Raw genomic sequence first — 70,625 nt, forward strand, 5'->3', positions numbered from 1 at the left:
GTAGGTAAAGTACCTTGACAAATGAGCAAAAGAAGGGTCCTGCTTTGACTTAAATCATAGTCATTTATTATATTGAATCCAATGATTTATAATGGTTGCAAAATTTAGACCCTTGAATTATACTACTAAATCCCATCTATAGGTTGTGATCATAAGTTTGCCAAAATATCATGTAAACACCCACATTTGATCACTCAAAATTTGCCAATAAAAAGGAAAGAGCTCTCACAATTGAGGATGTGCTAGTTTTGGGGGGGGGGGGGGGAAGAAGAAAAGGAGAGAGAATTTATGGTGAATTTTAGGGGTGAGCATTTAGGGTGTAAATCTAGAGTGAATTTTAGGGAAACATTTTTTTGTTTTGTTTTCAATTTCCTTGTATTGTATTTCACAAAGTTTGTTAAATAAAATTAGTTTTTTTTCTTTTAAACATGAGTGGCTAAATTTTCAAAGTTAAAGTGAAAGGTGAAACTCAAGGATTTAAATCATAAAATTAATTATTCTCTCAAGTGAGTTTTAAGTTTATTTTATTTGTTATGTGTATAATTTGTATTTTTTCTTTTATTGGTTATTTTTATATCATGTTGAGTTATAGATCTAGATCACCTTAGATCTTTATGGAATTCTGACATAATGCCGAAACTCTAATATAATTGTAACATATTAGATACTTGATCTCATATTTTTCCAAAAAAATGGTCAATTAAGAGTTAAATAGCATAATAATTAATTGGCTAAAACATTAATATGAATGGCCATCTTGATATAGAAACTGCATTCATACTCGTTGTACTTATACTATTCATATGTAAAAAAAAAATTAATATTGTATATAGACGAATGGCCATCTCGATATAGAAACTGCATTCATACTCTTTGCAACACTGTGATTCATGGAATCTTGATGTTCTCCAAAAGGAGTTCCCATTGTAATCTGTATCTATTTTGAATCAGTGGATTAATTGGTGATGATTATAATGCTTAGTGCAATTGGATGGCAGCTCAAATGCCATCCATTTTGATAAAACAGTCAATTAGACACCATCAGTCATACCAGAGGAAAAAGAATCAAATGAAAGGGAAGAAGCTTTGTTCCATAGTTATTGTCAATTGATCTTACTGAATTGACAATAAACAATGTGGAAAATACCTTGTAACAATCAAATTCTGGCTTTGAAGCCTGGGCAGATATCTGTTCAAGGAAAAAGATTTGTTAGGGCTTTGGCAGGGCAAGCTCTTCACCATACAAACAAATTGTGCATATCTCGTAGCAAACATGATATATCTTCTTGTTAACACGGAAATCTATAAGAAAGTATTACATCTATGATGATACTAAATATAACTTTTTCCTTCCCTTCCAAAAAATAGATGAGCAGCATGAGGTTGTTCCATTATTCTTTTTGTAATAAGAACAGAATTTGGATTAATAGTATGGGATTTACAAAAAGCAAAGGAATTTCTACTTGGCGTTAGAGCTTAATCTGGAAGAAGTCACCAAAATTTGTTCTAATCACAAAAGGTTATCAATTAGGTCCATAACTGTCAAAACAAGGCTGTGTTGTGATCTGAAACCTGCTTAGGTAGCTTCTTTTTTAAAGTATGATACAATGAAGTTGATACATTAATGGAATTAGATAATGAGGGAACCAAGCACGGTTTGCAGGTTCTCAGTAAAACACCTGGCCTAATTGACCAATGAATTCTACTTCAGAGATATTATAAAACAGTCAAGAACTGGGGAACTGAGACAGCATATTATAAGGGCATAACCACTTTATCCAAGTAGGGCCAACTATCAAGACACTACGTTTCTGCCATAAGAATAGTGTGTGTAACTAAAGATACAGTGGAAGAAGCTATAGAATGTACTACATTTATACCGCTTGGCAAGAAGTTAATATGCCAATTCCACAAAAGCATAAAAGAGAAATAATGCTTGTTAAGCTCGAATAGAATTACCTCCTGTATTGATAAAGGTGCTGTTGCAACATTATCTTCTTTAGGAAGCACTAAGGCCTTCTCAGCAGAATTAGCTTCCACATTAACATTGGTTACCAAACTTTTGGTTCGAGGCTTTGCATCTAAATATGATAGAAAACTTTATTCTTAAAAAGCATCAAAACATGAAACATGCTCACCATTCATAGAATTGCGCATACATCAGATGACTGTCTAAAGAGTATTATTGAGATTACTAATTTATGAAATCCACAAATCATGACACAATGAGAAGTGCCACTAAAACATGCATTTCTTGTTTTTGTGTATTATAAGAATCTGAAAATTACTACTTCCAGGTTCCCTAAATTCTATCAAAGAGAATGATTAATGCACAAAACCTACAAATAAGTAGTAAATTCTAGATTAACCTTTGCAAAAAGTTAAGAATAAGACAAATCGGCCACAAAAGCCTCCATGCCAAACAGAAGCCACTATAGAAAATTGTTATATTTAAAAATAAAGAAATTAAATTTCTTCAAACAAAATTTTTCTGTCTTCTTTTTGGGCAACTAGAAAGCAATGAAGGAGTTCTAACAAACTGTGGCACATAAACCAAAAGATTTATGCAGCCCATAACTTGTAAACCACATATAAGAAGAAATCGTAAAATCACATAACTATTTCTTAATTAAAAAAGCCTTGTAAGGCATTGATGCAAATCAATTTCTCACAAAAAAAGAATTGATCATATAGTCATTTCAAACTAGCAAGAATTATAAAAATGTAATTAGAAATTTACAGAAACTGTGCCTTGTTCAAACATTTTCCTGCTTATTGAGTTCCCCCCCCCCCCCCCCCTCTTTCTCCCCTCTTCTTTTCTCCTTATTTTAGTAAGTAAACTTGAGCTCAAGTCAAACAGAAAAAACATGGGGAACTGTCGATGACTAACCTTCGAGTGCAGCCTGCACTGTCAATCCCGTACACTACACTTCAAAAGTTTTAGACAATTAATATGACTTGATTGGATAAAAAATGATTCATCAATTCAATAATGACTGTCAAGAGTGTCAGTAGCTGACACCCATTAATGGGCAATAATAACAACTAAGCAAAGAAATTTAGAGATGCTATCAAGTCATAACAACTAAGCAAGAATTTGAGATGCTGTCAACTTATGGACTGATTAGCCAAAAACCTCAAAGGTTATTTTTTTTTTTTTTAACCACTGTGGCAGTTTACTCCATGGGTAATTTTTAAGGACTTTCCTGAGGTTTGGTGTATTGACAGTCTGATAAAAAATATTTATGTAATTACAAGGACCTCCCCCGATGTTAGTATACAGTAGACTGCTATTGGACTGACGAAAAGTCAAATATGCTCTTGGCTCCAAAAATGCTATGACAGCTACAACATGTGTAATGATAATAACTACAATTTGGCGCTAAACGATGACCAAGGAAGTTAAAACAACCGAGGAAAACAAATCATTGACATAACATAATATTATTAAAAAAAATAAAATATAAATTAAGAAAATCAACAAAGCTGCTTATGTATTGAATATTTACAGCAGCAATGGCTATAAATCCAGCCATCATCAAGCTAGAAAATAACCATTACAGCCACTACTTCTTCAACTTTCTTCCCACAATTTCTGCCTTCATCATTCAACACATCTCAAAAGCCCAATAATTAGTAAACAAAACAATAAAGAAACCATAATTCAGTCTTCAATGCATTCAAAATACACAACAGAATTAAATACACACACTCCTGCTCATGAAATATAAGAAAAAACAAGAAATTGAACTGATATGACTAAGATACTCCCTTCCCATAGCTGTTAGAATATTATCAAATATTGTTTTTACTTTCTAAATACAATAGAAAGATAATGTGCGATTTATGAATCCTGATGCTTGCTTTACTTTCTGGCAATGGCAGCTTCAAATTCAATGGCATTCATTCATTATGAATGTAATTGTAAAGCCAGGAATTTATAATATTCAGACTTTGGAATTAGAATAATATTCCTTAGCCATTTAAACTGAATCCAAAAAGAGAAGAAAAAAGGTCTTCCTTTGATATTTCAAGTTTCAAGCCACGAGCCATATGAAGAAGGCAGACCAGATGTAAGAACTAATGCTACTGCCATAGCAAAAGTCTGGACCAATTGGGTAATGGTACCTGCCATGCCAATTTCATGACAAACAAAAATCAAGTTATCATCCCCAGACCAAAACATCAGTGATCCCACCTTTTGAGTCTAAAATAATAAGTAAATAAATCAAAGATTTCAATTCATTTAAGTTTGAAATCAACTAAAACAGCCAAAAAAAAAAAACAATTTCTTTTTCATTCAACATAACTCATCTAGCAGCTTCTTCAACAAATAGAGACACATTTTTTCATTCTTAATCATCACAAAAACTTTTTAAAAAAAAGCAATGAATCTAACATGCAAGGTTTTTTGCAAAACTAACCTTTTTTGGGCTCCAATTCCAGTTGTCTCAGATGCTAGCTGCAGGCGAAATTCGCTCAATGGCACCCTTTTGCTACCACCGCAGCTTGTCATGCTCATGCTCAGCTTAAAATTACTTGAAGGCAGAAGAGATTCTATAGTTACAAAAGCTTCTTCAGAGCTTTTCAGGCTTCAAAATGGCTGTGCATTTCATTTAATGAGAGAGAAAATGGATTTTTCTTTCATCTCAGATAAACTTAAAAATAATATGCAGTGTGGATAATAAATTGATTATCAGTACCCAAATCTGAGTCATCATTGCAACTTTGTGTTCTCTTTTGAATTTCCTTTGATTTTTATATATGAAATCACTAATTTACCCTCATATACTAACAATATACGAAAAGATGTACTAATGTCAGGGGAGGTCCCTGTAATTATGTGAATACATTCTATCAGACTGTCAATACACCAAACCTTAAGGGAGTCCCTAAAAATTACCCTTTGTTCAACTCCTTGTCCTATTTCAAATTCAGCGAAGTTATAAAGGAAATTATAATTATTAGTTCCACATGCTCTAACAAAAGGCAATAATCATGAACAATACCTCTGAATGTCAGATTATGATCAAGGGAAATCTGATTTGAAAACTGGCCAGAAACAGTATTAGCTTGTTCATCTTCATTGTTCTCATTGTCACTTCCAGCCACATTATTTTGCTTATTTTCATCACTCCTATTTTCAGTTTCAGCAGCAAGTTCTGCCTCCTCAAGTTCATTATCTTCATCTCCATCTTTTGCATTGTCACTTTTAGCCACATTATTTTGCTTACTTTCAGCACTTCCATTTTCAATTTCCCAAGCAAGTTCTTCTTTCTCAAGTTCATCCAACCTGGACATAATACGGGCATATTCTTCATCTGCATCTTCATCTTTCAGGTTGTCAGTTTCAGAAAGCTGAGAAGAATCTTGTTTCAACAGACCTACAAAACAACATTGATATATCATTTTGAGTGCAAGTGCAGAAAATATTCTAATACACAACTAATATCATTATGAATTACAAGTATGACATCTACAGAACAAAATTTAGAAAAGAAGAGATCCTAGAGCCTGCTCTTGGTGATGATAGGCTAATTTTAGATCATCCGCTTTTGAGATGCCATTGTGGAGCTAGAAGGATAGAAAAGGGCATTCTTATTTCCAAGGATATTTATTCTCACCTTTTACAATTTTTCAAACAAGAAAAGGACCAGAAGGACACAAGAACCTACCTGATTCAGATGCCCTTTCAGAAAAATTTTCCTCCCCATATTCTTCCCTTATCTCTACAAGACCCTCCTGTTATACATATCAGTTCACAATTATCAATGTAGGGAGAAACACAAGTGATGAATCTTGTACAGCAGCATTCAATAGCTAATATTACATTTAATAACAGTGACTACCATAGAAACTTCTAGGCAGACCTGAAAACAAAACTGTGAAACTTACTGCTGCTTCAGAAGCTGTAGTATCAAAAAATGAAGCCTCAGCTTGAATATCCTTCATCATGGCTTTCAGAGAATCAACCTGGGAATCCAAGACCTTCCCCCTCCTCTTCAAAATCTCAACAGTTTGATTGGATGTTCTCTCTGCATAATACCCTTCTCCCAAAAGAACCTAAAAACAATAGTCACCAAAAATGAAATCAGATGCTTAATAAACTGCAAAACCTTGTACTGAAATTTTACCAGACAAGGCATTTTATTTCTTCTAATATTTTTCTTTATCTAACTATGGCTGGGAAATGGCAGTGGTTCTACGAAATTAACTTTCTAAATATTTTTTAAAAAAAAATCTTTTTGTGCTTAAAGCACTTCCCCAGTGCCTGATCATCCTAAGAGAGGCTATAATTCACTATACAATGGACAAAAAGCACTTCCAAAGTTTACATAATGACTCCCAAATGCTCCTTAGATTAACTAGAATATAAAACAAATTAAACTTATAAGAATTACCATAAACTCATTGGTATGTATCAAACACCCAGGAAAAAATGCTGCTTTTCCAAAAGGAACCTGTCAATTAAAAATTAATAAAAAAAAAAAAGAAAGGTTATTACTTTCTATTTTGAAAAGGTAGAGCAGAAAACGTGCAAGTTAGTAGTGATTGGTGTGAAAGTGACTTGCCATGATATCGTGGTGAAGTTCTTCGGGAAGTTTCTGGATGAGGTTAATGAGGTTTGTGTTATCGCTGATGAATTCCTTAACTCGCTCAAGCTCCTGCTGCTTCTCCGACAGCGCGTCCTGCACGCGCTTAGCTGCTTTCTGCACGTCGTCGACTGGAAACATGGACGAGATCGAAGTCACTGTTCCTTTCGCTGTTGGCTCTTCCATTACTGATTGATTGATTTGATTGATTCTCTGAAGTGGGTTTTGATCTGTTAAGTTTACCGAACAGGCCCTAAAACTCCCAAGAAAATTGGCAAAATGCAACAAATTTTGCATCAACTACCAATCGTGCATCCTTTTAAACTAACAAACAAAATTTCATTAGCAACATTGCAACAATACCAATACACCATCACCATGACAGAAATCAAATCAAATAAATACTATGAACATTGAATAGAAGAAAAAAATTAAAACATGTGCTATAAAATTTATTAAATTAAATAACTAAAGTATTAATCACAACTTAATTAATTTGAATAATTTAATTCAGGCCAAAAATTAATGAAAAATAAAAAACAAGTCTCAACTCACTGTCTCCGACAGCCATTGAGATCGCAACAGTTGAAAGAGGCTGCGATGGCAAATAGTTAAGACCAGAGGGTGATATGGTGACGAAGATGGAGTGTCAGAGCGAGCGCGAGAGAAAGGGGGGTTGGTGATGTTGGCTTAATGCTGCATGCGTGTGAGAGTGAGTTGAGAGAGAAAGGAGCTGTTAGTGGCTTGGTGCTGCCGTGCTCGGCTGCTACTGTGCAGGCTCTATGCCAGCATCGTGCATGTCACTAAGCGAGAAGGGTTGTTGAGGAGTGAGGCCTGAGACAGGGGCTACTTGTGTGCGTGCTTAGGGAGTTGGGCTGCTTTTGGCACACATGATTATATTGTGCTAATTATAAGAATTGGATTGAATTAGATTTAATTGAATTAAACTGAATTATATAGTATTGTCTTATGTTTGGTATAATATTAGATTAGATCATATTATATTATATTTGAATGAAATTAAATAGCATTTAGGTTGACATTTTAATATAAATATAGACTATTTATGAATATTTAATAATAAAATAATTACTAAAATTATTTTAATGACAATTAATTAAAAATTAAATAAATAAAAAAATAGTTATTAGGTAATTATAGTAATGATAAACAAATATAAATTCGATTAGGTTAAATTAAATTAAATAAAAAAATTTAACTTAATTTTTTATTACATATTTCAATAAATTTTATTTTATCAAAAAGTTACAAATAATATAAAAGCAACCAATTGTTGGTATTGTTAATTTTCATTACTAATTTTAATATAGTGATTATTGAATTAAATATTATATTAGACATTCAAGTAATAGTTAACTAAATTGTTTTAAAAGTTAATCTCTAGTAAACTCATGTTTAAATTGGGATTGATAACCCCATGATCTTAGGACTAAATTCAAATTTAGTCCCATAATCCAATCCAAAGTGAAGTTTGCCAAACATAAGATAATCACAAATCACAAAATTAATCCAATTCTATATTTAATCCTATCTTCCAAACATAACCTTAGGAATATAGTAATTAGGCAAATGCTAAGTTACATGCATGTACCTTACAACCCTCTCACATGAATAGTAAATGAACACTATTTATGTGAGAGGGTTGTAAGGTACATGCATATAACTTAGAGGGATCCAATTATGACTTTTTTAAAGTTGAATGAACCGATCAGTTTGTATATTTAGATACGGAACTGAACACAAACCCTTCAATGCATGTAAAACTAAACCATTTGGATTTTGCCCATGAAATTAAATCGAATCGAACCAAGTAATTTTGGTTCGGTTCGATTCGGAACCGAGCGCCTAGCCTATCATTTACATTCGATTTGAAAAAATTAGTTATTTTTACTAGATGTACTCGGGAAATTTACAAAAATGATCCAAAAACATTGGTATTTTTTAAAATTAGTCATCCTAACTTTTCTATCATATTTAGCCCAAAAAAATTATGATCTCAACAAGATATCACCAGAACTCACGAACCTCTACTCACCAAATTTATGAAACAAATATATTATATAGATAAAATCATCAATTAGAAAGCAAGAAGTCAACATTAATATTTTTTTTTACACAATGTGTGCTTTTTATTTCCACTAATTGAAGAATGCCCAAAAAAATGTGCGATAGGCACCTATCGTACATGAGCTTATGTGATAGGCACCTGTTGAACATGAGATTGTGTGACAGGCACCTGTCGAACACGAGATATTACAAGCTCATAGGCACTTGTCACACACTTTGATGGTATTTTTTTTAACTATTTAATTTTTTTTATCTTTTCTTAGTTATTCAGGGTTAATGGAGTCATTCTTCAAATGTGTTTTAATGGATCAAAGAAGAAATTGGTAGATGATTGTTTCAAATACATAACTGACAAAAATAGAGCTTTTTTGTTTCAAAAAATGTATGTTTGATGAATTTCTTACAAGATTATATAAGATTTTGCAAATAAATTCGAATGATTATAGCATCAAATTGAAGACAAGTTTAAGGTCGATTTTTTCATCCCAATCTGTAAGTTCACTAATTAGTGTTAAAAATTGTATGTTCATTAAAGAGTAAAAATGTTATTTTGTTCTTATATTATAATTTACATTTGTAATTATGTAACATATTGTGAATTTCTAATTATGTTGCTAAATATTTAAATTTTTATTTTTTTTTTGTGTTTATTAGGTAAAAATAAGAATTTCACAAAATTTGAGGCTCCAAGCAAATGTATAAAAGTCAAATTTGGATTCCAGAGGATTGAGAAGTTTGCTGTGAAATTATAAAATTTTACCACGTTAAGTGTGTTAATTGTGAAATTATATGTTTTTGCTGTGTTAGGTGCAGTAATTATTAGTGGAATGAGTTGGGTGTGTTTGTGTGGATTAAGTTAGGTTTATGTTTTGTTAGTGGGACAAATGTATTACTATGATGTAATTACCTTAATTTATGTGTGTGGTGTGGATTAATCATAAACTAGTATAAATAGAGGGGGGAACATACCTCTCTACACATTTCCTTCACTTTTTCCCCTCAAATTCTTCTTCTCATCCCTCTTTATAATATAGTTTTAATAAATAAAATTAGTTTTATTTTCAAATTTCAAATACCATTTTTAATTATGTGTTTTTTAATTTTAATAATTTTCTTTATTTCAAATATGTTTAGCTAAATATTAGGGTAAGGTAAAACTCTTAGTAGAAAAATATGAATTAATCAAATTTATTTTTAATTATATAAATTAAATTATTTTATATTTAATTTCATCCATGTTTTATATTTTAAAATTTTGATTTATTGTAGACAAACATGGGAATTTGGCACAATGAATTCTTAATATCTTAGTATGGTAAAAATGATATTTTAACTTATTAACTTATTGTACACATACTAAGTACTTAATTTATAATAAAATTAATGGGAAAATAATTACAATTTATACAATTAATCATTTGAGCAATAAAATAAAAATAAAAAGAATTTATTAAATTGCATTCACTACTAAGAGTGGACCCATAACCCTAATTAATCTAATTTCATAGTTTTGCTTAGGGGTGGGCGTTTTCCAGTTCGGTTCAGAGCCAGAACCGAACTGAGCCGAAACCAATCGGTTCTTAAAAATTCAAACCGAATAGAAACTGAATTTTAACCCCGAACTGAACCGATAGTTCGGTTCGGTTCGGTTTTGAGGTTCGATTCATACATCTTCTGGATTTTCATTCGTAGAACTGTAGAAGGGGTTCTCACTATACACCCCAATTTCACACTTATGATAACCATAACCCACAAAATTCAAGCAATATACACCAGTCCAAAAGCAATACAGCCTACGAAATTCAAGCACCAACAGCACAAAAGCAATACAACCCACAAAATTCAAACACCAAAGTAATATACAGCAGTCGATTTCACACTTGCAGTTAGTCGCAGCCCACAAGATTCAAACAACTAGTACAAAAGCAACCCTTCACAAGATTCAAACAGAAGTAAAACAAACACACAATATAAATTAAAAAAAAACTGCAACATGGAAGATGACGGGCTGACTGTAGGCGATTTGCAGTGATGAGAGTGAGACAAGCAGCGTGAATGAGGCATGAGTGATGACTAACGACAGTGAGATGGACAGCGAAGGCTGAAGATGAGCTGAGTCGGCTGACAGCAGACGCGTAAGACCGTAAGATGATTGTGCTTGAGGGCTGCGTCCGCGACGATGTCACCGTGAGAGGCTGCGACAAGGAAAGATTGTCGTGCCACCGATGACCGTGAGAGATGGATGTTGATTTAGGGATTTACCGATTAGGGTTGTTCTTTGGTATGAATTAGTAATTAGGATTGAAAATTGATTTTCGATTTTAGGTTTTTATATTTTAAATTTAATATATTTTTTAATTAATTCAAACAAATTGATCGGTTTGTCGGTTCAGTTTGGTTTTTGGACCGAATTGAATACAAACCAATCGGTTCATAAGTTTTCAAACCATTCGGTTTTTATCATTAGAACCAAATTGTTTGCCCACCCCTAATTTTGCTTAAACTGAGTTGCATACATTTAAATTTTATTTCATTTTTTAGATAAAACTAAAATAAACAAATTAAATATTTTCTTTATAGATCGACCTCGAACTCACCGAGCTATAGTATAGCTAGGCACTCTTATACTTGGGAGTAAATTCAATACTTTTGAGTCATGTCATTCACTACCTATGGACGTATTTGATGATGAAATATAGTAAGGGTTCTATTATATATGGGTTCTAATATGGAGAAAGATAGATGTATCCCTATTTTTATTATCAAATCCCCTAAAGTACCGAATCAAGAGCCTGTGATATGAAAAACTCAAACTTCATGCAGAGTAAGCATCTCCATTCCTGATATTGAAAAGGAGATATTACTAGTAATGACATTAATGCGGCAACATTATTATCCAATCAGCTACAATAATGATCCCATGGATGAAAACGACATTACATTAGAGGCTGTTGAAGAAGAGGTGTCACCACTAACGACATCATTGCAACAAGGTTGATCTCCTTTCTAATACAATGATGATCACATTGATCACATTGATCACATGAATCATACATCACCGGATAGCATTGAATGTTGAATCATACCACTGCCTAATTGATAATAAGGATGAAGATCTTTTTGACACTCCTATTTATAATGGTGATAGTGGTCATTTCAATAATACTTTCAATGATGGGGACATTGTGCATGATAAGGGTCTAATTGGTGATATGGAATATTTGCCTCATGTTCACAACGAGCATGAACCATGCCAAAGTAAACTTATTATCCAAGGCCCCATTTTCTGAGGCTAACAATTGACCCCTTCCAAATATTACTCCAATTTTCTCTTCAAACTTGGTTGCTTTATAATTTGTTAGAAGTTATGGATCCAATTATATTTGTGTGGGCAAGTTTTTCAATTCCAAGTATAATTTAATATTGAAACTACGTAAAGTTTCCTTAAGAGATAAGTTTAATTTCAAGGTTGCAAGGTCCACATCAACATGTTTCGAGGCACATTGTTCTTCAAAATCATGTAAATGGGTCCAATGATATTTGTATAGTCACTGTTGGGTAAGGAATCGGATTTTTGGTCATGTCATCGCAAATAGATTTATTTAGAAGAAGCAGATATACACTTCAAATGACATTATGGTATACATACAATAGGAGCACAATACTTGCTTATAATACTAGTAGGCATATCGAGCTAGAGAATTTTCTCTTGAAGTAATACAAGGAAGTTTCCCCCAAGCACTCCTATATATTGGAGAAGGAAAAAAACAAGTATCTTACTAATATGAAATTAGATGACAATAGTAATTTCTTGTACTATTTTGTAGCTATTAGATCTTACATTAATAGTTTTTTTGCGGTGTATCAGACCAGTGATTGTAATAAACGGTACTTATCGTAAAGGGTTATAATGCGGAATGATTTTTGTGGCAACATGCCTGGATGGAAATAATCAATCGTACATAGCTATTAAGATTGGTGATTTCAAAAATTATGATTCTTGGGAATAATTTATGATGAATTTGCATGGAGTAATTAGTGATGTTCTTACACTCAAGAATTAATCAAATCAATTTTATGTGCTTTATAAAATATTTTTAAAATAAGTGAAAAAATGTTTTAAAATCCCAGCTTAAATGCTAGTGCTGTATCATTTTTGATGTCTCTATTTTTATTTTCATTTTATATTTTAAAAATATTTTGTAAAGGGACATAAATTCTTATTATTGTTCTTGCACAAAGATTAATAATTATGACTCTAAATATTAGGATTTTCATGAACTGTCATGAGCATTACAACTTTTCATTTGTGCATTATAACGATGGAAGGTAAAATTTTCCTACACAAGATCTGTGGATTTATTTTAATTTACATATGTAAGTATTAATTTGGTCCAAGATCTTTGAGTTTGTAAAAGGATGGAAAAACTAATAGTATGATATAGTTATTCATTTAACCCATGTGATTTAATAGCTTTTATGAAGATTGGAACATTTCTATACATTTTATAAATAAAACAAAACTTTATTACATGCATTTAATAAGAACAATATTAATAATTGTAGTAAGGATGATGGTGATAATTGGTGGTGGTAATAGTAATAATATTAAATATATACACACACGCGCGCGTAAAATGAGTTGAGCTTTAAGCCCAACTGAATTGTTTAGGACAACAGTTACAAACAAGGCCTAAAAATCTGGCTAAAAAACGAAATGTCAATTACACTACTAAACCACATAGTTTAATAGCATTACACAACAAAAATAATGAAACCTAATTTATGCCCCTTACAAAATATTTTGAAATGCGGGAAAGAGATTTCAGTTGGGTTTTAGGGATTTTACTTTTACTATTGTATTTTTGTATTTTAAACTTTGAACACATTACCTATACCTTGACTCCATAGGTCTAGTGGTTTGTGATCCAAACATCAAAATTTTGAATTTCAAAGTCTTAGGTTCGAGTTGGGACATTTACAAATTATAATGATATTTTTTTAACCTCTGATACTTTAATATTACTATTTTTTATGTTTAATTTATTGACATACTAGTATCAATAATTCGTAATATCTATTTGTTAAAAGAAAAAAAATGGCGCATATGTCCAAAATTACTGACACTATTTACAAAGTATCATAAAATCAAATGTTAATAAAGCTTATTTTTTCAATAATGCTAACTAATTATTTGCTTGTTGTCTGATGTCATCTTCGGTTCTTTTTTTTTTTAATCTAAATGGTAGGGAAGGGATGTTTGCATTTATTCATTTAACTAGTTGTCTTTTAAATATTCATAAAATCTGAATTTAATCCAAAGTTATTAGTTCGATCCAAATCCAAATTAATATGAAATAATCATTTGATTTGTAGTTAATCGGATTAGATTTAAGTTTTGGATTACATTCAAATGGCTTTTTTCCCAATCCAAAAAATCTTTAACTCGGTCTAATTGATTTGAATTCAACTGAATCCGTTTTCTTAAAATAACACTTCAATTGTTGTACAATTTAGTTTATAAACTTTATAAATATATTATTATTTTTTATTTATTAATAAAATTAAAGTAATACTATAATAAAAGTTCATATGTATCACAATATTTTATAAAATTATTTTTCATACCATAAAAAGTCAATTATGATTTAATATTTAATATCCTTGTTCGCACATCAGCGAACATGAATTTTGACATTAGAGACAGGCAATTTAGGTTAACTCAAATTCAAGGCCGGCAATCTGCCACGAGGTCCAAGTACGCAACCATTTTTTTCACTGGTCCGAATCCTAAAAAATTTAAACATTGGCAAGTACAACGTTTCAAATCAGCACTAAATTGGGTCAAAGATAAAAAAAATTTAAACATTGGCAAGTACAATATTTCAAATCACCACTAAATCCGGTCAAAGAGAAACATCAATAAATTATTGTTGTCAATCGATCCGAAGTAGGGATGGCAATTGTACCCGCAAACCCGCCCAAATTCACCCGCCAAAACCCGCCCATTGCGGGTAATTTTATCCGTTGCGGGTGGGTTTAGTATTATAAATGAAAACCCGCACATGGATGCGGGTGGGTTTGGTATTAACCTTATATCCGGTGGATACCCGCATGGATATCCACCAAACCCGCATTATTTTTTCCAAATATTTTTAATTTAATTTTAATCTAAAAATGTATAAAGAAAATAATGTCATTAATCAAATTACCAAATAGCCAAAGGCTCAAAGTTGTGTATGTGGCCCATCTCTTATTCTAAAGTCATAACTTAAAGAAAACTAAAGGCATTTCCCTTCGAATTAGTATTTGAAAATATTAATTTTAATTATTATTATAGGCATTGTGTTGGATGGGTGATTATGATGGTGAATGAAATGAATATCTTCTCTTGGAGCTTATTTTAAATGATAATATGAAATGTAATTATTATTTTTAGATACTAGTTTGTGTTTTTTAAATAGATTTGTGTAATTTATACTTAAATTTGAGAATTTGTGTTGAATTGATGTGGAAATTTTAATTTTTCATTTACATTGTTTAAATATAAAATTGAGTATGTTATATGGAATTTGAGGTTATTATTATAAATTTATATATTAAACATTTGTGATTTTAAATACGAAAACCCGCAAAAAATCCGCCGGATACCATTGCGGGTTTGGTAATTGTTAAAACCCGCTGCGGGTGGGTTTTTTTAAAAAAATTAAAACCCGCTGCGGGTTGCGGGTGGATTTGGTAATTTAAATTTTATGCGGGTTTGGGTTTGGTAATGGCAAACCCGCTGCGGGCGGTGCCCATTGTCATCCCTAATCCGAAGCCTCCAAGCATTCAAACTCTATCAACTATAAATTTTAAAATATATTAAAAATATTATGTTAATTATATAATAATTAAATAATATTATGATATGTATTTATTTATTTTAAAAAATTATTATGTAAATGGTGATTATATTAAATTTAATTACACATGTTATAAATATATCAATTGACTATAATACATCAGACGTATACTAAAATTTCTCTAAAAATAAATATTACATTCATTGGGGGTCAGTTTTCCACCCTTACGTGAATTGCGGTGTTAATATCGAAATATTTGTTCTGCAGTCAATACTAAAACAATGAATGTTTTAGTTGATCCTTTTTTTCTCTTAAAAATACTATTCACCTGTTTACAATCAGTATTAACGTAATTTTAATTGAATTTATAAAATAGATAAATTTTTATCTAGCCACCAGAGTTCTTTTTTTCCTTTTATTTAAATGTTTATGAGATACTCCAAAAAGGTCATGTACCTGTAGATACTCTATTCAACACTAATTGGCTAACTCTCGATGAACCCTATCAATAGAACAAATCAATGTCATTGGTGAACTGCAATTCAGAATGGATAAAAATTCAAAAGTAATGACAATTACATGACACATCAGGAGGGTTATGATGTATTTTAAAACTTTGGGGGCGGGGACCACGGGGTGAATGTTTACAATTTGCCAAACAAGAGTGGGGTCATTTCCCTTCTTTGTGAAGGTTTTTATTCTTAATAATCAATTTGTCAATCACAATTTTTTTCCAATCTTTGTTGGATTAGGTTTCATTTTTGGAATCGAATTATTAAATTCATACACCGATCCATCAAAGTATCCAAGATACGTCTAAATAGAATTAATCCAAATATTTAAAAAAATTCAAATATTTTTTTTTCTTTTCGGTTTTGACCACGAGGTATTCTGGGGAGAGCCCCAACTGTGTAAGGCACCTTTAAGCCCGTACCACAATCCAGACTAGCAATTCCCGCTCGAACCGGGAGGCACAGATTCTCCCAACAAATGCAACTTTCCTACAACTCGAAATGGGGAGCAAACTCAGTCAAGCCACTTAAAGAGACTCGATTGCCAATGTAGCCAACACTTTGTTGGTAAAATTCAAATATTTTTAACGTGAAAATAATGGTAATTATTGCGACTACTGTGTCTTCTCTCAGCCAAGCCTATAAAATGCGGAAGCATGAAGGCACTAAAGACACCAGCAAGCTTTAGCAACCCTTTTTTCTCAAGACTCAAAAGCCTTCAGAAGCAATAGAAATTAAATATGTCTTTAGAAGTTTCAGCCTCTTCTGCTATAGTCAGCCAAAATTCTGTGAAAGATTCTACTCGTCGCTCTGCAAATTTTCGTCCAAGTATTTGGGGGGATCATTTCCTTCAATATACTTGTGACTATCAGGTAAAATGTTTATTCAGAAATTATATTCCCCCTACCATTATATTCGCCCCTGTATCGGTACTTATGATTCTCTAGTAGTACTGCTCTAACAACCTTTTTTTTTTCTTTCTAATAAATATATATACAGGATGTACCAATCAATTAAAGGAGTTATTGATACTATAACAATATAAAAAAATAACTATTATTACTTTTCAGCCAATCTCTTTATGACACACCAGTTTTTACACACTTATTTGTACAAAATATATTATTTATAGTTCTATCATTATTGATACTATAACAATATAATAATAGTATCAATAATGATAGAACTATAAATAATTTTGTACAGATAAATGTGTAAAAACTGGTGTGTCATAAAGAGATTGGCTGAAAAGTAATAATAGTTATTTTTTTGAATTATGTGATCTCATAATAGTTTTATACAACCAATCTCCTTTGTTAGTTTGGGTAGAGAGTTTGGGTACACTACTAGAAAAATGGGCTTTACTGACACTTCGTTACTGACACTTTGCAAAAAGTGTCAGTACTTATGTACATATGCACCATTTTCCGCTTTTGACAAATAGGAATCAGAGATTAATGATACTAGGGTGTCAGTAAACTAAACATCAAAAATCACTAACACTAAAGTATCAATGATAAAAAAAATTCATAAAAATTTTGTTTTAGCTCCAACTCGAACCTGGGAGCTCTAAGATTTAAAGCTTTAATGTTTGGAGCACAGACCATCAAATCTCGATGAGTCAAAGTCATAATAATATTTAAATTATTAAAAAATGAAAATATAAATAACAATAACATAAAACACACTTGTTCTCCCCATCTAGACTATATCGACTGTCTCTATCTTGCTTTCATCGTTCACTTTCGCTTTCGTTTTTCTCTTCTCGATCTCTTCTGTTTTGCACTATCCATTTACAAATTAAATTCAATTAATTTAGATAGATAATGAAAACCTAAAACTCTGATTCGTTTTTCCATTTTCCCCAAATTGAAACACAAACCAAAACCCTAATCGCTTGTTATCGAAGGGGTTTTTCTCCAACTTAACCATCCAGTGCCTATACTAGGCAAGCAAGTAAAAGCCATCGACAAGGGGTGAAGTGGCACCATCGGTTCAGTATTCAGGTAATCTCATTCTCCCTGACAAGTTAAGTCCAGAGAAAGAACTGTAGAGGAGGTTATCAGCTGGTAATGGCAGAATGTTTTATTTTTTTGTGCAATTTAATTATTGGGTTTGTTTTAATTTGGCTTATGAATAATATTTTTGAATTTTTATTTTTGGGTTGTTTCAGATATTCAGAAATTGAACAGTCGTGCAACCCTGGTGGGTTTTGTTTTCCAAATATATTTTTATTTATTTATATATTCGGAACTTGAAATTTTTGTTCTTATTTTTCTATATCTTCACTCACATGCAGTCCAAAAATACAGGCATTTTAAGTGGTGCATTACTTAAACTCAAAACACTTGCTGCTGCGACTCTGTTTTTTCTGCCACATTTGAGGTCAGTTTCAAACTTTTGTGCATGTGATTTACTGTCATTGTTATTTAAAACTAAGAATGTGCATTTTTTTTAGTTTCTGAAATAAACTGTTAGGTCTGTTTCTTAACTTTGAGCAATAAGTTAGTTGATTTTGAATGTACTAAAATATGAAATTTGATTTTAGCTTTTGCCTTTGTGATTAGGAGATGATTGTTTGGGTGTTATATTGGCTGAATGACTGTGTATTTAGTGGTTACAAACTATTTACATCTCTGTTTCATGTAAAGAGAGGCAAATTTTGTTATATAATCCTACTTGTTTATTTATTCTGTTTTGGTTGGACGATTTGTAATAGAGACAATGACTATGATATGAATTAATTAAGTTCGTGGTTGTGAGTATTTTGAGATTGTATAAAGTTGATGATTTGTGTTTGATTCAATAAAGAAATGCTTGTTTTAAAGTAGTTCTGCATGTTGTATTTGAAGTTAAAAAAATGATTTATAGAATCTTAAAAAATGGCTTGCAAAGTGGTATGAAGACATTATTTATTTGAACTCTTAACTTTTGTTAGTTACTTGACTTATGAATTAGTTCGACTACTTAAAAAGCCATTAGCACCCATCTTACCTATTAATCTCCTATTTAAGTTTCAAAACTTATTTTGTTTCAATTTCAGGATTTTGTCTAAATTATTATTATAATTAATGATTTATAGGGCTATTAATGATTTTCCAGAATTATAAGTTTATTATTACAACTATAATCATAATAACATTGAACTTTAAATTAATCATGCAATTTAATTAAACTTAAACTAACATTACATATGTGAACAGGTAAAATATTTGAAATGGACAGAAGTTGGATAACTTGCGATAGATTGTCTGTAGAGTATCGTTCTGGAGTTGCTGATTTCTTAGATTTTGCCATTTTGAATGCTGAAAATCGAATGTCAATTAGATGTCCTTGCACCTTTTGTTGTAATATGGAGTTTCATACTCCTCAACAAGTGAAAGATCATTTATTTGAAAAAGGTTTTCTTCCAAAATATATTGTTTGGACTTGGCATGGTGAGACTGACTCTAAATCTACATTTACAAACTGTGAAGACCATTCACATAGTCAAAGATTTAGATGTCATGATTACAGTAATATAATTGACATGGTCGAAGATGCTTACGAGCATTGTGATAGAGATCCTAGTTCTTTTAAGGATATGCTTGAAGATGCTGAAAAGCCTTTGTACCCGGGTGCAAAACATTCAAAGTTATCTAGTTTAATGAGACTTTACAATGTGAAAGGGAACTATGGGTGGTCCGATAAAGGGTTTTCTGCTTTGTTAGAAGTCCTTGCTGATATTTTGCCAAATAATAATACTCTACCTATGTCAATGTACGAGGTTAAGAAAACAATGAAAGTACTAGGCTTAAAGTATGAAAAAATACATGCATGTCCAAATGACTACATTTTGTATAGGAATGAATTTGCTGATCTTACTGAATGCCCAAATTATGGAGCATTTAGGTATATAAAAAAAAAAAGATAGCTCAACAAAATTTAGGAAAGGGGCTCCTAAAAAGGTATTATGGTATTTTCCACCTATTTCTAGGTTGAAAAGATTGTTTCAATCACCACAAACAACTCAAAATTTAACATGGCATGCTAATAAAAGAATTAGAGATGGCAAACTTTGCCACCCAGCAAACTCACCAGCCTGGCAACTAATTGACAATAAGTGGCCAAAATTTGCACAAGAACCTAGAAATCTCCGTTTAGCTCTCTCAACTGATGGGGTTAACCCACATAGTACACTTAGCACTACTTATAGTTGTTGGCCTGTTATATTAATAACATATAATCTTCCTTCATGGTTGTGTATGAAGAGAAAGTTTTTGATGTTGTCACTTTTGATATCTGGCCCTAAACAACCTGGAAATGATCTAGATGTATACCTAGCACCTTTGATTGAGGACTTAAAAACTCTATGGGATGTAGGTATTGATGTTTATGATTCTTATAAAAAAGAAACCTTTAATTTACGGGCTGTCTTGATGTGGACAATTAGTGACTTTCCAGCATACGGAAACCTCTCTGGTTGTACTATTAAGGGCTATTATGCTTGCCCAATTTGTGGGATAGACACTTGTGCATGTTGGCTGCCACATAGTAGGAAAATGTCATATATGGGCCATCGCCGCTTTCTACCACTCGATCACCTATTTCGGAAACTGAAAAAGGTTTTTAATGGGAAGCAAGAGTGGAATGAGCCTCCTAAAACTTTGTCTGGTGAGGAAATCTTTAATATGGTGGAAGATATTGATATTAAGTTCGGGAAAAAGAAGGCCAAAAAGCGGAAACATGATGGCGGTGGTGGTGGTGGTGGTGATGAGAACATAACTGAAAAATTGTACAAAAAAAAGTCAATCTTTTTTTAGTTAGATTATTGGAAGCATTTATTAGTTCGCCATCAATTAGATGTGATGCACATTGAAAAAAATGTGTGCGAAAACATATATGGCACATTACTTCATCAACCAAGCAAAACAAAAGATGAGATTAATGCTAGAAAAGATCTTGAGTCTTTGAAGATCAGGGGAAAACTAGTTCCTGATGAAACAAACAAAAAAAACAAAGTCCTACCTCCAGCTCCTTATACTTTGAGTAAAAAAGAAAAAAAACAGTTTTGTGAAACCTTGCTGAGTGTGAAAGTCCCTGATGGGTATTCTTCCAATGTCCAAAACCTTGTTTCAATAGATGATTGTCGGCTTCAAGGCCTTAAGTCCCATCACTGTCATACTTTGATGCAACAATTTCTACCACTAGCCATTCGAAACTGTTTGCCTATAAATGTGAGAACGGCCATAATCAGGATGTGCTTCTTTTTTAATACATTGTGCTGTAAAGTGGTAGATCCTAATACTCTTGACCAATTGCAAGAGGAACTTGTAATCACTTTATGCTTACTGCAGCAGTACTTCCCACCTAGCTTTTTTGACATAATGATCCATTTAACAGTCCACTTAGTTGAACAAGTTAGGTTATGTGGGCTTGTTTATCTTCGATGGATGTATCCTTTTGAGAGACAAATGAAAACTCTCAAGGATTATGTTCGTAATCCCTACCACCCTGAGGGTTGTATTGTAGAAAGTTATATTGCAGAAGAAGCACTTGCATTTTGTGCTGAGTACCTCTCAAATTGTGATGTTATTGGGCTGCCTACTGATTGTCCAACTGATTTATCTATCGAAAAGCCTTTGGGAGGTGCAAACATAAAGGTGGTTGATGATCCTTTGTTGGCACAAGCACACCGGTGTGTTCTAATGAACACCCCTGAAATCCAAATATATATCGAGTAAGTTGTTAATTTTTCAAAAAAATATTACTATTGTATTATTAGATTAATATACTAGTTTTTAAATCTTAATATGTTTCATTGTAGGGAGCATATGCATTATTTGGCATCAAGAAACCCTTATAAGGCAAAAACAAATCTGTGGTTGCAAAATGAACACATACGAACATTTTCTGGTTGGTTACAAGCAAAGGTTAGAATTACTTAACTAAATACAATATAGGATATAAACTTAACAAGATTTTTCTACATGTTACTACTTACTGTACTTGTTAAATTAATTTATAAGTGGCACATGATAAAGCAAATAATGTGCCGATTGACGAAATAGTGTGCTGGTTAGCAAACAAACCACGCTTAAGCGTGGTGACCTTCTCTGGCTACGAGATAAATGGCTTCAATTTTACAACGAGGGACCGAGACTGTAATCGTGTGACCCAAAATAGTGGTGTTAGGGTTGTTGCTAACACTCTACAGATTTCAAGCTCAAAAGATAAAAGTCCTCATTTTGGAGACATGACGTTTTATGGAGTCATTGATGAGATTTGGCAGCTTGATTATCTAATGGTTAAAAAAACACTTTTCAAGTGTGATTGGGTAGATGATAGAGGGGTTTGCACTGACAATTTAGGTTTCACTGTAGTTGATTTAAATTAGATTGGCTATAAATCTGATTGCTTTATTCTGGCTTGTCATGCAAAGCAAGTATTTTATGTAAAGGACCAGCTAGAGAATAATAAATCAATAGTTTGTTCAGTGACCGACAAAGCTTATAAGTTAAATGGGGAAAGATGTGAAGACGTGGATGTATTTTCTCCATTATCTAACAAACTTCCAGTATGTGAGTTGGATGAGAAAGATGCTGAAGGAATTTATGACAGAAAAGATTGTGATGCTATTCCAATAGCTATTGATTTAGAAAATCAGTGAATGCATTATTGTAGTTAGTTTCCAGCACCAATTTTCAAAGTTTTCCAGTAAGTGATTTATTTATTTCATTATATGCTATTGCTCTTGTATTAACTTATTAATCTAAATGATATACTTATTTATTTTAATCATTTTCAGGATTGTAGGAGATGGCTGACGATGTTGAGTTCACTATTCCGGAGCTCGACGGAAGACCAAGGAGAAGAAAACAAACAAAAAAAAAGGTTTGCAAAAACAAGAAGTTAGTCATGAAGCTGCAATTGAGTACAATTCTTATGGTGTTCCGGTTGGAAAGGGAAGAAATGATCTTAGGAGTTACATTGGAGTCATTGTACGTGAAACAATTTCAATTTTACTTGATGATTGGAGGCGTGTGCCACTGGAGATGAAGGAAACTTTGTGGGTTCATTTTCAGGTTTTGTTTTCTTGTTTCATAGTATGTTTAAAGATTTTATATAACTTCCAGATTTTTTTAAAGTTGTTGCTAATCCATGTTATTGGTTGACAAAAATAATTCAAATTGAGCTTGAAATGCAAAAGCCAAGTATTAAAGTGGATGGGGGTTGCATCAAGAAACTTTTGTTGTGAACTGGCAACTGAATTCGTTCTACCTAACAAGGACGATCAAAAGTCACTAAGGTTGCCTCCTATTGAATATCCAAGCATTAAAAAAGAAGATTGGAAACTTTTTGTTGACAAAGTTTTGTCTGAACAATTTCAGGTGTGTTGTTTGTTAATATTACCTGATTTAATTGTTGGTAGTTACTAATAATCAGTGGTAACTTTTTGTTCTTCATATAAACTGTTTGTGTAGGAAAAAAGTAAGAAGGCAAAAGACAAAAGAGCAAAGAATGTCTACAACCATCGCTTGGGTAGCACAAGATATGGTGGCATGTTGTATAGAAAAGTAAGTGTGGTAATATAGAGTAATTACAGTAACATAAGTAATCTAATGCGTATAATATAATAGAATCAATTATTTATGTTTTATGTCACCTTGTAACAGAAAAAGGAGAGTGGAGTTTCTGAGCGGGAGATTGATCGCAGTGAAGCTTGGTTAATGGCACGAGCAGACCGAGATGGCAAATATGCTTCTGATGTGACGCCAATTGCTGAGAAAATAGTAAGTCACTTGTATACTTAATTCTTATGAATTTTCTTTATAATATGTGTGTGTGGGGGTAGATATTAACGTACATATATACTGCTTTTTGTAATAATTGTATGACAACATTTACAATTGATAGAAACTCAGTAAGATTTCATCAGAACTTATTTCTTCGCATATTAAAAGGTTAAAACTTGTTTGAGGTGTTGTCTTGTAATATTTTCTGTAGTTTCAATTTGAACTGTATATGGATTTGCTCTTTGTTAAAGATTCAAGAAGGATATTAGTTTAGTTTAGCTGATGTCTTGTACTCGTAATTGCGGATTTACAATATTTTTTTTTGTAGAATGAGCTTAAGAGTCATGTTGAACAAGGAACATTCCAATCACAAGGGTCACATGACATTCTAGGTGAAGCTCTTCAGAAGCAGCCAAATGGAAGTAGGGTGCAAGGAGTGGGGCAATTCGTCACCCCATCTATGTACTTTCATGTCCCTGGTGCCACTGAGTTAGCAAGAGAAAGAAAGATGTATCAAGAGAGTTTCCAATTCATGTCTGCTCAATTAGAACGCATGAATGCAAGGTTAAATGCGTACAGCAATACTGAAGTTGGAAGTTCTAACTTTCCTAAGCCCAAAACTTCCACTGGTGTTCAGATTGACAATGATCAACAATCCCCTGAAACTCTTGGAAAAAGAAAGGTATATGGCCTGTTACATGTCATTATTTTATTTCCATTTGTATATGCATGTATTACTACTAATGGTATGTATTTTGATTATTGCAAAGGCTGATTTCCCATCGGGTAAGTCGACTCCAAAATCTGTGAAGAGTAAAATCAAGGACAGTCCCGCCACAATTTCCCAAGCAACTCCTCAACAAACCCTCGAAAAAGTAGACTGTGAAATTACTTCAAAGCCCACACCGAGAAGATCTCCTCGACTAACTCCTAAAGTACTAGATAAGCAGTTCTCCTGTCATGACAAAGTACCCAACAAAGAACCACCAGTCATCAGACCAGCAGAAGTAGCCAAAAAAGAACCCAGAGTCATCATACCAGCAGAAGTAGCCAAAAAAGAACCCCAAGTCATCAGACCAGCAGAAATAGCCAAAAAAGAACCCCGAGTCATCAGACCAGCAGCAAAAGACCTCAATGTACGTATGAAGAATACACGGGCAGCAGCACGATCAAGAAAGAATGACAGGAGTGAATATATGAACATGTTTACCATATTCATCGAGAATTCTTTACCTCGGTTGATCAGGATTCGGCATGACACAGAACCTTTGGTGAAATTTGGGAAACACACTTGGACAAAATGATTTGTGCTAAAATCATCGAGTTTAAAGAGGTCTCAAACTGCATCATTAACATATGGATCAAGCACAGTAAATCATAACTTATGTTTTAGTAAACTTGGCCCTATTATTTTGTTTCCTATATTCAAACTTACTTCGTTATATATATTTGTTTCCTCTTAGACACCTGTATGAGGAGATGGAGAGCAATGGAAGTACTAAACCAGTTCAGTTTGGGCTTTTTGAGAAGCTATATCCAAGGGTCAGTTTCAAAGACAGGACTCAATACATTTCAAAACTGTTAGGCTTGGCAGAATTGGGACAAGTCATCGTATTCCCGTATAACCCTGGGTATAACCTTTTTCATTTGCTAGTAATATTCTTTAATTTGTAGATTAATCACTTTTACTTGTAATTCATGTGTGAGAACAATTTTTACTTTGTTTAGTGCCCACTGGGTGTTATTGGCAATTGATATGGTGAGACGTACAACCTATTACCTTGATCCTTTGGAAGGTAGTCCTGATGAAGAGCTAATACAGATTGTCAATCAGTTAAGTTTGTTATTTGTATCTTTGATCATGCTGTTTTATTTTTATGTTTTATGCTAATTATTTGCTAACTTTAGCTATGTCTCTTAATTGTAGGGGGATTCGAATACATCAGAGTTTAAATTCTAATACAAAGGCCAATGTTCAATGGATACCTGTCAAGGTAAAAATCAGACAAACCTAACTAATTATTGTTAACGTACAGTAAAAAATTAATGTAATTTTGATCTTGTAGTGTCCGAGGCAGCCGAGCAGCTTTGAATGTAGTTACTATGTGATGAAATACATGCAAGATATCATCACAAATGTGAACGTTCTGAAAAATAATGTAAGTATTGAAAATGATTTTTACAATACTGTATCATATTGTTTTAATTTATTGTGAAATGAATCAGCTCAAACACCTGTGTGCTTCTTTACAGTTATCTTTTTATTGCGTATTGTATGCATTTTATAAACTGTGAGGGTACTTATAATGGTGACTATGTTGCATACTGTTGAATAGATTATATGAATATCCATATAGACATGAATTAGGATTTGGGATATACACAATGTACTGCATATCCCAACACAAAACAATTGTTTGGGTTGCAAAGTAGTCGTTAGTGGGGATGTGCTATGGTGTCGTTGCTTGTACTTTACTTTGATGAGGATAAGTTGTCATCCTAATTAAGGTTTTGTATCTACATCCATATTTGTATTAAATCGCGTACTGTTGGGGTTCACAAGTTGCTTCGGCTATCAAATATTATTGTTGTTGGGGTTCACAAGTTGTTTTTTTTTTTGGAATTACCATGATCAGGATGTTCAGTATTTACCTATATAATTTTGGATAAAACAGTAACATTGTTGGAGTTTATTTGTTGGCTTTAATTGTTAACACACAAATGTATTTAAATGAATGATAATTAAGTAGTTTAGTCAAGGATTTTCGGTGAATAACTTGTTGTTTTAAAATTAAAGTTCAAGGGAGTTGAGGAATACATTGTCAAGGACCTCTCGCGACTTCGTGATCAGTGGGCTACATACGTTGCCAAGTTAATTACAGCCTACAATCGCGAGGTAACATTGTTGTGAAAATTTTAATATACTCGCAAGCGCACGAATCTAGAAATAGAATAGTGGTAACGAGGTCGATCCCACAGGGATTGTTATAAATTAAAAAGTCTAATTTAAATCTAAAATTAATATTAATTCTAACCTAGTTGAGCAAATTGAGTTTTTAAGAAAATTAAACCAATTAAACTAAGGAAGCAATTAAAATAAAGGAGAATTCAATAAGATAAGAATTACCAAGGTTTCAGAATCCACCACTATTCAACTAGTAATTATCTAATTATTAATTAATCCCCAATTTTAGAGTGACAACTCGAAATCAATCTATGTCATCTCATGGATATAACAATTAAGCCCAAGTAATTAAATCTAATGTAGGTTCTTTTTCTGCTTAATAATATGACATCTAAGAATCTCATGTAAACATATTGAATAACAAAGAGTCAAAGTTTCCTAAGCACTCAATGTAAACAATTTAATGAAAGACATAAAATCAAAGATAATCATGTATAAACTTTATAGATTCAAGCATAGAATTAATCGAATATTAATCATAACAATCAATAATGCATGACAGAATTGATGAAAAGATTTTATTAACATCTAATTAATCATGTGAAATAAAAACCATAATCATCAAAGAACATATATAGGGAATTAATTAAATAAAAAGATAATTATTTTATTAAATAGGGTTTCATCCTTAACCTCAGTGTAAGAAAATTAGCTAGACATACTTAAATTGAGAGCAACAAAAGAAATAAAATCAGCCATGGGAAGCCGAAATATTACTGCTGCGGATTGCTCTCTTCCAAAGCCGAATTCTCCTCCACTGGCAGCTCTCTCTTCTTCTTTCCGTCCAGCCACTCCCTCTAAAAGCAAAAACTCTCTTTTATAATATTTAAAATGGACCCCACCTCTTAAATCCTAAAGCCAAAAGGCTTGGCCTTTTACTTGATTTGCTCTCACACGTGATCACTCTTAGAATTGCTTTAGGATTCCTTTTGTATTTATGAAAGCCAAGTGTGGGTCCCTTTAAATTGCTTCCAAATATTAGAATGCCATGCATTTGCTTTCCACGTGCTGGCCACTTTAGCTTTAAATTTCTTCTTTGTTTGCACTAGCATGGAGAATTCACTTTATTGGCTTCAGCTTCTTCGGATTGAATTTCATACACATCTATTTAATTGCCCCCACAAATTGACTTGATCTTTAATGCTATCCATTTACTATTCTTTATGTACTTTTCATCCATAATCTCCAATTAATTCTCTATTCAATAAAATAATTCAATTAATTAAAAATAATAAATAAAATTAACTAGCAATTATATAATAAATGGTAAAATATGTATATAAATTATGCTCATCAAACATACAAGTAATTTATGATTATTTTTCCTTAAAACAAATCTGTGATTTATTTTTTTGTGGTGTGCTAATTGATTTTATATACTTGTAGGTGGAAAAAAAAAATGAAGGCATATGCGGACTCCAAAATCAGTGACTCCAAAATCAGTGACATTGTTATCTGTTTTTTCTTCTTGGCTAAATTTTCCGAAATTAATTTAGTACTTTATCGTGTATACTACTTGTTCAAAGCTTAATTTTGTACTTGAACATGTTTTTTACCCCCAAACAATGATGTATTTGAACTATTTTAATTTAACTGATGTATTTGAAATGTGTATTATGTGAATTGCATTACAAGATTTGGTATGTTTAATATATTTTGGGTTTATTTTAATTGTAAAATAAACATGAATAATGTCATTAAAAAAAATAAAACACAACTGGTATAGCACCGTTAATACTGACACTAATTATTTAAATGACGATAAGAATTTTTGATGTTACTGAGTCAGTGGATTCCTGATACTGTAGTCACATAAATCAGTGACATGTAAATAGTATCATTAAATGCTAACGCGATTGAGTCACTATCCTTGTGACTCTCTAGTGACACAAAATACTGACATAAAAATAGTATCAACTGATACTAACATCATAGTATCACTATGGTGGTGATACTATAGTGACACAAAATACTGACGCAAAAATCACTGACACCAAAGATTAGTGTCAGTGTGTTCTGGCTTGAGCATTACTGACACAATTAACAAGTGTCAGCAAAAGTAATTACTGACACTAAATTGGTGTCAGTAAAGCCCATTTTTCTAGTAGTGGTAGAGACGTCGGATAATATCCACATAGTCTAAAATGTTTCCATTCCCCGCTAATAGCTTCGTTTCTTCAAATTTCTATCTCGTTAGGAAACCGATGATTGAAGTCTAAAGCATCTAGAGCTGAAGAAAGAAATTAGAAGAATGCTAAAAGCTCTTAACAAGGCTTCACATACACTTGAATTGATAGATGCAATTCAGCGGTTAGGAGTGTCTTACCATTTTGAAAGTGAGATTGATGAAATCTTGAAAGATGCACAAGGCTTACCGAGACGGTGATCTTTGGGATAATGAAAATGATAAGCTCTATTATATCGCTCTTCAGTTTCGATTGTTCAGACAAAATGGCTATAGAATTTCCGCTGGTATGTATTTTTCTCACCTATTCCTCTTCTTAAATACCTAGTAAAAACCCTTTCATCTCCACTCATGTCCAAGTCTTAGGAGCAAGAGAAACTCAACTTGCAGCTTTTGTACATGTGTTATGTCAGTTTCACTTGCCTTTCCTTTAATTTCGTTAAGTAACAGAAGTTATGTATGGAAATCAATTCATAACGAATAAAACTCTTGGAGAAGTCATAGAACATGCATTACTATATCTTATAGTTAGAAATACATCCAAGCTATCGTCTCATTTGAGCTGCCGCTCGGTGAAGCTTAGTACTTCTGACTGTCTTTTCTACTTTTATAATTTACGTAAAGAGCTGTCTACCTTCCCCCCCAAAAAAAGAAAAAACTAAAAACATGTTTCTACTACGATGGATACAAGCAGTTTTGTCCAACCAATAAAAATCAAGCATTTGCTTATCTTGATTTGGACATAATCAGAAACCAATAGAGAAAAAACTAAAAGAAAGACACGGAAAAGCAATTCAAAAAATTCTTATTAATTGTCATTGCTACAAAAAGAATGTTTGTATAAAATAGTAAAAATGAAATTCAAAAACAGAAATCATTTGATGCACTAATCTTTCAATGGGGTAGCAGATGTGTTCAATACGTTCAAAGGCAGCGATGGGAAATTTAAGGCATCTCTTGCAAAAGATGTTCGAGGAATGTTAAGCTTGTGTGAAGCTACGCATCTCAGGGTTCATGAAGAAAATATACTAGATGAAGCGCTTGCTTTCACCACTAGTCACCTAGAGTCAATAGCGACTCATCAAATCAGGTCCCCACTTGCTGAACAAGTCAAACATGCCTTAGTTCAGCCTATCCACAAGGGCCTACAAAGGCTTGAGGCAAGACAGCACATTCCTATCTATCAAGAAGAATCTTCCCACAACGAAGCTCTGTTAACCTTTGCAAAGTTAGATTTTAACAAATTGCAAAAGCTTCACCAGAAGGAACTCGGTGATATTTCAAGGTAAATAACTAAGCTCTAAAAATTATTTCAATTCCGTAAATTTAATTAAGCTTTCCTATTTTGAAGGAATATTAATTTCTAAATGGTTGTCTCATTTAGGTGGTGGAAAGAATTAGACTTTACGCATAAGCTGCCTTTCATAAGAGATAGAGTTGCAGAGCTCTACTTTTGGGTAATAGGAGTATATTTCGAGCCCCAATATTCATTTGCTAGAAGACTATTTACGAAAGTGCTTTCTTTGACTTCTATTATTGATGACATCTATGATGTGTATGGGAAAATTGAAGAACTTGAGCTTTTTACTTCAGCTATTGAAAGGTTCGAATCGCTCATATTTAATTTCAGATCTCATGCTCAAGATTTGGTATATTTTTGTTAAATTCCGATTATTGATATGGGCTAGCAATTTCTTTCTCAGGTGGGATATCAACGCCATAGATCAACTTCCTGAGTATATGAAACTGTGTTATAGGGCCCTTATTGATGTTTACAATGAAGTAGAGAAAGATTTGGCCTCTCAGGGAAAGTTATATCGACTCCATTATGCAAAAGAAGCGGTAAGTACTCCTCAATATTTCATTAAAAATTGATATCAGGCATAAATTCATTCTTAATTGCTACAACGATCTGATATATTTGGTTTCTCATGACCAGATGAAGAATCTTGTTAAGCATTACTTATTTGAAGCCAAATGGTGTCATCAGAATTATGTACCGACAGTGGATGAGTACATGGCAGTTGCATTGATTACCTCTGCCAGCCTAATGTTGTCAACCATATCTTTTGTTGGCATGGGAGACATTGTAACTAAAGAATCTTTTGAATGGTTATTCAGCAATCCTAGATCTATTAGGGCTTCTTCTGTAGTTAACAGACTCATGAATGACATAATGTCTCACAAGGTAAACATATAATATATATCGTGCCAATGCTACCATTAATATAATTTCTCTTCAACCAAAATTTATTTATATATGTGTTTTTGTTTTTGCATATAGTTTGAACAAAGCAGAGGGCACGTTGCCTCGAGCGTAGAGTGTTACATGAAACAATATGAAGCAACAGAAGAGGAAGCATACAATGAGCTCCGGAAACAAGTTTCAAATGCATGGAAGGATATAAATGAGGATTGCCTACGACCAACTGTTGTGCCAATGCCACTCCTTATGCGAATTCTCAATCTTACGAGGGATGCAGATGTCACTTACAAGTATGACGATGGCTACACTTTTGCCGAAGTGCTGAAAGATTTTATTGCTTCTCTGTTTATTAATCCTGTGCCGATATCAGCATGATATTAAGCTTATGTTTCTCAAAACCCTGCTGCTAAATAATCAATCCCTTGCCGTTTGAGCTTGGATGCTTTTTAAAAATAAGTTGAAGGGTGGCGATCCCCCGTTGTAATCAGCACTTAGATAGACAAGTTTTAGTAAAGTTTTTGTAGTTTTTATTTAATTTAAATAATCTTGCAGTTTGCACGATTAAGAAATTAAGTCCTAGGAAGATATTGTTATTATTATTGTTGTTAATTATTGCTTTTTTAATTCTGGCATGATTATTGTTTTCCATTCTGGTATGATATTTGAATCCCATATCAACTTTAATTATTACCTCTTCAAAAATCATTTAGATTTTCTCATATCCCATTCCATTCCTCTATACATCAGAATCACAGTTAATAGCTCAATACAGGTACGAAATAATTCTTTTGTTCCATAGTCTTGAGGCTATTTACAATTAGGCAAGCAAGAATTCTTAGCCAATTATTTTAATATGGACAGTAATTTTAGGAGACAAAAAAAAATTAGGATTTAGCTATTGAGAAATTAGGAAGGATTTAATTGATCGATCATGCAATTTTATTAGTCAATTTTATATTTTGGAAACTGATAGGAGTTTACTGTAAGTTACCTTTAAAATGACTGTTATTTCCATTTAAAAAATAAATAAATAAATTGATGCTACGGACTGATGGTATCTCAGGCTAGACACGTGGGCTGATATTCACCTGTTACAATATAATATGTAAAAAGCGAAAAAAAAATATATATATATATAGGACTTGACTAGCTTACAGAATCTGTAAGCTACAGACTGCAGCATCAGCCGTTGGATGTGGAGTGAGAAACTAAACAATAGAAGATCGGATGGTGGGATGACGGGGGATGTTTGTAACAGAATCTGTACCATAGACAGTTCCATATATATATATATATATGGTGAGAGATAGAGGCGTGCGAACTGGTGAGGCCCAATTACATCCATTCGCTATTTCTCCCTAGCCATCTTTTTATTTAGTTACTTTTGAGCGGTACTCTTTTAGTCTTAGGGACGTTGGGACTGCTCTTTTTTTCTTTTTTTCTTTTTTCTGACTTAATATTTAATTCACTTAATTTTATTCAGTTAATCATTAAATTTATTTTTTTAATTTAATAAAAAAAATTTAGCCATTAAATTATTAACTCAATTTTTTAAACTTTTTATTTAATTTAGAACATCTAAATGACATCATTACAAGATTTTTTTCAGAATATCTTATCTGATTAATTAATTTTCATCCTTACCTAAATAAAATTTAATAATTAACATTGTTACTCTTCTCTATAACTTGTGGTAATTAATATAGTGGTAAACTATTATTATTTTTATATTTTCATTTTCGTCAAATTAGTATTATTAATCTTTATAATTTTTTTAAATATTTTTATATAAAACATTATAAATAACAATAAAATTGATTAAAATATACTAATTTAGAATATTAAAGGATTGTATTCAATTGAATATGATTATGTTATAATAATGTATTATCTTATTTATATTCTTTAATATGCCTATTGTTTGTTTAACTTTATAAATTGTAAGGGCACAAATGTAAAATATTAGATTTCAGATTTTTTAAATAAAAAAAATAATTTAATACTTATTTTTATCTATTCATATAACAAAACATGTCATCCAGATTTACACATTCAGTTCTATTTAAAATTTATACTAATTGTGGTCTATTTGGATTTTAAATAAAAAGACAACGAGAAATTTACAAAAATAATCATAAAACTTTTCAGCTTTTTTAATTTGACCCCTCAAATTTTTTCTTATAATAACTAACTGAATACTAGTTTTTTGAACCAAATAGCCCTCATTACTTTGAACAAATTTCCAAACAATGCCACTCATACAAATTTTGAGGTTTTATTTAACACTCTCAACAAACCTCAATACTCTTAACACTCTCAACAAATCTCATCACTTTCAGTCATCAATTGGAGACCATCTTAAAAGTTAAAGTATGTTCTTACACTATGGGTTTTTAATGTATTAAGTTTAGGGTTTAGATTCGAAATTGATGTGGGTTTTGTTGTAAATATTGTTATTTTTCAGTCATAAAATAATATGATTTGTTCAAGTACCTAGATTTAAGTTGAGAGATTAAAAAAATTATTGAAAACAATAGAAATTCAAGGTAAGAACGAAACCCAAGTTATGTGCGACAAGCTGAATTATGTGTAACAGGTTGGGCAACATGTGCCTGTCACACATAAGTACCACTGTATTATGTGCGACAAGCACCTATCTCCTAACCCATCGCACATCATTCAGTTTGTCGCATATAATCATAATATGTGCAATGATACTTTTTGGAGGCCATAACTTAGGTTACGCATGTCTATTTGGGTATATATTTTATCATTTCGAAGCTTGCGATGAGACAAATCAAACCCAAAAACTTTTTTTTTCCTATTCTATCCCATGGTCAAACCAAAAATTTATTTGAATTTATGGGCGACAAGCACCTGCCGCACATAAAGTTGCTTGTCGTACATAATCACAGTTTGTGTGACATCCATGTAAAATGTGTTGTATATTCACTTTATCATGTTTTATATTGTGTAACAATATTTATGTTTTTTTAATATATTTCAAACTTAATGGATTTACTTGTGCTTCAATTGTGTTGCGACGGTTGGTGAGAGAATTATTTTTTTTAAAAAAATATGGTTACATACTACAAAATATAATAAAATGAATATGCAACACATTTTAAATGGATGTCACACAAACTATGATTATGAGCAATAGGCAACATTATGTGCTTGTCACACTTAAATTGAGGTAAATTTTTTGTTTGACCGTAGGGTAGAACAAAAAAAAGTGTTGGGTTTTATTCGTCTCATTGAAAACTTCCAAAAAGTATATTGTACGCCTAAAATGGATATGTGTAGCCTAAGTTATGACCTCAAAAAATTATTGTCGCATATACTATGATTATGTGTGACATGTTGAATTATGTGCAACAAACAAGGCAACAGGTGCCTATCACTCATAACTACAGTGGTACTTATGTGCGAAGGCACCTATCGCCCAACCTGTCACACATAACCTAGGTTTTGTTTTTAGTTCGGAATTCTACTATTTTCAATGATTTTTTTTATTTCTCAACTCAAATCTAAGTACTTTAATAAATCACATTACTTTGCGACTGAAAAATAGTAACATTTACAACAAAACTCACATCAATTTTGAATCTAAACCCTAATACGTTAAAAATTCATAGTGTAAGAACATATACTAACTCTTAATATGCTCTCCAATTAATGCATTTTATATCCCTTGTTATACTGAGAGTGATGATGTTTTTTAGAGTGTTAAGAATGTTAAGGTTTTTTTTAGAGTGTTAAGTAAAGCCTAGAATTTAAAAGAGTGGCATTATTTTCAAATTTGTTGAAAGTGATGATAACTATTTGGTCCAAAAAAACAAATATTTGGCTAATTATGATAAGAAAAAATTTGAGAGGTTAAATTTAAAAAATTAAAAGTTTTATAGTTATTTTTGTAAATTTCCCAAAAACAAATGCCACCCTCAACATACAAAAACATCTTGTTCGCATGTTAGCCTCCAATATACTACATCTTATTTAAGATGTGCTAATTGGTATTTTGACTGGAATCAGAATGGACTATAATTGGAATAGAAAATGAAAATTAGAATAAGTTAATTACCTTAGTCGTAGATGAGAATAGGAATAAGTTATATTACCATTACTGTGTTTATTTTAGCTTAGTAATTGAGAATTTACACAAAATTCAAGAAATTTGAATCATTCTTTGTGTTGCTTATTGCCTTACTCCACCAGTTGTGTCTCCGTAAAATGCGAGTACTGCCTGAAAGATGGAGAGATTTGAGGACTATTAAAAGCATCTTTCAACAGCAGAGACTTCATGATAAAGCAATTGAAAAGGAAAATGTAATATCTTCAACAAAGACAAGAGATGCTTAATATTTCCAAAGTGGAGCCTACACGCGAAAATCCAGACAGCATACCAGTATCTCAAGTTTCTTCTTGGCAGCATTGTTCGCATAACGGGGGTAGTTTCTCAATGTTGCAGTTGCAACAAGCTGTATCACAGTCATTGTTGCACCCTACTGAAAAAAAAAAAGGAAAAAAGAAAAGAAAACGAGTTGTTATCAATCTGTCTTTCGAATTTGCATCTCATAATGTGAGCACTTTTGAGAAAACCATTCAATTTCTTTCATCCCTGTCAGGACAATCAGGTTGATGAATCTAAAGCATTACTCCAAAAGGATGAGACGTTTCAGCTACATCACCTATAACAGTAACATACTGAGGACGCTCAAGTTCCTGAGGTTTTACGCCAAATGAAAGCCGAGCGCTTGCATGAACAAAATTGATACCAAATTCCGTGAAGAACAAGAAGACAGAAAACCAAGTTACCACCAACAATTTCTTCATCATTGTAGCTGCTGGGTTCTTCACCCATTACAAGCAGTTTATAAAGGCTGTTGCCTGCTCAAGTACAGGTTATGAAACACCTAACCAAATATGATATGCTTGCAAATTATAAATTACTCTTTAAAAATGTTTTATCAGTAAAAGAATGGTTCACTCCATAGCTGCCTGAACACATGGATTTTGTCTCTGCTGATTGTAGATTGTTCTCTTTCCATTTCAGTAATACAAAATGAATCACGGTAATCATATGGGTTGAGAATGTTGCATCAATTAAAAATGCTCATCAACAACGATCTTATTTGTTTTTTGGAGCATATAATATCACTGTGCTTCTCTCCAACCAACGGTCATCATATATGGTGTGCAAAGATTAACTGTTGGGTGATTAAGATGTTGGAATAAGTCTGAAACATCCCTCGAAACCAAGAATAGAAATTTGAAAGACTTGTGCTACTCCTGCATTAACCGTTTGTTTGACATAACAATTCATTTTAAAGAAAAAGAAAGAAATACATTAATACAGAACAATTGAACAATATGTTTATTCCCATTCCAGTCTGGAGGAGAAACTTAAGGCCAAAAGAGGTACAAAGCTCATCAAATGGAACTGGTGAATGGAAAAGTATGGTAACTACACAACTAGCTCATCAAAACACTACCCCAAACAGTAAATAGCTAATTGGCTTACCACATCGACCAGTAATTTGTGTATACTCGGTCAAAAACAGTAATGTTTATTTGTTTTTCACCTGATTGAAGAAAGTACGGATCCAATAAGTTTTATAAATTATTATTAGGCATAAAAAAGACAAGAAGCTTCAAATTTGATCCCAATCTAAGTACAAATGGGATGAATAATACAAGCAATGTGCAAATTATTAACTCAAACCATATAGTTGGCAGGTAACTAACTGGCCAAATCCACACCATCTTGATTCACAAAACTTGACTCTTAGGCATGATCACCGTTTTAGCTGAAGTTGCTTGATATTTATTATCTGCTTTCCAGGGTTCAAGCCCTTGGGGCAGGCACGGGCACAGTTCAATATGGTATGGCAGCGATACAGCTTAAACTCATCATCTATTGCTTCCAGACGTTCCTTGGTATATTCATCACGGCTATCACTTATCCACCTGCATGAACCAACATAGTTACAAAGGTCTCTAAATACAGGTAAAAGATAGCCACAGCACATAAGAGTTTTCTTCATAGAATGAAAAAAAAATGCTCCTCGCATACAAGAAAAATAGGCCCCAGCAAATTTTCCAAACAGAAAAGGGAAAATGGAACAGCACCCTGGCTCAGTGTGACGTTAGTGATGTATAAGTACAGGTTAATTACTTCCTCAACTTACGTAGTTGTGGCAGAGAATCATCAGAAGGCCATGGCACACATCAATGATGAAAGAAACCATGCGCTCTTATATGTACAAATCTTAGTCCACCCAAAAGAACAATCATATATGTAGAGAGATATATTCATGAAGTTTGAACAAGAATTTCAAAATCCATGAAATTTTTTAACACCTTTACCACAGCTGAGAAGATTCTACAAACAAGATTCATTTTAGCAGCATATTCTTCCCCATTGTCTGGCATCCAAGCTAGTTAAAGCAAGTTCGACAGTCCGATACTGAGAATTCAAGTAGAAACTTGAAAGTAAACATAATAATCTACACGAAAAGTAGCTTAAACTTAAAGTTAAAGGACATAGGAGACCTAATTGAAAAACTATATTGACCATCCTAGGTACTGAAGCCACAAGCACTAATCAAAACATGCTACCTCTGTTCAATAGCTAGAATCAGAGGTTCCTATTAGGAAAGTAAGTCCCTAATTACTTTGGAAAAAATGACGTCAAAATCCAGTATTTAAAGCTTTTCGCAAACAGAGCATTAGTAAATGTTCCAAAACAATTAGATTTCATAGTTATCAAGATTCTATATCTTTGCATATTCCAAAAACTAATCACCTTTCCATATGTAGCTAGAATAATAGGAAATTAGAGCATCCCATGTATCAATCAACGAATAACTTTCAAACCCAATAATATCCACAAAAACTTGGAAGCAAATAAAAACATAAAAAAAGAAATTCAAGCGGCCATTAAATACCTATTAGCATGAAGCAAAGCAGCGGGGCCCAAATAGGCTTCAGAGGTCCACCAATAACTGGGGCAAGATGTGCTACAGCAGGCGCACAGAATACACTCGTACATCCCATCCAGCTTGGCCCTGTCCTTCTTACTCTGCGGAATCTCCTTCCCCGGCATGGGCGGCGGGTTCTTCCTCTTCAGCCACGGCTCTATACTTTTGTACTGGTTGTAAAAATTAGTCATATCCACCACCAAGTCCTTTATCACGAACATGTGCGGTAACGGCGTTATCGTCGATGCTGATCCCGACGGCGAAATCTTCGTCAGACACGCGAGTCCGTTACAGCCGTCGATGTTCATCGCGCACGAGCCGCAAATCCCCTCGCGGCAAGATCGGCGGAAGGTCAAGGAAGGATCGATCTCGCTCTTGATTTTGATCAGAGCGTCCAGAACCATGGGCCCACACTCCTTCAGATTGATCTTGAACTCCTTAAGCTCCGGCTTCGATGGGCTGTCGGGGTTCCATCGGTAGATTTGAAACTTCTTCGTCTCCGTGTTCGCGCTTGCCTTCGGCTCCACCTTCTGCGCCTCCGCTTCCGACGCGTGGAGCCGAGCCGTCAGTAACCTAGCCGGCTGAGCCACTGCCGCCGCGGCGTGGGAAGATGAAATCGCTCGCCGAATTAGACCGGTCGCCATTGCTTTGGATACGAGAATACGAGATTGTTTTCTCTTTGTTTGTGTTTTTTTTTTGGGTGGGGGGGGGGGGGGGTTGGAAGAAATGGTAAAATACTAAAATGACCAAAAAGTTATATATAGGGCACTGTGGAGGCGCGATTGTTTGGGGATAGAGGACGTGGCGGCTTATGGATCGTTGGCTCAATGGGCTTAACGTGGTTGGCTTCGTTGACAGTTGTTTGATGTTTTTGATTATTTCTATACGTTTCTAGGCGCGTGCTCGCCATACTTTTGGTTTTGGTTTTATGGTGACGTGATTACGTACATACAGTATGTGGCGAGATTATTTTGTATAAATTAGTGTGATATGATAAAATTAATTAAATTAAATATTATTTTACGTCTTTACTTATATGATTTATTTATATTATTTTATATTTTTATTTAATTAATAAATTAATATCATATCAATTTGTATAAAAATTTGTGCTATATCATCACTTTTTTCAATTTATGCTCTTAGTTAAGGTTAATAGATTTTTTTTTTTAAGCCACGAATTTGGAGAAATTTTCTTTTGTTATAAAATATGTCTATCTTCTTCTCGATAAAAGAAATATGTGCTTTACGCTAATAATTTTAAAAAAAAATAAATTATAAAATCTTTATTTTATCATCAAAATTAAGTTTAAATTATAAAAACTTTATTTTATCATCAAAATTAAGTTTTGTAAGATTCTTTAAGTCAACACTTTTAATGATTATTGTACGTCGGTTGAGATTAGTACAGAGCATCTAAGGGTAAAAGATCATTTAGTCTTTATATTTTAATATTAGTATCCATTTAGTCCCTGTATTTTTTAAAATGCCTCGAAACACCCTGCCGTTAAAATATTGATACCCCTACCATTACTTTTTATGTCTTTTGGCTTACTTTTACAATATTACCCTTTTATAATAATTTTTTTGGACATTAATAAAAAGAAAATAATTAAATTACTAATTTAACCCTAAAAATTATATTAATTTTTTTCCAAGCACCATTTGAATACTTGATAGTTTGCATACAATTTTTGACAATTAAAAATTAATATAATTTTTTTAGGGTTAAATTGGTAATTTAATTATTTTTTTTTTATTAATGTCCAAACACAAAAATTATTATAAAAGGGTAATATTGTAAAAGTAAGCCAAAAGAAATAAAAAGTAACGGTATGGGAATCAATACTTTAATGGTATGGATGTTTCGAGGCATTTTAAAAAATACGGGGATTAAACGGACACTAACCTTAAAATATAGGGACTAAATGGGCTTTTACCCGAGCATCTAATATCACATGTTCATATTCATAATAGATTAATAGAATCTTTAATCAAATATTTACAGGTAATTCTTAGAATTTTGTTACTGCATAGTTAGTTACCTATTTCTACATTGGGACATGCAATTATACACGTTGTACTGTTAGTTCACTTTAAACATACCTATCTATCATCAGTATTCTCTATTTATAATTAGTATTCTCTATTTATAATTAGTATTGGAGTAACAACCATATATTTTTCACTTACGCACGTTTTATTGCGTTGTACAAGTTACACCATTGTAACGCATTAAGATTGGATTCCAATGTAGTATTTGGGTTTTGACAAACCAACTATTACCAAATATCTTGCACCAATAATTTTAATTACAAAAATTTTATTCCATTAGGAGAGAGGAAAATTTAGAGAGAAAGAAGTGAAGGAAGGTATACAAGAGTGTATAGAAGAGTTTTCCCCCCTCTCCATTTATATTAGTTCATGATCAATCCCCACCACACACATAAACAAAGCCAGTAATTTTATGACCATACATTTGTTCCATTACCCAAACATAAACCTAACTCAATTCATTAAAGAACACCCAACTTATACCACTAACAATTACCGCACCTAACAGTGTAAAAACCTATTCCACTAATAATTACCACATCTAACATGATAAAAACTTATAATTTTATAGCAAAAGTGAAAAAAATTTAATTATTTTATAATTTAACTTAAGTAATATTCAAAGTTGAAATCTAAAGGCTAAAATTAAATAATAAAAGTAATATAATTAGAAAGTGAAGTGTTAACCAGAAGCCACAATTAAAATTATTTTTTTATATTTTTTATGGTCAAAATATAAATTGAAGCATTATTCTTAACATTAATATGCAATGGAAGCGAACAGACAATTAAAAAATATTAGCATAAAATTACTTTCGAACATACATGTAGTTAAAATAAAATTATTATTTAATTATTCTATTTTGTATTTATTCAAGATTTTTGCTATTGAATTATGATAATCATTAAAGAAAAAATTTCAAAATTTGTTTATTTATATTATGAATTGTTCATGATAATGGGATGAGACATGATATTTAACGGAATAAAATTAGGACAAATTTTGTCTTAAAAAATATAAAGAGGCAGAAATGAAATAATTTTTCATTTCACTTGCATATACGAAATAAGAATAAAATTAACAAATTTCGTCTCATCCTATTTTATCACATTGCCAACCTTAGACTAGACCGCACTAGCCTTAATTTTGGGTCCTATTATTACTATGCCCTACTAACCGAGGCTTCAGGTCCCGATATTGGGTTTCGCCTAGGCTCCTGATATTTATATCGAAGTGTAATATTAAAAAAAAAAAGAAAAAGAAAGGAAAAGGGCCTACTACTTTTAAGTTTAATCATGTTATAGTCATTTTTATTGTCATATTTATGCTTATTGGAAAAAATAATCACACAAATAAATGAGTACCGAGGAGATTAATCCACTGAGAAAATAGATTGTACAATTTTGAAGTTATAACAATCGACAGAAAGGTAATCAATAGACAAAATAAATACTAATTATATACAGATAAATTACCGCAATAAACACTTAAAAAGTTTACAGTTCGGATACAGCTACGTATGCATGCAACAATTACCTACCAATCACGTAGGCCTTAATAATCGCTCTCTCGTCTTTCTGTTTTTCTCATTTTTGCTTTCTTTTATCTTCCTCTCTTTCTTCTTTCCCTCTTCTTACCTCTTCATTTCCCTTTTTTCTCAACCGGGAAGCTCCTCAAATCTGCATTCATGGCCACGGTAACCCCTCTCTCCTTTCCCTCTGCCATTTGTTTCATTATTATTATTATTATTTAACGCAGATGTTATGGTCAAATTTGTGCAAAACAGCAGCAGGGTAAAGGACGGCCTCTGCCAAAATTTGGCGAGTGGGATGTGAACAATCCTGCATCAGCTGAAGGATTCACAGTGATATTCAGCAAAGCTAGAGATGAAAAGAAATCAAACGTCGCTAATGCAGCTGTGGCAAGGCCGCCGTCACAGAGGAACGTTGCAAGGGTACCTGATGAACAATATCAACATACTCCGACGGTACCAGCAGTCACATTTTCTATTCCGTTTAATTCTCTTTCTCGCATCCACAAGCAACAGAAATAATCGTGAATTTTATTTACTATTGTCGTTGATGCAGAAAAAATGGTTTTGCTGTTTCTAAAACTACCTAATGCTGGCGTCTAAGATGGATATGATATGGTGGTTAAAAATTCATGGGTGCATCTCAAAAGTGTGACAAGAGGGAGCAGCATACGACGGTTTTTTTTTTTCCTTTGTCCTTGCAAATTGTTTTCTATCTTTTATGCTATTTCTATTGCGCCATATTGTTCATTTTGTACGTAATCTAGGGGAAAAGAGAAAGATGATAAGCATAAGAAAACTGCTAAAACATTTCATGTACTTTGTGTAGAATATTTTGATGACTTTGTGGGACTCTGAAAGGTGACCTCATGCTCTAGTGTTAGTAAATTTTCCCTATAATTTTGGTGTGAATGATTTTGTGAGGACTCAGGATTTTCTTTATAGTGTGTGTGTTTGTATTCTATTTTTATATATTAGTATTTAGTTTATGATTCTCTCCGAGTAATCACAGATTGTTAGAAAATCACACGGGAGCACAACAATCCACAGAGAATGAAATTTGCTACTAAGACTAGATTGCAATTCATAAGCCCAAATACCAAATTCCATGCCTTAAACTGTATAGACTGACTATCTATGGATGCTCAAAATGAACATCCCAATTGATAGATTGGAATTCAGGATGACAATGTTTCACATGCTATAACGTAAAAAGGATTCCAACACCTAGAAAGCAATAAGCAAAATGATGGAACTTACATAGGAGTCTCTTGAGCATGCCACAGTCACCAAGTACAAACAGGTGATTTTCCATCTCCATTCTTGGGATGATGAAACTTACAAGCAGATCTGTATTTACAATTCCCAGTTTTCATGAAGTAATCACATAGAGGTTCACCTGGTCGCTCAGGAAATTCATTGAATTGATGATATGTGGAGGTATCTGCCGTCTTTGTTAGATTGCCAAGCGCAGGACTTGAAAGAGCCAGCTCAGCTTTTGCCTGTGGGTAAACGGATCCCTAAGCAAGCCATATGATAGGCAGAATCAGTTAATATACAATGTGCACAAATAAACACCAACAGACCCACAAATCCACTACTCATGTCGTACATACACACAATTACTCTATACACATCATATGCAGACAGAGACTGAGAGAGAATTCGAGCATGTTGCACTAATAACAAATGCAGATTAGGCAACAGAAGAATCAATTGTCACTCTTCTGTTCACAATTCAAAGCACACCATAAGCTATAACTTTAGAACTAGTTGTATAGTGCTGCAATATGTGCAAAAAGGCCCATTAATCTTCCAAATGACCTCAACTTCACACCATACCAGACCACTGAGGGAAGGACATAATGGCTAATTCAAGACAATTAACTCCTGGACAGGAACTCCATTCTCTCCCACATGAAACGAGACCACTGAGGGACGGTTGGTTCAGATTTATTTCATAGCGCTGTGCTTCCATTTGATTTAACACAAAGCACAAGTAAACTAATCTGACATGGAGAGATTGTATGATATCTTTGAGTGAATAACCAACCAACCTTCCCATGGATCTCAAATCAACATTACAGTTAACAGGAAAATGGTTGCACTAATGGCAGAAACTAGAGATAAAAATTTCTACAGGAAAGAAAACTGTATGGAAACAATAATAACGACATGAAAAGAGTGAGTGCACCATGATCAAAGCTACCTGAAGGCTATTAAACTTGGATTTTAGCATCCAATGAGGATGAAATGAGTGATTATCCAAGTTGGGAACGGTTTTACGTGATATTATATTTGGAGACCATGATCTTGAAGCTGGGTTAGATGCCTCATTGAAATGATCAGATCCTTCATCAGCAACAGGATCAGGATGATTAAACCTGCAATCAACTCCATATGCACAAGAGCCATTGCGCATGTAGAAAGGACATTCTATCTCATGCTGAAATGAAAAGACAATTTTGTAATCTACACCAGTATAAATGATTACAGAATATAATGTTTAAACTAAATAAATAAATAAACACTAAGCAAAAAAGTGAAACATAAAGGTATTACCACTCTGATTGGAAGACCTAAAAAGTTAAGCTCAGGTGATGCTTTCTCAGACTTTTTAATGTATGTCTGGGGCTTCTCTTTGGAGTGACTAAATTTACAAGTGTTTCCATACTTGCACCCTCCAGCAGATAAGTGATACTAGAACAGTAACAACAAAGGCTCAGTTATTAGTTGCAAACGTGGCATAAAGTATTACACTAAAAAGGAATAAAAAATAATTGCAAAATGACTGCATTAGACGCAACAGAATCCATTATCATAGACTCAACATTCATTTGATGTTTAGTGGAACCAAAAGTTATATCATCTTTTGGAGGATATCAAAGATAATATTATCCCAGCAAGCCTTATTGACTTATCACTTACTAAAGGAACATCGTGACAATTGATACCTAATCCCAATTTCCAATGCTTGCTCAGCATGACTGTTAGTTTATCCAATACTGTAGGTCAGGATCTATGCTTTGAAAACTTTGACACTATCTTGTCCTGTGTTTTCTTCCCCCTTTAACTTCTCGACCTGCTATAGTATCCTTTGCTAATAATATAAAAGGACTTACTTTGCATTAGGACAACCCATTCAAAATAATATTTCCTATTCAGATCGTCCATCAAATGATGGAATCATATTTTTTACTTCAGTTCAACCACTCTTTTTGCATAGTAAAAATATATCAGCTAGGGCAATGGTTATCTTTATTTTCCCTCTCCAGGTTCTTATCCAAAATCATTGTCAATTAACCAGGCTTCTCAGATCATATGTTATCACCAGAACTGTAATTGTCTCGGAATACAAATAATACAGAAGTGCTCCTTATAGGGAAGACAAAAGGATAACTATTGCAGCAAAAAGATAGAATATAATGAGTGTCCAAACCTTGCATCCAATAAGCCCTGTCATCTCCACAAGGCTTCCACCTTTGCTCTCCTTCATTCCGTTTACACCAGAAAAGGGAAGGGGGTTCTGTTACAGTAGGTGCCAAACATTTTTTAAGAAAAGAAAAAAATAAAATAAAAAGATATTAGTCATTTGCAAGCATGCGTGTGCTTCCATTTGTGATAGAGAGAGAGGCAGACAGAGAGAAAGAAATAAGTGATCTCTCTCCATGGAAACAAAAAGAAAGGAAAATTAAGAAAGAAATCGGTCATCCCAATACGACCACAAATTCATCAATAGGAAGTAGCAATATTTGATCAATTTTAGATGAAAAAACATACATGCAGAATTTATTGGCAAGCCAAAAGAATTAAAATCTGGATTTGTTACCTCAGACTTCTCCATGGAGTGGCTAAATCTACAAGCTTCTCCATGCTTGCATCCTTCTGTCCCTTGGTAAAACTGCAAAAGTGTTGACACATAATACTTTAGGTATAACTACAAGATTTGTGAAAAAATTATTCAATTTTTAAAGGTTACACTTTATCACATTAACTCATCAGATCAATAGAACAACTGCACACTTATTAGGTAAAAGCATCTTAGTAAGCCAGCAAGGTTTTTCATGTCAACAGAAGGAATGCGATAAATGACAGTAACTCGTGTCAAATTAAAATTTCAGTATAATTAATCCAGTTCTACGATAAAAAATCTATCAATGTCCATAATATGAGCATACAGACGGATTATGAACAATGTCCACACCTTGCATTGAATCTGCACTGTCTTCTCCATAAGGCCTTCACCTTTGCTCTCCTTCATTTTGTTTACACCAGAAAAGGGAAGGATTTATTAAAGTGTCAAGCATAAGCATTGAAGAAAAGCAAAAGTCATGTGCATGTAGCACATGTTTATGTGCATTCATGTGTGAATGTCAGACTGAGCGCGTGAGACAGAGAATGAGAGAAAGAAATGGTTGACCTTTCTCTCCATGGAAAGAAACAACAAATGAGGAAAAAAAAAAAGATGACCAATTTGCAGTCACCCCCATATGACTACTTAAATCACAATGTTACTGCATTTGAAAAAGTAGACAGAAAAACATATTACCAATTTTATTGGCAAATTAAAAGCATTCAAAACCGATTTTGATACCTCAGACTTTTCTATGGAGTGTTTAAATCTACATGCTTCTCCATGCTTGCAACCTCCCGTACTTTGGTAAAACTGCAAAAGTTTTGAAACATATTACTGCAGGTAAAATTGCATGATCTGTAAAAAATTTATTTCATTCGCACAAACAACACTTTATCACAATAACAAATTAAATCAGTCTAACAATAGTACACTTACTATCTAAGCTTTGCTCACTTTGAAAAGCTTTTTGTTATATTTTATTCATTTAATATCATTGATAGAATAAATTATACAAATAGGAGAAAACCAAAGTTCCTTCTTATATGCATTAATTATGTGATGTGAAAATAAGCTAGTGCAGTGCAGATCCGAAAGGAAGCTGGCTATGTGAAATAATTAGTTCAATTAAAATTAAGACTGATAGCACAAGAGAAGAACGGCTTGTACTTCACTACTAACTTTTAGCAGTCAAAAGAAGATTTTAAAAATATATATACATGCACATGCAGGGGAAGGCATGCAAAAGAGAGTGAAGTAATAACATGATATATTAATTACAACACAAACAAAAATATAGCTGCAACTGTAGACTTAAATCATTAACATCACAGCCCACTAAATACACCAAAACACACACACACACACACACACAATGTGATATATCAGGCCAGTAGTTCCCTCAGACCCTTTTTCTTTTTTTCCTCAAAGATTAATCAAATCATTACCACAAACCACTCAACAGAAGATTAAAAAGTCAAAAGGGCCCAACATGCAAGTCAACATCAACACAAAAACAAATTAATCAAAATAAAATAAACAATTAGCAAACAGAAACTTCAAAATGAAGTATTGTAAGCAAAGTCCAAACCTTGCACTGAATCTGTCCCAGATGCTGCCCCACAAACCCTCCTCTTTCGTTCTCCTTTAAACCCTACAAAACAACACCCCCATTAAAAAAATAAAAAATAAAAATAAAAATAAGAGAAAGAAAAAGAAAAGCATTGACAGTAAAATCACTTTAACCCACGTGCACAAATTATTGTACCTGAAAGTCCCCTCTCACAGGGTGGTTAAACTTGCAACAAAAACCAAACTTGCAGTAGCCAGTTCGAAGATAAAACGGGCAATCTTCAGCAAAGGGCCTTGATGGGTACTCATGTTTTGTCCCTTGGGAGTCACCATTGCCATCAGGATTGTAACTTTCTTCAGTCAAGGCTACGTTCTTCTCAAACTCTTTACTTAGTTCTTCTTCTTGTTCTCGTTTCTGTGACCAGCAGGATTCTTCTGCCCAGGTTCCCGCTGCATTGTCCTCCCACCCATCATCATCCACCATTTTTCTTCTCCTTTAAAACTCCTAATTAGGTGTTGAGAGAAAAGAGAAGCACCCTCTCTTCCGTTTACACACAACTTATATTTTTTATTATTACTTTTTCTTATTTATTTACTATTTTATAATTTTATGGGTGAGGATATTTTAATTTAAATTTTGGACTTCAAATTTTAAACATAAATTTTAAATTATTAATCATATGGTGAGTCGCATTGTTAAATATTATTTTATTTTTAATATCCACTATTAGATTACATAAGATTAATAACTCAAAATTTATGTTAAAATTTTAAATTAAAATAATTCCTTGTATTTTCATATGTATAATTTTAATTGAGAATTTTTTTTTTTTTTGGATTTATGTGAAAATTGGTCACAAATTGTATACCATATCTACGGGAGAAGTTAAAAAAGAAAAAAAAAAGTAACTAATAAATGTATTCTAAGTATATATGGTAGCTTAATAAAAAATATGTATTTATATATGGTAACTAGTCAAATATTTTGATTGATTAGTCGTGATTTTTTTCACATTTTGTTACTTACCATTTTTATGAATGTAGTAGATTTATTGAAAACTCTTTATTAAACAACTTGATTTGATCGACACATTCTTTTCTCGTCTGGTAGAGTGATCTTTAAGTAATTTTATTTAACTAACAATCCTTATTTGAATCTTAAAAGAGACAGGGAGCTAAAAAATATTAATTTAAATTTTGTTTACTAATATATTTTCTTTTAAAAAAATAATGATACTATTAAATAGTTTTATGCTCACAAAATTGAGATAAAATTTTGCATATCAACACATGTAGCATAATCAAAAGTGACATATATAAAAAAATATTCATCGTACATAAGACTTATTGATGAGTACGTCATATGTCACATTTCAAAATACTTAATTTGTGTCATATGTCACATTTCAAATATAATTAATTTGTGTACTCGTAAGAAAGTACACCAATAATTAGATGATGAAAATAATTAGGTGTTGATACAACTTATAAGTTTTTTCAGTGATTATAAGAGTTTGGGTTTGAAACTCACTAACATGAATGAAAATGAATAGAAACACTTTTAAATTACATTCTTATTATTTTTTTTTCTGTACTTACAATTTTGTTAAACAAGTATAAATTTCTATTAAATAGATCATAATGTTACATTTTATTAAGAGGTTCATGGGGCTTTTTTTTTTAAAAAAAAAAAACTAACTAAGTTTAAAGTTAAGATCCATTTACAAATAAGCTATTGTCGTCGACGAGAACGAGAATATGCAATGCAATTGCAAGGAAAAGTTAATAGATTTATTTTTAAAAGAATTCAACCACCCATGAAATTTAATGAATGAATTCTTGTAAAATAATCATATTCATGTTTGAGACACAATTAAGAGAGAATCCAATTTCATTTTAGGGGATAAAGAGCGTTTAAACTCTGCCCTTTTTTGTGACTTTTGTTAGTCAGTCATCAATATCAAGTGCTAAATTTAGATGGTTACTAGTTTTAGTATTTGGTAAATAAATTATCATGTTAATGATGCATGATTGATTCGTTGATAATATTTTAATTAAACTCTTATATTTAATTATATCGAATAAGCGTCAACAAAATTGAATCCTAAAGATCATGAAAATCTGAAAGTGACAACTGACAATCACATTTGTGCCATTCCAATTAAGCAAATTCCACAAGAAAATATTAAAAGCTAATGAACCCAACATCTGCAAAAAGAATAAGTGAAGAAATTTCCAAAACAAAAAACTTACAATAAAAACAGCAACATTACAATCAATCTAGTAGAGATAAGAAGCAGTAGTACAAAGCAGCAGCAGAAACTGAACAATGGCCAACTTAGAAACTGCAAGAGCCAAGACAGCGGCTGGAGAAGCAGAGGATTTGTGGCCATGATCATCACCAGTACTGGGGGAGGACTCTTCGTGGTACATGACTTTGATGATCATTCGCTGACCCTTCTCGCAGTGGCCAGATGCTCCACTGATGAAGTAAAAAGGCCCCGGGTGATCGAGCCTGAACGCTGTGTTGCCTGTGTTGGAGAAGAAGATAGGGTGCGTGGAATTGCACTTCTTGTATTCCTTGTCTGTCACCTCCATCACTGAGTCCTTCTTGTACTTGAAGCCTGCACACAAACATGTACAATGGATCAAAAGCTAAAAGGAAAGTATACAAGAAGAATGAAGTATGTTAATTCACGCGTTGCTTGGGACTCACGTATGGTGTCACCAACTTGGAATCTATTCTCTGAGGCCCAGTCGTTGTAGATTTTGCTGTCATTGGCTGGAGGGACAACCCATCCGCGGTTGCCGCCAACTTGGAACTCCAAGGAGTGAACTGGGAGATGATGAATAGAAGAGATAATGATGGCCAAAAGGAGGAGTGTTAAGTTGACTGAGTTTTTGGAGAAATCATTAGTAGTAGCAGCCATATTGAATTGATTGGCAGTGCAGCAAGATGAATCAAGTGCAAGTTTAGTGAGTGTTCTTTGGGAGGCGTGGGATTGCTTAAATAAGGAGATGGTAAAGAGTTGGTTATTTTGGTGGGGAATGGAGATCGTGGGGGTTAACAGTTTTTGGGTCATGCTTGCCGCCATTGACTTAGTCAGTTGGTGTGCAGTGAACAAATTGATGATAGTCAAAAGAAAAAAGCGTCATTTCGATTTGTTAGAATAATGGGCCCATCATGATTCTGGGCTTCGATCCGGCTATATAGTAACCGGACCCATTTTATAGCTCCGTAGTACGGTTTGTTGTCAAAAGAGAAATAGGAGGCAGGCCACAGAGATGCAATTCAATTATTAAATGGTAATTTATTTGTAAGCTCATGTTGTTGAGTTAGAAATAAGCTATATGGGTAATGTACGGATTATATACATGAAGCTGGGATACAGAATGCAGCAGCCTATTGCAATTTGCAGCTTCTAAATTACAGCTGATCCTTCAGAAAGCCTCATTGTCATTTTCTTTACTCTTTCATTCTTAGATGGTAAAATACAACAATTATGAAGAAAACAAATAGCAATATACATTTCACTGTTAAATTTTCTGCACAGGGAAAAGCCTTATTCTCTGTTGACTGCTTTTTATAAAAATGAATTTCGTTCTCCTCTCCCCAGTGGCCAGCTACAAGCAATTACTTAAGAAATGCTTTCTTCTCCCTTGTGCGAGCTTACAAGCAGTAAAATTCAGCATGTGATGAGCTTGCCTTAACTGTTTGACATTCCAAATCACAAAATTTCTAAGTCCCTTAAAGCATCTGATTGTGATTGCGACTCTTCATAACGTCCATTGTTACTGTTTGTTAATCTTTTAAAGGATTTCTGAAACCGGGCCAATGCGCTATTTGATTTTTGCATTGTCTTAGGCACATTTGTTGATTCACTGCCACCGTTCTTCTTGGCAAGATCTTCTGTGAGGGTCTTTACCAGATCATCAAACTGCCGCCTGAAAGTTGGATATCTTGAGACAGATTTGGTGATCCCTTGAAGCCTGCAGTACAAAAAAGGGGAAAAAAAATGAAGGGGGTCAAATGGAGAAGCATAGCTTAACAAAACTCCAAAGAAAGGAAAAGACAAGGTATCTTGTAAGATGTTTTTCACTGCTACCTTCGTGCTAATGCACCAAGTTCCGCTCGTTTACGCTCAGATTCCGGCGGTGAGACATTTAAATCCTTTAACCTCCCAATATTGCCGCAAAATAGTACCAATTTGCTTAGGTAGTCCTCCTCTGCCTCTGTTAAGTTTTCTGCTTTTATCTGCTCCTTGATTATCAAGAAGGGGTTAAAAAACCAATCAAAGAACACGTCCTTTGGTCTGTTTGAGCTAGTTATCTCAGTAACGCTGTCACCTACATCAAAGGTGATAATACAATGAATATCCACATGTTCTCAAGACCGAGGGACAACACTTTATAAAATAAAAAATTAAATTGCTCTTTGAAGGATCATGGAGAAGTATCTTGCTTCAAGACATTCACCCATACACACACGAGAGAAGTCAGAAGACATGGCTACAGGAAAAGAAAAGTATTCACTCACTCAACAATATTCCCGGAGAATTGGCCATTGCAGAGCGCAGGAGTGCCTGGAGAAGACAATATGCTGGCAACCCTATACTAACCACTTGGCTACCAGAATTAGATTTGGCATCTTCAATGTCTTTAGCTGTTATTAGTCCTTCAGAAACCCAGATCTCGCCATGGCGTTGACACTCCTTAAATAAGCGCTCAAGAAGCTACATGATTCATGAAAAACATTTTTCAACACCTATGAGCTAAAACCTATGAGCTAAATATAGAAGCCTTCATAAATAAAGTTACACAAGTAAAGTCAAACCAGTATTAGAATCCACAAAATTATTATGCGCATTTTCTCTGATCATAAGCATTCCATTTAAGCAAAATGGAAAATGGCACAAGATACCTCAAGTGGCTTCAAATCAATTGGCTTCCTAAGTGAACTGGTGCGAGAGGGAGGATCTTTGAAAGAGCTAGGCCTTGAGAAAGTACTGGTCCGCGAGAGATCTGCCTTCTTTCGATACTGGGGCCTGTTGATTTCAGAAAATTACTAAAAGCCAAAAAAAGAAAAGGAGTGTCAATCACAACCATAAGATATTAGAGTGTGGAACAGAACCTAGGAAAGCAGGATCCTTCTGGCATGTCAAGTATGTCATTGCTGTATTCATCATAAATTGACAAGGCTGCAATAATATAGCGAAGCCCGAACCAAAGGGAGGATTCCTGTAATACAAAGGCTACACAAATAAGGTAACTGACATAATGATATTATACGACAACAAATTGAACAATGGATTAAGTTCATCGTCTGAAATGAATAGCGATGTGTTTTAGTATATACTTGGAACATATGCAAGAAGGCAAAAAATGCTCAGCAATTAGAATAAGCTTGCAATCAATTCCACTGTTACGATGAACTGAATTATGAACAACATAATTACAATCCATTGAAGAAAATGATAATCAATTATAGATTTCTCTTAGGGATACAATTGCCATTGGACAATGAAATTCTGCAGTGTTAATTCATCAATTTAAATTGTTGGCATTGAACAAAACAGAAATGGGAAAAATATAAAGATGAAACAATGATATAATCATTCATTCTAGTATATGAAGTTATTGACTCATTTCAAGTGCCACATTGAAAAGGTTTCCGTATGCCTGCTCACGCAAGACTTTTGTAAAAGGCAAGGAAACCAACAGGCAAATGATTCGAACCTGATAAACAACCACCCCTGCATAAGCACCAAGGAAGATACTGGTCACCATGGAGCCCAAAACTGCCCCAACAACAGCCAATGGCCAGAGTATGATAGCAAGGCCAGCTAATGGTACACATATAGTCTCTAAGAAAGGCCCTTCTCGACCTATAAGGTCATGAAACAAACGATGCCACCCCTTAAAGAGCATATAAGGGCTTTTGCATAGGGCAACAACTGAGATCACTGGCACATCAATCAGGACACCAAGCCCCCCAGCAATGATGGCACCAGGAATATAGAGCAATCTGAAACACGGTCAATGAAAAGGGTCGATCTAAAAGGCAAAAGAGATATTCAAAAGTGGATAACAAGTACTAAATGAACAGATTTGATGGTTAATTCTCACTGTTAACTGAAAAATTATACCGAGTGATGTCCTAGTGATTGTCGTGAATTGGATAATAGCAGCAACATGGACTTAAAAAAGGAATTTCTTAGCAGCAAAAGAAAACAGCACACCTTATCTCATAATATTTTCCATCTGGAGCCTGTTTCTGTCGCAGATCATCCATAAGTGAAAAGTAGGAATGGAAACAGACATCTTTAAAATCTCTGACAATAGTGAAGCTGTGTTTAATCGTGCTCCAAGTCCCATCCTGCAAATGAAGTGATCCAAAGTCTCTAAAATGAAAAGAAGTAAGAGAACAGAGTACGTATACGTGTGCGTATGTTGTAGAGTAATTTCACAAGGAATCCCTTACTTTAATAAGTAAAGGACAAACTAAAACACAAAAAAGATATAAAGATAATTAGAAATTTTGATGACCAGGACATACGTAAAAACAGTGGAAAATGTCATTAGTTTTCCCTTCTCCAACAGCATCAAAAGTGGCAAATATTGGTGAAAGAAAGCCATACAGTGCTCCCCCTATGATGCTTGCACCAATGCTAACGACTGGCCACAAAATTAAGAAAACTGGTATGCATATGCAGGTAAGAAGCTTCAGAACTGGTCCTAATTGTTTGGCTCTGCTAGTCAGGGAAATTTAACAAAATAAGAGAACATGTTACTACAAAATAGCTAATACTATAAGGAAAAAAAAAATGTTAAGGAAAAAAAAAAGGAAGAGACAAAGAAACCACCTGAGAATGCAATAGTAAGTCCATAAGACATGAGCCGGCAAAAGCCCCAATATGATTGCCGAGTTTCCAATTGTCATCATAAGGCATATCACAGGGCAGAAAATGATTCCTGAAAATACATTGTAGATTAAGGATTGGCACATTAACCACAGTAAGGGAACATCTCTTAATTGGCAGCTCAATGCATTATACTAAATGGTTCTTGAACAGTTACCAAATGTAGACATATATTAACTAAATACTCGGAGATTATTCTACTCTCTCCAATTAAAACTCAAACCGTAAAACATCATCATCAATGTGTGGATTTTATTGCATGCTAAGCACGGAAATTATTGTATAATCTCAATCAAGGGTTTAGTTAAGGTACTTAACTCTTCCACAACCGTTTGATAAAGCCGTTGGATTTTCATCAAACGGTTGTGGAAGAGTTATGTACCTTACATAATTATGTAAGGTAACAAGCTCCCTCAATCAAATGCCAACTAAGGAAAGTCTAACAAAAGACATGCTACAGTAGGGGCAACCTCAAGTGTACATCAGTTTTATTTATAGGAATGACCTACTCACAAAAGCATTATAGCTATATACACGCAAAAATTTAAAAAAAAAAACGCTTATGTTACAAAATTAATCAATCAACATATAAACAAATTCATGTTCTTAAAATATCATTTTCCTTGATGCAGGAAATTACAAAATAAATAAACAAATAAAGAAGCTAATCTAAGCAACTACAAGCAAATTGAGTAAAAAAATGGAAGAAGGGTCAACTACCAGAACAAGATAGAACCAAACCAGGAACAAAATTGACAATTGAAAAAAAAATTACCTTTAATGATGCCCAGAAGCAGAAGCCCAATGAAGTAAGGCAGAAAGCAAATAAAGCTCCATAACGAAGCCAAAAACCCTTTGGGTGGCTCCATTTTATTCTCTCAACTCCTTAGATCTCTGTAAATTTCACAGCAAACCCATCTCCAAAACAAACCTGCAAATGAACAAAAAAAAAAAAAACCAACTTCTTATACACTTCAAATTACAAAAACAAAGTACAAATACACAATTTGCTCTTCTTTGGCCCCAAATGATCAAAACAAAAGATGGGTTGGTCTCTTGAGAAGTTTCCTTTGTTCAAGTAAACAGTCCTCGAGCATACGAAAGGTATCAAACAGGGTAAGGGAGAATGGACCAAAGACATATGAAAGAACAGTTTCAATTTCAAAGCTTCAACATAATAGCAATCGTCTGATAGAGCAGTTATCAACATGATAGCAATCGTCTGGTAGAGCAGTTACCATACCCGTCTATACTATCAAAAAGACAGAAACTGCTCTCTTCTCTCCTTTGTTTTAGTAATTTTGCTTTTCAATGAGATTTTGATTTTTTTTCTTTTTTTCTTGGTGCTTCAACCAGCAACGAGAAGCGACTTGGACATTGTGTTACCACTTACCACCACCCTGTGACTTCAACAGAAAAATGAAAAGAAAAAATTATATTATATGATATTCATTGAAAATGATAAAAAGATAAATAAATAAATAAAAAGTCGGCATGGATTTTACCAAAGTAAAATTGTCGTTGATAGTTTTGAATCTCAGGAGACGTTAGCCGGTGTCTCTGCTTTCACTCCAAATAACATTTTGATCCATTTTTTTCTGTATTTTCTCAAAGAAGGTTACATTTATCCATTTGTTTGAAATAGGTCCCCACCGCAAACACCACTGATCTACTGAAATGACCAATGTACCATCACGGCGTGCATTGTTTAACTTAGCAGTAGAGTGTGCATGACCCTTACGATTAAGCTGAACTAAAAGATAGGTATAGACAAAAATATATGTTGTCTTCATATTTAGAATCATCTTTAGTTTTATAATTCTTCTACTACGCTTTTAATAATTAATGTCTATTGAAGCTAACTTTAGTGTTGTTCGAATTCTTATCGTTAAGTTTTCACAATGATATAAATATCCTCAAATATTAAGATATTGTTATACTAAAAAAAGTTTAAAAATTCTTCAGCCTTTATAAATCATCATTAAACGACATTAATTGTAAGACAATGCCACCATCTACAGTTTCATCTCAACCAAACAGTAGTGTCTTCGACTCACTACTCATTGATGCTCAATGGCAATGAGTAATGATGGCCAAACAATTTTAATTCTTATTTTGGCAAACGAAAGTGTAATCGCTGATTCGCTGGTGATGATTATATTACTCTATAGATCCGACTAACTATGGCCAATGGGCCGTGCCGGCCATCAACTGTCAGCCCATAAGGGCTCGTGGGCTGGCACGGCACGACTCACCAAATTGGTGGGCCGTGTCGTGCCGTGCCATGACTACCTTTTTTTCAGTTGAGCCTAGAGATGGCAGAAAAGCCCGCCCGGACCGGATCCGGACCGGACCCGGCACATCCGGTCCGGGTAAAACCCGGACCGGATGCATGAAAAATGCGGATCCGGGCATTGATTTTCAATGCCCGGGTGTTTACGGGCACGGGTCCGGTCACAGCACCAAGAACCCGGAACCCGGACCCGTGCCCGCTTTTTTATTAAGTAAAAAAAAAAAAGAGGAAAATATAAAAAGAAAAATTCCATTTGCCTTTGCCCAATTTCCCCCAAACCCAATCGGCCAACCCTAAATCACGAAATCGGCACCTCCTCCCTCCGTCTCTCCACCAACAGCCAGTCAGCCTCAGCCACCACCCATCCTTCACCGATGGTGATGCAGTATTGACAGTTGACCGCGCCTCTCCCTCCACGAACCGCAAAGCACAGTCGTCACTCGTCAGTCTGTCAAACGGTCAGAGCTCTTCATTGTTGTCAGCTTCTCAGCGGCAGCCACCGCGCGACAGCGTCCGCCACCATAGCTGGTCTCACACTCTCACTCCATTGTTTTTTCAGTTGTCACCATATCAGCTGCAAGCCTGCAACCCACAACCACGACCCACGAAGTAATTTTTTTTTTGGCTGTTTTTTCAAAAAAACAAATGATGAAATTGCTTTCAATATATGCTTAATTATTTTCTTGGATGCTGGAAGTGTTTACATTGTTAATGCCTGCACAGAACATAATAAGAAAGAGCATTACTGTTAGTCTTTTCCCTTCCTTGTATAAACAGAGCATTACTGTTAGTCTGAAATATTTCAATCTAGTTGTTTCTGTTGAAATATTTTTTCTAATTCATCGTACAAACGCATTACGGAAAATTCAAATGGTGTTGATTGTTTTTTTTTCTTTTTTTCTTTTTTTAATCCTTACCTTTTATACCTTCAGAGGAATATGGCAAACCTTTGTTTAAAACTCCCTACTTAAGCATAACCTGCTGTGAGGTTGCAACGAATGCCGCAATCCAACAAATTTAAATTGAACCTTTTTTTGTCTAAGTAACAGCTCTAGTAGTCAATGTAAAGGAAAATTGTAGAACCTGCATTTGGGTCGCTTCTTTGGATATGGTGTATTCTGCATCTGGAAACTTGGAAGATGAATTTCTGTAAAAGAGGAAGTTAAATGGTTAATTTCGAAGCCATACATATATTATGAGAGTTTGATTTTGACCTCATTTGAATTCATCATCACTCAAATCCGGGTAGAGAAAATCCGGGAAAAACCCGTGCCCGGATAGTGCCGGGCATGTGCCCGGCCCGCATAGAAAAATTCCGGGCACGGTGCGGGTCCGGGTAGCTAAGTTTGACATCCGGGTCGGTCCCGGGCAACCCCAAACCCGGACCCGACCCGGACTTTTGCCATCTCTAGTTGAGCCCAGCACGGCCCACGGCACGAGCGGGCTCGTGCCGTGTCCAAAAAAAGCCCACCAATTTTTTTTTTTTAGCGTGCTTAAAAAAGTCCATGTGCCTGACGTGCTTTTTTAAGCCCACCAACATAATAATGATAATAATAATAATAATATTATTATTATTCATAATCATAATCATATTAATTTTTATTAAGAGAGCAATTAACATTTTATTATTAGTTTATCACAATTTCACAACTATATATTTTATTTCACAATAATCAATCATAATTCATAACACAGCAATACATAAATTTAATTCCATAGATCATAATAATAATTAATTATAATTAAAAATACAATCCTCGAATAATCATTACAATAAGTCATAACTACAGAATATTAATATAACAAATCATAGGTCACAACTTACAAGTTACAACTACGAAACGCGAACTACGACCAATTGACGAATAACAAGTTACACTTAATTTTATTTGAATTACTAATATTATAATTGTACTTTAACTTCATTTAATGAAAATGTAATTTTTAATTTATCATAATTTTTTCTTGTGTATAAATATGAAAAATATTTCATTCACAAATGAAACGTATCTCTATTAAATATTAACTAAGTTATGATTTAATATTAATAAGAAAAAAATTTCATATGAAAAAAATTTTATTATTAATTTTGTAAAAAAATTTATTTTTTATTTATAATTTATAAATTTATGATATTTATAATTTTATTTATTAAAATCATGATATTTAGTTATTTACTTATTCATTTAATAAATTATAAACATAAATAAATAATTAAATAAATATCATAAATAAAATAAATATCATAAATAACATTATTCATTTAATAAATATCATAAATAAAAATTATGATATTTATAATTTTATTTATTAAAATCATGATATTTGCTTATTCATTTAATAAATTATAAACATAAAAAATTAGAATATTTATTTAAACTAAGATTTAATGATTTAAATTAATTTTTAAAAGTCTATGCTAAAAAATATATTAAAATATTTAATTTCAAGATATTTTACTTTAATTTCATAACATTTTATATTTACTTTTTGTTAAAAAAAATTTACTTAGATATATTTTGGCCCACGTGCTATTGATGGCTCACGGGCCGCGTGCTAGCCCACCAATGAACCGTGCTTATTACGTACTTTTTCGCGTATCGTGTTTTGGCCCATCTCTAATCGTGCCGTGCTTTAAGGCCCGCGTGCCTAAAATTCTAAGCCCAGCACGGCCCACGTGCGTGCTGTGCCTTGTGCCTTGTGCCTTACCGAAACGTGCTCGTGCCGTGCCACGTGCCGCCCGACCCATTGGCCATAGTTAGATCCGACAAAGACTTCAATAGTACCAAACTTCTACTTAAAAGGATATCGAAAATTGGCGACGACTATCGATAACGAAGGCTAGTTGAGGGTGACTTAGTAAGCACTCCCTAAGGACCCTAAAGGATTTTGAAATAAATAGACAAATTATTTCCTTATTAGAGAAAATAATAAAAAGTTATGGAGGCGAATGTGATTTTCCAAAAGTGAGACTTATGTGGAAATAAAATATCTTTCAGGTGAGGGGAAGAATCATAGTCACAGTCACATACCCCACACCATCCCGCGACCAAAGTAACGAATGAGGACAAAATGTGAAAGTTAGAACTTTAGATGCCTTTTGCATGAACGTGTAAAAATTTTCTATCGTACAAGCTTGGATGATAGCGATGTTACTGCTTAATTATCGACTTTTGTATCTTATCTCTTAAATATAAAGATGGCATTTTTAACAAGTTACTTGTAATGGAAGAAATTTGTGTAGGTCAGGTTGCTGTGATGTATCGATCATAGAAGACCTTTTTTTTATTTTTTTTGGGCAAGTATAATGAATCCTCTGACAGAATTCATAGATTTTTTTTTAATTTTTAATTATACAAATTTCAGTTTTATTTAATTTTTTGGATCTCGCAACCAACACCCATAAACCTATAAAAATGGATGTGTTATCTGAACTGATAGGCCTGAGCCACACAAATCCTTCTTAATTCTTTTTGTGTTTTTTTTTTGCAAGCTTGTGTCATTAATTGTAGATTTGTAGTTATCATTTGGGACCGAAAGAGAAGAATATTGTACCTTTGTGGCTCCTCTTTGCTAGAGAATAAAGATAACTTCACAGTTCACTAGTGCTTCCAACGATTCTAATTTTTGCAACTGATTTCTTGAATGCTACATCGTGCAAGTTTTCTTTACGGATTTGATCACTTTTTATTTTTATTTTTCAGTTTCACGAAAGTTCATGTCCCTAATTTTCTTAGAATGTTAATGAATTATATTCCTTTTTTTTTTTTTTATCAAAACACCCTTAATAATAAAACAATCAAAAGCCCAAAACACTTTTAAACCACCACACACCTCTCACCAGTCTAGCTTTGACAATGTTAACCATCTCTGATCAAAACTCTCAAAATTTCCAAAATCCTATAAACTCCTTTTCTCTTTTTTTTTTCTTTTTGGAAAGGAAAATCCTAAAACCTTGAATATGCTTCGATAGTTTTACTACATAAAGTTGACTGTAGAAAATAACTAGGGTTGTATTGGCACGTAAAACAAATTGTTGTTGTTCACAACTCTAGCACACTAATTAATTGTTCTATGCAATTCCTATAAGAGTTTTTGTATGAATTTTAACATCTTTTGTGTTGTGCTTTGTGTTGGAGATTTGGTTTGTGTTGTTACCATTCTTTGGTGCATAATAAACTAGTGGCTTTGCTATTGATTTGGAGTGTCTTTTTCTTTCTTTTTTTTCTTTTAATGATTTTACAAGATGGTAGTGAGAATAGCATGCTGCCTTCTTGGCTATGGTATCTAATAAGTGCTTAATTTCATATCAATTTTTATAATTTTTTTGTGGTATTTGATATGTTTATAAAATTCTTGAATTTTTATTAGTCTCTTATATTTTGTAGGAGTTTTTGAGGTAAAGAAACAAAAAAGAGCAGAAAACCTACAAATTGGTCTGAAAAATAATCAAATTGCAACTTCATAAATTTAAATTCTTCTTAGACAAATCTTTGGGCTCCATTTACTTTATTGAGTTATTTTAGACATGTATTAAGATTAAGGATCACATTTGGGCCCACAATTAAAACAGATTTTGAAGCTGTTTTGTCACGTGAGTTTATTTCCTTGGGGCAAAATCTTGTTCTGAGAAAAAAAAAATCTTGTCAAAACCTTGCCACATGAGTCTTCCTTTCTATTTGTCTTTTGTTTGTTTTCTTTAATAGATTTGATACTGAATAATTCAAGCACATGTGAGTTATCTTTTTTTATTGATCAGGGTTGATTTCAAAATTTTAGACATAGATTTTTATTAGTAAAGCTTTTCAAAATCAGAATTTTTTCATTTTTATCTAGAAAATTTTAATGTTTAAGAATTATTATCTCTTTTGTTTAGGTGTGCAACTAGATGAATTTTGTAGTAATTTGATTACTAATTTAGGGTTTTTTTATCTGTAATTATCAAAGAATTAAATTAAGTGGTAGGTTGTGATTAAAGTTATAGGATATTTTCATTTGATTGCATGTGGAATATAATTCAAGATAAATAAGCCAAGGTTATGTGTTTGTTTCTTGCTTCGGATTATATCTTTCTTGATTCTAATACTTTTATTAAATTAACTTTTGAAATTTTTTTTTCTGGATTGTTTGTCAGAAAGAGATAGAGCAACTTAGAAAAAGATAGAGCAACTTTTACTTAATAGTAGGAAAGATCAAGATAACTAAGTTTACAATTATTTTAAAGTTGTTTTTTTTTTTAAAAGAAAGTGAATTGATGATTTTAATAATTAACCTAAAATCTAATATCTAGTGGTGGAGAATGATTCCTTAAACCGTAACTATTTTCCGTAATTTTAAATTTTCTTCTTTAAATTCTTTAATTTAGTTTACACAGCAATTGACTTCAAATCCCCCTCATTTTTTGTGTGCATGTTTTTTAGAGTGTCCTTAATAGATCTGAAAAGTTTGAGTTAATTTCATTAAGTGTAGATAATGTTTTTAATTTAATCTTTGTTAATAGTTAGTTTATGTGTTTTGTGCTCATAACTTACACTTTTAAGCGACATCAATGCCCATCACAAAGATGGCCGCCAGCTATTCTTGCTGCCTTTCATTGCTTGTTGCCATTGGCCAACACAATAGCTTGGGCGAGAGCATCCATTGTCCAGAAAGGCATGGGTGATGGCACTAATTGCCCTGGACTATTGCAGGCCATTCTAGGCGACGGCAACCATCACCCAAGCCTTATATGGGCGATGATGGCCATCGCCTAGGCCTTTCATGGGCGATGACTGTCATTGCCTAGACATCTTGCGGACGATGGCAGTCATAGTCCAACAATAGATTTTTTTTTTTTTTCAATACACTCCATTTAGCCCAAAATTTCAAGTTTATACTCCATTATACATAGAAAGAAAAGTAGAAATATCCACAGAAAAAACATATATTTTTATATATTGCTAAATCGTTTCTCCTTCAATACTTTTCATCTTCTATCTTTTCCATAATATATTCTCTCTCACAATTCCATTCGCATTTCAAAGACAAGGTCCACCAATCATAAACTCATAAAAGAATTCATGAACACACACTACTCCATCAAATTAGTGATTAAACACTCATTTTTGTGTTGTTTGCTTTTTTTTAGTGACTTAAAATAATTTAGAAATAAGTTGAGTAGGAAGTTAAGCAAGTCAATTATAAGGTTAAGACTCAAGTAATTAAGTAAGTCAAGTGCTAGGTCGAGTGAGCCGAGTATGAGGTTGAGAAAGTCAAAAACAAAGTTAAGGAAGTTAGTACAAAGTAGAATAATTTTATGTGATTGATGATCATTTTATTATTTTCTCAATTTTTTAAATATATGTTTGCAAAATTAAAGAGTCAACTAAGTCAAGGCATATTTGTAATTTTTTTGGCTTGAATGGGGGATATCTACTGCAATTCCCTCCCAATGTTGCCTCAACCAATTTTAGGATATTAGACTGATGATGCTGTTACTTCTCCCATATTGGAATGGGCAAAAATTGAATTGGATTGAAATTGAAATAAAGAATAAGAATAAAAATAAGTTTTTTACTTGAGGTGCAACAATTGGAATCGAAATGACCTATATCATCATGGATGTGTTTACTTTATTTTGAAATTAGAATGAATTTTTTTAAGTTACTAAAATACCCTTAGTTACAATTATGTATTTGTTCATTAACAAAATAAGGAGTAAATATTTTTACTATAAATATTATTACCATTACTATTATTACAATTATTATATTATAATTATTATTGTTATTACGATTATTAAATAATTATTATTATAAATATTACTATTATAATTATATCAACAATTATTGTAATAAAAGTAATAATTAATATATGATAATAATTATCATTATTTCTATAATAATAATGATAGTAATATTATAATAATTATTATTAATATTAATATTATTATTGTTAATTACTTCATCATTATCATCATCATTATTAGTATGGCGTGAAAAAGAAATTTTTAGATTATTTAAGAGTAAAAGTGTTAATTCACTTCCTTTTTTCATTTCACATTTTCATTGGATTCCCACCTCTCCATAGAAATGAGATTTCCATTTCTCATTCCTAAATTTATGAACGTTATCCAAAATCGATTTACATTCTTTTTTATTATTTTTAGCAAGCAAACACTATTAATAAGAAATGGGAACCATTTCCATTCCATTCCCTAATCTAAGAAGAAAATACACCATCAGGGGATTATGGTTCAACAGTCGTGTCCTTTTATGGTTATCTTTGTAAGAAAATTGGCAGTATGGTCATTAATGACTTTGAAATTTGAAAGTGGTTATATGTGTACTTCCCAACAACTCACGTACAATTTCATTTCACCTCCAAAGTAAAATATGGGAAATCGAGGGGCCCAAATTAATTTCCACGATCCATCCAACAATGAAACTTGAAACTTCTTAATCCATGATGAGTAAGAAACACGGCAGGTATATTGTTTAAGTAATGCCAATTGCCAGCCAACAATTAATCATTAAAGAAAATAATATAGTTTAGACTTAAATAATGGGTAAAGAGTCAGTCGGGTTGTCACTGCAATTTCCAATCATTTCATTGGTGCATCTCCAGTGTAATAAACGAACATTGGTGTTTGAGTCAGCAAAAAGGATACCAATGGGCCTTTGGTCCAATGGGAGAAGCCTTGCACTTGTAATGTTGAGTGCAAGGGTTCGAACCTCCATAAGAGCATTATGGAGGTTAGTTTCAGTTCTTCTTCAATTATCAATTAATTGACTGGAGACAGTCTCTCCCTTACGAAATGTGAGTGGAGCAGTCACCCCTCGAATATTAGAGAGGGTTTAAAATATCTGGGCATATACTTCAGTGTGTCAATATATGATGGTGGTCCCAGTTATATAGTATGATTGTAAATATTAATTGTAATGTCTGATGTAATGTCAGTAATATCTGTGTATAACAGACTTAAAAAAAAAAAAGTCAGCAAAAAGGATGAATTTTTTATCGGACAAATTCCCACCAACCAGCACATGACAGTTCCACTATGAGAGAATCGAACGTGTTAAAAGTTCTACAAAAAAATAAGAAAAAAAATCTGGATTTGATCCTCAATGTGGCGCTTTGTGATGATATCATGCAATAATAACAAATGGGTTGCCATTTAACCATTCAATAGTCCTAGCATGGAGCCTCAGCCTTCCAGATTTTGTCATTTTGCCATAAATGACAAAATAGGGCCAGTCTTGGCGACAATGGATTTCACTAAAAAAGGAGATTCAATGGCAAGCAGTATTACTGGAACCTATTATCTAAATGTCAGTCACCTTTTGCTTGGGTTCACGCTCATCACAACGTTGAAATTCGACTCTAAAATCACCAACAAACTGAGTTGAATTTTATCAGCTTCCACAAGCAAAAACTTAAGAGAGTCATCAAAATGATAGTATTTGGTATGTATCTGAGTCAACATCCACAATCATTTTGTATATATAAACAAACAGGCTTGGATAATGAGGACAGAAATTCAACTTCCTGTCATTACAAGCTAAAACAAGGACATGTAAAGATTAAAGTTCTCACAATTGGTTTCTTTCTGTTTGTGGGGTGTAAATTTCCTTTTTATCAAAGGGTTTACTTCTCCTTGGAACGTCAGCAAAGTGACAGAAATTAGACAAATTCTTCCTAATTACAACTTTCTTCTTTTTGTCTGGTGGCCGAGGTCCTAAAACAGTTAAATCAATAGTTGCTCCATAGACTTGGGAGAATTCGAGTATCGCATCATAAGCCTTCGAAGAGAGGTTAAGTTCCTCATTCCGAGCCCTCAAATACAAGTCGTATGCAAGTCTTGGTTTACCGTCTTTTGCAAGAGCCTCAATCAGCATTTCATAAGTGATCTCGTTAGGAGAGATGTTTTGAACTTTCATTCGGTGAAACCATTCATATGCTGCACTGCTCATTCCATTCTGCCCACATGCACTGATGATTGCATTGTATGTGACAACTGTTGGCTCAATACGAGATGAAGCCATCTCCCGAAAGATCAGCTCAACCAAGTTAAACTTTCCTTGTGCGGTGAAAATTGAAGCCATAATTGTGTAGGCATACAGGTTTGGCTCCGCGCCGACATTCAGCATATGTTGCCACACACGAGAGGCTTCATCATAGAGCTTACCCTTTTCAAGGGCACTGAGTAACGCTCCATAGGAGATAATTGTGGGTTTTTCACCTTTTTCAACCATTCGCTTAAATATCTGGACAGCAGCATTGTACTCTGAAGCCTTGGAGCAGGCAACAAGAACTGCATTCCATTCCCTACTTCCAGGTTTAAGGCCTTTTTCTTCCATCTTGTTGAGCAATCTAACACCCCATCTCCAGATACCTCTTTTCCTAGCCGCACTAAGTAGTATATTAAAGTGAGAAACAATCAATTCATATGACATGTTATTAGGCTTTGGTCCCTTGTCCAACAAATCCTCATAGACCTCCAAAGCCGCCCACCACTTCTTAGCCTTCCCCATCAACCAAATCAAATGGTTGCACACAGATAAACTTATCTCATCATGCCTTTCTCTAATCCTAGCATAGAATTCTTTGGCAACAACATAATGTTCTTCACGGGTACAAGCCCATACAAGGCGCTCATATTCTGCCTTAACAGGCCGAAGCCCCGCCTTATCCATTTCTATTAGAAGTTTTAACACATTAGTGCTTAGGTTTTCATCCTTCACAAGCCAACGGCGCATCACTTGGTAGCAAATACGAATTATGAAGTCCTTAAGCTTAACGAACTCGTTCTCCCAATTTTCATCATCACCTTTTCCAATTTCACCTTTCAGATACTTCTCTCTTAATTCAACGAAGAACTTCAAAGCTCCATTTCCATCTTCCATTCTTCGATAAGCCAACAAGGCCTGAGAATAGGATACAGCGGACGGTGTAAGGCCCTTCTTCTTTATCTCCTCAAGGACGTTGAGGGCCTTGGTACCTTCTCCTTGCTCTATATAAATAGCCATCAAAGTGTTATAGGTTACAACATTAGGATTAACCCCCTCCTCAGCCATATCATTCATAATTCTATCCATTTCCTCAAATTTTTGAGACTGTTTCACTGCACCCAACAAGCTATTATATACAAAAAGGTTAGGACCAATGAAACCACCAGTTTCTCTCTTCTTTCTCTTTAGCCACTCAACAAGAGCCATCGCACAGTCCGTTCTCTTTTCTTTACCAAAACCTCTAATCATACTTGAGTGTACTTGAGGTGGCAATTCACCCATGTCCTTAAGAACTTCTTCCACATCATCAGCCGTTTTCGTGTGCCATAAACTCTGTGCCAGTGCCTTAACATCAACTCTACCACTCTTCTGCTTCCCAACTCCTCTCTCACCAATAATTTCTACTTCTTCGCTTTCTACCTGATTACCATTATCACCAGTATCTTCTACTCTATGAACACTACGATAATCAACAATATCACTCTCGGTTTCCACCAACAATCCATCTGCAGAGTTTGGTTCTTCTACAAGGAGGCCATTTCCAATTTCTTGTTGCTCCATTGACCAAGCAAACATCACAGACGCACCGAAATAACTTTTCTTTGGCTCACAAAAGAGAACCAATTTGTGACTAGAGAACCCAGATAGAAACTCACATTTTGAATCAAGTTTAATGCTCCTACAACACACCCCACAACAACTAAACGTTGAATTGCTCGAAACTAACAAGAAGCCAGTGTTTCTACTGTGACAAACAGATTCAACGAGACTCCATTTTTTTCTCCTCCTATTTCTTGTGCTTAAAAAACTAGAAGAAACAACATCAAAATGCAACTGAGGCACTGCAGCAAAGCCACCTTTTAATGGCCACACACTTAAAGGTTGCATTTTTCTATCAAATTTACTAATAAAGAGATAGACCCAGATAGGGAAACATTACTGAAGAGCAAGTACGAACGGTAGTTCTGATGTTACATACAAGTGAAATAGTTAAGAGTAGCCATTTATATATGAATTAAGTTCATTGAATTTTCATTAATTCAAGATAAATGAAACTCATACCTTGAAGACTGAGATACTAGAGTGAATTTGTGAAGTTGCTTTTTGCAGTTCTAATCTATTCTCCGGTCTCCACACAGCCATTCAATTGATGCGAGCAGCGAAGGGAAGCCTAAGCCGGTGATACGTAAAGTAAGTGGAGGAAATTGCTACGTCGTTTCATCTAGCGAATTAGAGAAGTTATTGGGTCTTCTAAAGATTGGGCTTGGACCCATAATCCCGATGTTTTCTAAATATTGAGGAGTTTGACTATTGGCAGCCCTGCAAACTTCTATTAAAGCCCCTAATTTTTTTTTTCAATTTTACCCTACTTAATACTAAAAATATCCCTTTTTTGTTCTCTTCCACTCGCGCACACACACATATAAAATAATTATTATTATGTTATGAGAACATCTCATTATTATGTTATAAGAACATCTACATATATTAAAAAATATATTTTTTCTTATATTTTTTATATAGTCGTTTGTTTTCCAATCACAATATTTGCCATTATTGATTCATTATTAGGCTTACAATGAACACCACACGTGCATCAGCCTTAACTTTCTCCTCATCATCATTACCATTTTGTCCATATTTTTTTTTTAAATAAACACTTTTTTCATTTGTAAAATTTTCAATTTTCAGATATTTTCTGTCTTAAAAATTAAAATTTACTTGTAAAACTGGTACCTTTCTTCTTCTTTTCAAACTTTGTCTTTCTATAAAATTAAAACGCTAGCTCTCCGAAATTAAAAATAATAATTATGAAAAGAAAGAAAGATTAATGTTTTAAGTTTGTAAACCAGTTGTATAAATTGAAAGAGAAAAAAAAGTCATACATGCGTAAATAAAACAAATTAAAGCGAGAGAGAAAATACAAACATAATTATTTCTCTTTATATTTGTTATTAAATGTAATTATAATAGTAGAGATTTTATGAGAATAATAAAGGAGTGTCAATAGTTAGGAATGACAATAAGTACCAGTTGCGTATTTGTCATTATCAAACTCCCAGTTGCAAAGTTTAAATTATCAAACATGCCCACTGCAAGTTTGAATAATTACCAAACTTATCTACAACCCACAGCAAATCTTTTGCGGGTTTCAAAATTTAAAATCACAAACATTAAAAAAAATCTCTATAATACATAATAATTCAAATTATACAATTCAAACTATAAATTTATAATAATAACCTTAAAAATTCATATAAAATACTCAGTTCAAAATTTTATCAATGTAAATGAGAAATAAAAGTTTTAAAATTAAAACAAATACATAAAATATATCAATATAATAAAAAATATTTTTGTCCTACACCAACATCACAACTAAAATTAGTGCCTTACTCCATCTTTTAATCAATATTAACGAGTAAAAATTATAGACAACTACCATTAACAATTAATTAAACAAATAAAAATCCAACTTTAATAAGCAATTATTAAGTTCAAGTCATTAAAGCAAAACAAATAAAATTAATCAAATTAAAATAAGATAGCAGTAATAGTAAACTTAAAAATGGTAAAATTTCTACTTATTAAAAACTTAACACACACACACACGCACACGCGCGCGCGCGCGTGTGCGTGTGTCATGAGCTTATAATCTATAATTTGTAATTGAGTCGATGTTATGATTATAAGTTCTTTCTGTATTGGACCAGACCGGGAATATACACACACACACTCTTGAAGGAGTTGGGTATGCTATTGTAGTGAGCGATTAGGTTTAGGAATTAGAAGTCATGAGTAATAACTTCAATTTAAATATAAATAATAAAAAATACAAGTCCGCGGTGGTCCGTGCAGGTATCTACCAATTTTTTTTTTAATATAAAACTTACCCACAATCTGCAGTAGATTTAAATTGAAAATACTAAATCTGCTCTTAACCCATAAAATTACTCGCAACAGATGAATTTTAACGAGTAGATTTGAGCAAATTTGTGAGCTCGGGAATAATTTTACCATCCCTGCCAATAGTTCAACTCCTGAGTGAACCACCGCACTGATTCTTTTTGTGATTACACTCGGAATTTTGAAGGGTATATGGGTATCAAATAAAACCCCCCATTGAAACAGCGCAAAGATACAAGCCCAAAACAATGGCCTTTTGAGTCCAAGACTCGAAGTTCCATATCCTATAGAGCAACCAACATGCAATTATATTTTAGGGGAAAAAAAGTTATTATATTAAATATAAAATAGTTTTATTTGTACAAGAAGTTATTGAAACCAATCGAAATCATTTTCATTGTGATGGAACCCAAATTACTGCTCCTAAATAAAAGACAATGCTCTCTTTTTCGAGAAGGAAACTACTCCGATATATTTGGAGGAAATTGAGTCCATATAATTCACTCTTAGTACAGGCAGCAACTTATATTTTAGTTAAAGGTGAAAAAGTTGTATTAAATATATTAAAATAGTGTGTTAATTCAACCAATATTTTAATACCATATCAGTTTATACTGAGAGTTTTGTAGGCTTAACATTATTTATAGATTAACACACTAAAACGAGCGCTTGTATGAATGAAAAATTGATAATACTTACAATCCAAAAAAAAAGGGAAAAAAAAAAGAACATCTTATTTCAAGAAAATTTTCGAAACTATTTCAGAACCCCATGTCAATTTAATTCGTGCTATGATATCTAGTAACATTCTTTCATACGTTTTAGAATAATTAAGGCAAGTTTTACATAAGATTGAGGGCAAAAGCAGCAAAGTTAGGTATATTGATTTGAAGATTACCACTTAGTATCCTTTTATGATCTAGATCTATCAAATTTTGACAATAAATTACTATTTATGATCAAATTGATAGATTATCAAATGTTGATCACAATCTAATGAAACGAAGTTTACAATAAATTAAGAGGGCAATTTTTCTTAGAGAAAAGAGTAAGAGTATCGTAAAAAAAAAAAACTATTCAAATTATATTTTACTACTTACTTAAAGGGTTACATCACAAAAAGAATTTTCAAATGAGATTTTTTAACTAAGATCATCATTCTTTCTTCAATATTAAAGAGAAAAAAAATGCAAATCTCATTTGAATAATATTCTTATTTAGAATTTTTTTAGAACTTTTAATTTAGTATTATATTATTTTTATCTCATAATTCTTGAAGACAGAAAAATGTTATAATTGGTATTATTTTAATAAAAGAAAATTTTAATTAAATAATATAAAGTTTAGTTTTA

The 70,625-nt window shown here is 33.1% G+C and overlaps 8 protein-coding genes and 1 pseudogene across 20 annotated transcripts; 3 read left to right on the plus strand and 6 right to left on the minus strand.

Moving 5' to 3' along the window:
* Positions 1–739: 739 nt before the first annotated feature.
* On the minus strand, positions 740–7,467 carry LOC102625230 (uncharacterized). 12 transcript variants are annotated; one of them, XR_008052371.1, is made up of 10 exons: positions 7,149–7,466; positions 6,573–6,917; positions 6,402–6,461; positions 5,896–6,063; positions 5,676–5,742; positions 5,010–5,384; positions 2,891–2,924; positions 1,960–2,081; positions 1,148–1,189; positions 740–931 (listed from the first exon to the last, which is right to left on the minus strand). XR_008052371.1 is itself a non-coding variant. In XM_025095195.2 (9 exons), exons 2-8 carry the CDS (start codon positions 6,888–6,890, stop codon positions 2,912–2,914), a joined length of 1,134 nt encoding a protein of 377 aa, XP_024950963.1. In that variant the 5' UTR covers positions 6,891–6,917; positions 7,149–7,467; the 3' UTR covers positions 740–2,081; positions 2,891–2,911. The 12 variants fall into 12 exon arrangements, 7 of the variants coding, with proteins under 7 accessions (XP_024950963.1, XP_052290997.1, XP_052290998.1 ...); XR_008052370.1 differs by having other exon boundaries at positions 740–937; XR_001507314.3 differs by having other exon boundaries at positions 740–1,189.
* Positions 7,468–19,567: 12,100 nt separating this feature from the next.
* LOC127900287 (uncharacterized) lies at positions 19,568–22,687 on the plus strand. Its single transcript, XM_052434905.1, has 6 exons — positions 19,568–19,822; positions 20,289–20,787; positions 21,310–21,757; positions 21,845–21,933; positions 22,047–22,369; positions 22,460–22,687. Exons 1-6 carry the CDS (start codon positions 19,568–19,570, stop codon positions 22,685–22,687), a joined length of 1,842 nt encoding a protein of 613 aa, XP_052290865.1.
* A 6,308-nt stretch (positions 22,688–28,995) lies between these two features.
* On the plus strand, positions 28,996–31,793 carry LOC102624557 ((-)-germacrene D synthase-like; annotated as a pseudogene).
* A 4,979-nt stretch (positions 31,794–36,772) lies between these two features.
* LOC102624270 (succinate dehydrogenase [ubiquinone] iron-sulfur subunit 2, mitochondrial) lies at positions 36,773–38,866 on the minus strand. The gene is made up of 2 exons (XM_006469879.3): positions 38,120–38,866; positions 36,773–37,139 (listed from the first exon to the last, which is right to left on the minus strand). The coding sequence occupies exons 1-2, from the start codon at positions 38,794–38,796 to the stop codon at positions 36,968–36,970; spliced, it is 849 nt and encodes a 282-aa protein (XP_006469942.1). The 5' UTR covers positions 38,797–38,866; the 3' UTR covers positions 36,773–36,967.
* Positions 38,867–41,468: 2,602 nt separating this feature from the next.
* LOC127899192 (protein NOI4) lies at positions 41,469–42,425 on the plus strand. Its single transcript, XM_052432472.1, has 3 exons — positions 41,469–41,904; positions 41,995–42,195; positions 42,296–42,425. Exons 1-3 carry the CDS (start codon positions 41,896–41,898, stop codon positions 42,317–42,319), a joined length of 234 nt encoding a protein of 77 aa, XP_052288432.1. The 5' UTR covers positions 41,469–41,895; the 3' UTR covers positions 42,320–42,425.
* Positions 42,426–42,812: 387 nt separating this feature from the next.
* Positions 42,813–47,718, minus strand: LOC102623797 (zinc finger CCCH domain-containing protein 43-like). Its single transcript, XM_006469877.4, has 9 exons — positions 47,361–47,718; positions 47,184–47,246; positions 46,334–46,405; positions 45,944–45,994; positions 45,569–45,640; positions 45,179–45,265; positions 44,302–44,439; positions 43,949–44,185; positions 42,813–43,259 (listed from the first exon to the last, which is right to left on the minus strand). Exons 1-9 carry the CDS (start codon positions 47,646–47,648, stop codon positions 43,026–43,028), a joined length of 1,242 nt encoding a protein of 413 aa, XP_006469940.1. The 5' UTR covers positions 47,649–47,718; the 3' UTR covers positions 42,813–43,025.
* Positions 47,719–49,304: 1,586 nt separating this feature from the next.
* LOC102622515 (early nodulin-like protein 1) lies at positions 49,305–50,390 on the minus strand. The gene is made up of 2 exons (XM_006470049.3): positions 49,881–50,390; positions 49,305–49,788 (listed from the first exon to the last, which is right to left on the minus strand). Exons 1-2 carry the CDS (start codon positions 50,257–50,259, stop codon positions 49,445–49,447), a joined length of 723 nt encoding a protein of 240 aa, XP_006470112.2. The 5' UTR covers positions 50,260–50,390; the 3' UTR covers positions 49,305–49,444.
* A 214-nt stretch (positions 50,391–50,604) lies between these two features.
* LOC102623507 (uncharacterized membrane protein At3g27390) lies at positions 50,605–55,507 on the minus strand. 2 transcript variants are annotated; one of them, XM_052432454.1, is made up of 11 exons: positions 55,328–55,507; positions 54,860–54,978; positions 54,028–54,136; positions 53,721–53,913; positions 53,404–53,540; positions 52,901–53,189; positions 52,296–52,402; positions 52,086–52,209; positions 51,702–51,897; positions 51,271–51,511; positions 50,605–51,154 (listed from the first exon to the last, which is right to left on the minus strand). In XM_052432454.1, exons 2-11 carry the CDS (start codon positions 54,951–54,953, stop codon positions 50,893–50,895), a joined length of 1,752 nt encoding a protein of 583 aa, XP_052288414.1. In that variant the 5' UTR covers positions 54,954–54,978; positions 55,328–55,507; the 3' UTR covers positions 50,605–50,892. The 2 variants fall into 2 exon arrangements, with proteins under 2 accessions (XP_052288414.1, XP_006469939.1); XM_006469876.4 differs by having other exon boundaries at positions 54,860–55,015.
* Positions 55,508–64,830: 9,323 nt separating this feature from the next.
* LOC102623218 (protein LOW PHOTOSYNTHETIC EFFICIENCY 1, chloroplastic) lies at positions 64,831–67,572 on the minus strand. The gene is made up of 2 exons (XM_025095265.2): positions 67,429–67,572; positions 64,831–67,331 (listed from the first exon to the last, which is right to left on the minus strand). Exon 2 carries the CDS (start codon positions 67,252–67,254, stop codon positions 64,948–64,950), a length of 2,307 nt encoding a protein of 768 aa, XP_024951033.1. The 5' UTR covers positions 67,255–67,331; positions 67,429–67,572; the 3' UTR covers positions 64,831–64,947.
* Positions 67,573–70,625: the final 3,053 nt, after the last annotated feature.

This window comes from Citrus sinensis, chromosome 2 (assembly GCF_022201045.2).
Source record: "Citrus sinensis cultivar Valencia sweet orange chromosome 2, DVS_A1.0, whole genome shotgun sequence".
Taxonomy (NCBI): Eukaryota; Viridiplantae; Streptophyta; class Magnoliopsida; order Sapindales; family Rutaceae; genus Citrus; species Citrus sinensis.

What these genes read in the sequence shown, in the direction of transcription:
- LOC102625230 (XM_006469882.4), bottom strand. Translation starts at nt 6,890, where the DNA reads ATGCAAAATTTGTTGCATTTTGCCAATTTTCTTGGGAGTTTTAGGGCC. An exon ending in TACATACCAATGAGTTTATG is followed by an intron (nt 6,064 to 6,401) that starts GTAATTCTTATA and finishes TATTGTTTTTAG; the next exon opens with GTTCTTTTGGGAGAAGGGTA. An exon ending in TCATAATCTGACATTCAGAG is followed by an intron (nt 4,558 to 5,009) that starts GTATTGTTCATG and finishes TTGTAACTATAG; the next exon opens with AATCTCTTCTGCCTTCAAGT.
- LOC127900287 (XM_052434905.1), top strand. Translation starts at nt 19,568, where the DNA reads ATGGTCGAAGATGCTTACGAGCATTGTGATAGAGATCCTAGTTCTTTT. An exon ending in TGGCGGTGGTGGTGGTGGTG is followed by an intron (nt 20,788 to 21,309) that starts GTGATGAGAACA and finishes TGTGCTGTAAAG; the next exon opens with TGGTAGATCCTAATACTCTT. An exon ending in ATTGGGTAGATGATAGAGGG is followed by an intron (nt 22,370 to 22,459) that starts GTTTGCACTGAC and finishes TGTCATGCAAAG; the next exon opens with CAAGTATTTTATGTAAAGGA.
- LOC102624270 (XM_006469879.3), bottom strand. Translation starts at nt 38,796, where the DNA reads ATGGCGACCGGTCTAATTCGGCGAGCGATTTCATCTTCCCACGCCGCG. An exon ending in GCTTTGCTTCATGCTAATAG is followed by an intron (nt 37,140 to 38,119) that starts GTATTTAATGGC and finishes TGGTTCATGCAG; the next exon opens with GTGGATAAGTGATAGCCGTG.
- LOC127899192 (XM_052432472.1), top strand. An exon ending in AATATCAACATACTCCGACG is followed by an intron (nt 42,196 to 42,295) that starts GTACCAGCAGTC and finishes TCGTTGATGCAG; the next exon opens with AAAAAATGGTTTTGCTGTTT.
- LOC102623797 (XM_006469877.4), bottom strand. Translation starts at nt 47,648, where the DNA reads ATGGTGGATGATGATGGGTGGGAGGACAATGCAGCGGGAACCTGGGCA. An exon ending in CTGTGAGAGGGGACTTTCAG is followed by an intron (nt 47,247 to 47,360) that starts GTACAATAATTT and finishes GTTGTTTTGTAG; the next exon opens with GGTTTAAAGGAGAACGAAAG. An exon ending in TAGGTCTTCCAATCAGAGTG is followed by an intron (nt 44,186 to 44,301) that starts GTAATACCTTTA and finishes TTTTCATTTCAG; the next exon opens with CATGAGATAGAATGTCCTTT.
- LOC102622515 (XM_006470049.3), bottom strand. Translation starts at nt 50,259, where the DNA reads ATGGCGGCAAGCATGACCCAAAAACTGTTAACCCCCACGATCTCCATT. An exon ending in CCAAGTTGGTGACACCATAC is followed by an intron (nt 49,789 to 49,880) that starts GTGAGTCCCAAG and finishes GTTTGTGTGCAG; the next exon opens with GCTTCAAGTACAAGAAGGAC.
- LOC102623507 (XM_052432454.1), bottom strand. Translation starts at nt 54,953, where the DNA reads ATGGAGCCACCCAAAGGGTTTTTGGCTTCGTTATGGAGCTTTATTTGC. An exon ending in GCTTCTGGGCATCATTAAAG is followed by an intron (nt 54,137 to 54,859) that starts GTAATTTTTTTT and finishes ATGTATTTTCAG; the next exon opens with GAATCATTTTCTGCCCTGTG. An exon ending in GGAAAATATTATGAGATAAG is followed by an intron (nt 53,190 to 53,403) that starts GTGTGCTGTTTT and finishes ACCGTGTTTCAG; the next exon opens with ATTGCTCTATATTCCTGGTG.
- LOC102623218 (XM_025095265.2), bottom strand. Translation starts at nt 67,254, where the DNA reads ATGCAACCTTTAAGTGTGTGGCCATTAAAAGGTGGCTTTGCTGCAGTG.